General features: G+C 38.8%; 1 protein-coding gene and 1 long non-coding RNA gene across 4 annotated transcripts; one reads left to right on the top strand and one right to left on the bottom strand.

Moving 5' to 3' along the window:
• Positions 1 to 13379: 13379 nt before the first annotated feature.
• Positions 13380 to 57535, top strand: VGLL3 (vestigial like family member 3). 3 transcript variants are annotated; one of them, XM_008267102.5, is made up of 4 exons: positions 13380 to 14157; positions 27611 to 27728; positions 36166 to 36696; positions 55939 to 57535. In XM_008267102.5, exons 1-4 carry the CDS (start codon positions 14032 to 14034, stop codon positions 55980 to 55982), a joined length of 819 nt encoding a protein of 272 aa, XP_008265324.1. In that variant the 5' UTR covers positions 13380 to 14031; the 3' UTR covers positions 55983 to 57535. The 3 variants fall into 3 exon arrangements, with proteins under 3 accessions (XP_008265324.1, XP_008265323.1, XP_002716680.2); XM_008267101.5 differs by having other exon boundaries at positions 13701 to 14157; positions 27449 to 27728; XM_002716634.6 differs by having other exon boundaries at positions 13701 to 14157; positions 27446 to 27728.
• LOC149126960 (uncharacterized) lies at positions 56922 to 62304 on the bottom strand. The gene is made up of 2 exons (XR_016232384.1): positions 59726 to 62304; positions 56922 to 59352 (listed from the first exon to the last, which is right to left on the bottom strand). It is a non-coding gene; the product is annotated as an uncharacterized LOC149126960 (long non-coding RNA).
• Positions 62305 to 72089: the final 9785 nt, after the last annotated feature.

The following is a 72089-nucleotide window of genomic DNA, read 5'->3' as shown; positions in this document are numbered from 1 at the left end:
TTAGTGATCTGTTATTGTCTTCCATAAGGTCACATGACTCTATTATAAGGTTAATACATGTAGTGAAATAAGCCAAATATCACGTTTCATCTTATTTGTGGAAATTAGTATACAGAGAGAATATAAAAATTGTGTGGATGGGTGCTGGTGCTGTGGTGCTGCCTGCAGTGCCTGCATCACATATGGGTGCCGGGTTCAAGACCTGGCTGCTCCACTTCCAACCCAGCTCTCTGCTATGGCCTGGGAGCAGTAGAAGATGGCCCAGGTGCTTGGGCCCTGGTACCTCTGTGGGAGACCCTGAAGAAGCTCCTGGCCCCTGGCTTCAGATTGGCCCAGCTCTGTTGCGGCCTTTGGGAAGTGAACCAGCAGATGAAGGATCTCTCACTCTGCCTCCGCCTCTGCTTCTCTGTAACTCTGCCTTTCAAATAAATAAATAAATCTTAAAAAATTGTGTGGATGTTGTATCATTGGATATTTAGTTATAAATATTGCTTCATTGAATGACACCACATAAATGACAATGCTCTCTTCCTTCCCCACGTTTTTATCATTGTCACGACTCCCTTACTCTGTCATATCCATTCTCTGTTTTCAAGAAAAAAAACATATATGTATATATCTATAATGTCTAGGTTTAAAGTGAATGTGATGGGGCCTGCACTGTGGCACAGTGGGATAAGCTTCCACCTGTGGCACCCGTAACCCATCTGGGCACTGGTTCTTGTCGTAGTTGCAACACTTCCAATCCAGCTCTCTGCTATGGCCTGAGAAAGCAGATATGATGAGCCAAGTGCTTGGGCCACTGAGCCAGTGTGGGAGACCAGAAAAAGCTCCTCGCTCCTGGCTTTGGATCTGCCCAGCTCCAGTTGTTGTGGCCATTTGGGGAGTGAACCAATGATGGAGGATCTTTCTCACTGTCTTTCCCTCTCTCTGTCTGTAACTCTACCTCTCAAATAAAGAAAGGTTAAAAAAAAAAAAAGCTAAAATTGTAAAATAAAAAGTGAAACCACAAAAAAGGCTTATGCTTGGCTGATTTTTTCATAATTAATTTTTAAAAGCATACAGATAAATGATGCTTGTGCATTGGTTAATCTAATGTGATTGCTAAGATTTCTATTTTGTTTTAAATTGACAAATAATAGTTACAAATACTCATGATGTTCAATATGATGTATATGTAATACATTGTGGAATGAATTGGACCAATTGACATATCCATCACCTACGCTTTGCTGAGGTTTTATCATACTGGCTAAGTATAGTTTTGACATTTTTTTCATACCACCTCACTATTTCCCAACTTAAATTCCCCTATAATCAAATACCTGTAAAATATACTAAACCAGAAGGGCTATAAGATCTTGTATCTCCAAGCGAAGTTGCAAAATAAGAAGAGAAAATCACTCAACACAGAACATGCTTTTTGAGGAGTGTGTTCATAGGATAGACAGAAGTACTAAGAGTGGGTATTGGCAAACCCTAGCTGGACTCCCAGGCAATGAGAGACTGTGGGAAGCAATGTCTGCCATTTGCTATGTGTCTCTGCTGGGTTAAACAGATATATTTGTTTCATTTTTCATTAAACCAACCAAACTCTGGAGATTAAAAGCAAACTCATTATTAATTGTAAAAGATGAAAGACCAGCCTCAGAGTCTTTAGATGAGGTTTTCAACATGTAAAGAGCACCAGCACCAGCATGCTAACGTGATATTGTCAGAGCAGTTAATAAGAAAGAACCACTTCATCAGGTGGTGAAAAGTAGCCACCTTGAGTCCAAGTGCAAACAAAATCTTTGGAAGAAATGTCTAAGAAATATTTGCATGCATGTTTTTAAAATGCATTATGCTTATTCAGATTTTAGCAGGCAGGAAAGAAGACAGTAATGTAAAACTTAACAGGAAGATGCCATGTATAACTCTCATATGTCCTATGCCTAATGTTGTCCTTGAATTCATAAGACTGGATGGTCTGCTTGTGAATTTATGGATAGGAACTCTTAAAAAATATATCCAAATTATGTTTTCAGAAAAGTCTTTAGTTGTCCTATGATAGCACTTGTTCCAGACGTTTGTCTATGCCACAAGTTTCTGAGGTAAGATTGTGATAGGGAAAAATACTAACATTTTGAATGCTTGGCGGGTTGAATTTCACCCTATGAGTTTTATGTACACAATTTGCTAATTCATACAGAATTCCTTTGAATGTTACTATCTCCACTTAGAAACAATAATATTGATTGTAGAACTTTGTCAGAAGGAAAAGATTGTATATTTTCCCACTTCTTATGGGACTTTGGCCAAAATATTACCCCTCCATTCAGCCACCCCTACACCTCTGATTAAGGAGAAGTACCACCCCACTGGTGCCTTCCCTGTCAATCCCTGTCACATAGTCTCCTTATCCTGTCCTCTTGCCTACTCTAACTGTTCTTATTCCATTCAAATTCCCACTTCCTGAAACTAAGGTCATTTTTCTAGTCATGTCAATTCTCTCCAATTTTAATATCCCATACGATGAAAGGAACTAACAGGAAGAAAATTAAATATAACTATAATTTGAGAGAAAGTTCTCAGCTGCATCCAAAGAGGAAATTTTGAAACCCTTCTAATCATCCATTGTATTCAATTTTCCCTTGAACTTGGGAATTTTCAGGAGCTCCCAATCCTGAAAGGCAGAAACTCAGACTCAGTGGAACATTTTATTTTGTTTACTTATTTATTTTAAGATTTATGTGTTTATTTGAAAGGCACAGTTAAAGAGAAAAGTTGGGGGAGAGAGAGAGAGAAAGTGTCTTCCATCTGCTGATTTACTACCCAAATGAAAGCAATGGCCAGGGCTGGACAAAGCTGAAGCCAGGAGCCAGGAACTCCAACTGGGTCTCTCTTATGTGTATCAGGGGCCCAAGCACTTTGGCCATCTTCTGCTGCTTTCCCAGGCCCATTAGCAGGGAGATGGATTGGAAGTGGAGCAACTGAGACTTGAACAGGCACCCTTATGAGAAGACAGCATCATTAGGTAGTGGCTTAATCTACTGCGCCACAATGCCAGCCCCTCAGTGGAATATTTAAGTTAAATTGATCCATTAGACAAAAATTTGATATTGGAAGTTTCTTTGTTAATTTTTCTAACTATTTAATGAATCTATCTTCTTAACCTCATATTCATAAATATATGAACCTAATTCAAGTAAGACCATTATATCTGCAGGTTCCACACCCATGGATTTAACCGACTGTAGATTAAAAAAATTGAAAAGAAATTACATCCATACTGAAGAGGTACAAGTTTTTTTGTTGCCCTTATTTCTTAAATAGTACAGTACATCAATCATTTCTGTAATATATATGATATATAATATATATTATACATAATATATTTTATATGTAGTAGAGTATATATTTCTATAATATGCCCATAAGTAATCCAGGGATGATCTAAAGTACACAAAAGGGTGAATATAGGTTATATGCAAATACTATCCCATTTATATAAGGACATTGAGCATCCATGGCTCTTCTAGGGGCTAGAGAGTCTTCTGTACCTAATCCACCACAGACACTGTGGGACAACTAGATACCTATAGATGTTTTTTGTTATATTTAGTGCCAATTTATTATTACATAAGATGATACATATTTTTTAAATGCCAACATTATGAGATCACATCGGGGATAAATTCCTGCTCAGCCACTCACCAGCTCAGCAATATTTAGGATATTTAATTTCTATGACCATCAGCTCGTTCATATCTAAAATGGTTATGAAAATCATCTCATAGTATTATTGTTAAGAAATAAACGAGTGAGCCATAAGAAATCCTGGCATAAATTCCTGGTCCACTGCATATTGTCATAAAATATGAGTTTGCTTTATCATTGTCTTCCCCTTGAAAACACAATAATCATAAACACTTGATCTAGAGAATCCCCCTTCAGTATTCTTCATTCTTTTAAAAATCACATGCTTTAAATCATCTAGTATGTCTATAACCAACAATTCAGGTGGTGAAAATTTACTTCTGAACGAAATCTATTCCTACAATTATGATCCAGTTGAATTCCAAAGAAAATTACCCCTTAGTAATGAATAAAATCATTACCTTACTCAGTAAATATTTAATGAACACCCTTTAGCTGTTAGGATATAATAGTGAATAAAACATAATTTTTTTATCTTCATGGATCCTAATGGAAATACAGAAGAAAAAAAGTCTGTATTCCAAATTATGGAAATTATTAGGAAAGGAATGAACAGACTATTACTGGGGAGAATAATGGAGGTGAAAGCAGAATGAAGCATCTCAAAGCCTGTTTAAGCTAAGACATAGATGGTACCAGGCCAAGTGGGAGGAAAAATTTCCAAGTAAATACAGGTTGAGTATCCCTTATCTGAAATGCCTCAGGCCTGAAATATTTTGGATTTCAAGGTATTTTTTAAAACAGTATTTATACATATGAGTGCATACTGTGACATCTTGAGGATGAGACCTAAATCTAAATAAGGAATTCATTTATGTATCACATATACCTTATACACATAGCCAGAAGGTAATTTTATATGATATGTTTAGTGTGCTTGTGTATTGACTGTGACTTATCACATTAGGTCAGGCATGAAATTTTCTACTTGTGGGGTCATACAAGTTCTCAAAAAGTTTTAGATTTTGGAAGAATTTGGATTTCAGAATTTTGGATTAGGGATTCTCAATGTGCAGTGAATGCAACAATTCTGAGGGATAAAGGTCAATTTACTAATGCAAATGAATAGATAGTGTGTGCTAAAATGAATTAGCAGGGTGGATGGAGGAAGTAAGTAGGAAGCCATGGATTTATGCTGACAGAGGGGGAAAGGAGAGACAGGGAGCAAGAGGGAGGATGTGGAGGACAATGAATGGTAAAGAAATAGTACACTGACCATTCAACTCAATGGACATACAGCTAGCAAGGAAGGAGAACAAGATGTGACACAAGACTCTATTATTCCTGAGGTTGGTATGATTCCCCGTGCCCCTCTTGAAGAGGTGTATATCTTATTGATCCCTGTGATTTTAACATTTGAAGATTAAGGTATGTTTTAAAAGACACAGCTCCTAAAAATGAATCAATAGTTCATTCATTGTTCAATTCAAGAAAAGATATTCTTTTCAACGCTTGAGGTCAATTTATCTCTTTGGTACTTTCTGAGACATAGCATATATGTTCAGTTGTGGAGGACTTAGGGGAATTCACTTGTAATTGGGGTCACACATAGTTGTGTTTTTTAAATGTTTTGTTTAGAATGCCCATGCATGATGCCACTGAAATTTGGGCTTTAAGGAGCACTCTGGGTTGGAGACAACCTTTTAACTTATTTGAACAGGAATGAAATATCTTAGGATGAGAATATAGAGTAAGATGACAAAATGGCCCAGGACCAAGCCCTAAGAAAATCAATATTTGAAGTGTAAGTGAAAGAAGAGTTACCAGGGAAATTGAGGAAGAAGAATACTCAAAATGTGAGGAAATAGATTAAGATACAAAGACGTCATGCGAGCATTGTCAAGAAAAGAGAGAAGTTTAAGGAATATTAATCCATAGGGCCGGCACTGTGGTGCAGCGGGTTAAAGCCCTAGCCTGAAATGCCGGCATCCATATGGGCGCCAGTTCGAGACTCGGCTGCTCCACTTCCCATCAAGCTCTCTGCTATGACCTGGGAAAGCAGTAGAGGATGGCCCAGTTCCCTGGGCCCCTGCACCCACATGGGAGACCCTGAAGAAGCTCCTGGCTCCTGGCTTCGGATTGGCGCAGCTCCGGCCATTGCAGCTATCTGGGGAGTGAACCAGTGGATGGAAGACATCTCTCTGTCTCTGCCTCTCTTTGTAACTTTGTCTTTCGAAAGAAAGAAAGAAAGAAAGAAAGAAAGGAAGAAAGAAAGAAAGAAAGAAAGAAAGAAAGAAAGAAGGAAGGAAGGAAGGAAGGAAGGAAGGAAGGAAGGAAGGAAGGAAGGAAAGGAAGGAAGGAAGGAAGGAAGGAAGGAAGGAAGGAAGATTAATCCATAAAGCTAAAATTTATGAAGAATCAGTTAAGATGAGGACAACGAACTTTGAATTTGTCATTTCCATTGCTAGTGACCTTCATATATTGCGGTGATGTGATGGAGCAGAATAGTGAATGGAAAAAGATGGAAGTGGAGAGAGGTGAACTTGAGGGTTTGAGGATGATGGAGAAGACAGGAAGCAATAGTTGGGAGAGGACACAGGTAAACATGTTACAGAGCATAGTAAAGTTCCCATGCACTGAGGAGGGCCCATTTAAGGCAGCCGGTTCTGAAGAAGCAGAAGAAATGGTCTTGCTGCCTTGGTTGTGCATTTTGACCTCCTGATTGTACTTGTATCCCATTGGCACCATTACCACAGCCCTTGCCTGCAGGCAGCCAGTGTCCCTCTCTGGCCTCAGAGGTTTCGAATGTCTCTTGTTGGAGACTACTGTGCCTCTCCTCGTAGGAAACCGCTGGGTGACTAGGATTTACACACCCCAAACTTCTCTTCCAGCACCTTCTGCCCCTTTAAACCCCATCATATTGGTTTTGTGTTGTAACCAATAACCACAAATTTAATGGTTTAAAATAATGCAAAACTATGATCTTGTAATTTCGGAGGTAAAGTTCAGAGTGGCTCTTGCTCAGGGATCCAGGGTTACATTCCTTTCAGAGGCACACGTGGAGTTCATTATCTTACTTTTCCAGCATGTGGAGGCTGCCTGTGTTCCTTAACACATGACTCCCTTCCATCTTCAAAGTCAGCAATGACCCATGGGATCTTTTTCTTTCTTTTTATCAATAAGATGCTGACTCATCTATCTCCTCTCTCCTTTTAGGGAAGCACCCAGAATCCACCTAGATAATCAGGATTATTTTTTGCCTTAAAATCCACTCATTAGGAGTCTTAATTCCATTTGCAATCTTAACTGCCTTTTGTTACATAAGATAATTCATCTTCTCCATACATTCCAGGGATATCACTATGGACATCTTTGGAGGGGGGGAGAGTGGACATTTTCCTGCGATGTTTGTGTACATTGCATGAACAGAGTTGCAGGTACCTTTCCTCAGAACCTGGGTTCCTAGAGCAAGCTGCATTATCAGTGGGTTTGCTCTAGATAAGAGGGCTGCCTATGTCAGATACTGTGTGGCTGGGGTTGGTGGGAAGGAGATTCAAGTATACAGGTTGACACATCTACATGCACTGCAGGCCCCACATGTTCTCATACACTGGGATCCCAAGTTAAAGGAAATATTGACTGCCATCACTAAAGAAGGACCCCCCCCCTTTACTCCATCTTACCCAATAGATATTGGGAAAACCCATTTCAAGTTACCTCTCCAAATGAAACTAGTTTTGAGGGTTCCTCTCTGTAACTTACAACTGGAAAATTTTGGAACATTTTAGGAAATTTTGTTTTTAGGACCAAGAAATATAGTCACTATAAGCTCTGACAAGGGAGAGATAAGAACATGTAATGGGATTCTTGTATTCTATTTGGATTGCAGTGATTATGATTAAAAAAAAGAGGAAGAAGAGGATAAACATCAAGTTGGAAGGACTGTATTCTAGATCAGGATTGAACAAGAAGAGAGATGGAGTGGTGTGAAAAGAGGAAGAGAAAATATAAAACCATAAAGTTGAGGAATTTTAATCCAGACGTCCATATAGCCAAATTCTAGTTTTTTTCCAAGTAATTGTGACAACTTTACCATTTAGAGACAGCAATGAGTGCCTTAGTGGTCAAAGCAACAGTCGCTGATCTAAAGGACTCACTACTGTTAAATATAATTGATCTGAATTGCTCCTCCCCGTCTCCCCTCCCCACACCCCACCAGCCAAAACATTACTATTCTGTGAATACAAGTTGATCAAAGGATGGTCAGATTGGTCTGAACGTGGCTGAATATGTCCCACAAAGTTAGCAGCTTGATCCCCAGTGTGGTGGTATTGAGGTGGTAGAATTTTTAAGAGGTGGTCTAGTGCAAAATAATCATGTCATAGTGGCATCGCCACTGGAAGGGATTAACATGCATTTTGCAGGTTGAGTGAGTTTCTCAGGAGAAAAAAATTGTTAAAAAGCTATAGATCAAAGACACCCCATCCTCTCGGGCCCTTCTGAATGTGCCCAATTCCCTGTTTTTGCTTCCTCATTGTATGTGTGTGTATGTGTGTGTGTTTTAAGATTTATTTAATTTATTTGAAAGGCAGAGTTATAGAAAGGCAGAGGCAGAGAGAGAGAGAGAGAGAGAGAGATCTTCTATCCACTGGTTCACATCCCAAATGGCCACTATGACTGGGATGGGCCGATTCGAAGGCTGTAGCCAGGAGCTTCTTCCGGCAGGGGCCCAAGCACTTGGGCCATCCTCCACTGCTTTCCCATTTGCATTAGCATGGAGGTGGATTGGAAATGGAGCACCTGGGACACAAAACATTTCTCATATGAGTTGTGGGTGCTTCAGGCTGGGGCTTTAACCCACTGTGCCACAGGGCCATCCCGCACCTCTGCCCCGCCCCTCCTCATCATGTTTTGACACAGCGAAAGGAAATTCTCATTAGAGGCCAAATGGATGAGAAAATCTTCTTCTTCCATGTATGTATGTGTCTACATACATAAAAGAACATGTGTGAATCATGTGTAATGTATGAATGGCTTTTAAATATACATGAATATATATTATTGTATACCTCTATGGGATGATGCAAAAAGAACTGAATTAAGAATCAAGAGACATGGGACTTTTGCTTTAGTTCTGCCACCAATTCCCTAGGAGACATGGATCACACATGCATTTGCTTATTTATGAAACAAAATGTTTCAAACTAAATGATCCTTTTAATTCTCTTCCATTCTAAAACCCTTAATAGCATAGGGCAAGTGGTCTGGTGCAGCAGGTGAAGCTACCTTTTGAAACACTGGCAAGCCATGTTGGAGTGCCAGTTAGAAAATGGGTTGCTCCACTTCTGATTCAGCTCCTGTTACTGTGCCTGGGAAGGCAGTGGAATATGGCCTAAGCTCCCTGCCATCTTTATGGGAGACAGAGTTGGAATTCTTGGCTCCAGTCTTGCTGCTGGCTTCAGCCTGGTCCAGCACTGGTGGTTGTGGCCATTTGAGAAGTAAACCAGTTCCTGGAAGGTTTCTCTCTCTCTCTCTCGTTCTCTTTCTCTCTCTCTCTCTCTCTCTCTCTCTCTCCATGACTTTCAAATAAATTAATAAGTAAATTCTTAAAAAATAAAACTCTACCATATATCTGAGGGAAGACAGGTATGTATACTCTCCTACCAGAGCTCTGCAATAGCTCTCCTTAACAGCATTTATCCTGGTTTATTAATGACAACCAAGGCTGAAATCTGTGACAGGCTACTTTCTGTATCTGTATTCTTCTAGATTTTAATTCTTGGCAGAATTTATGTCTTCACTGCCACATTTCCTTTTATAGACACACAATATTGATATGAAGGAATACATTTTAAAAAGGATATTGCCTTGCAGGAGGATTTTGCTGAATACCCCCAGGCTTTGCTGCCCATGCCTTTTAGTAATCAAGAACTACATCTTCGTCATACAATAAATATTTTTGCAACATGGTAGAGGCAATATGAGTCAGATGGAAGGTACAACAGTTGGGGGAACAGGCATGTTGAATCTACTCCCAGCTTTTTTTCTCATTCAAGAAATATTTACAGAACATCTTCCAAATGTTAGATATAGGGTGAATGAGATATGGGTTACCACTGCAACAATAAAATACAGGAGACAGATATTGAACACATATTTTGTAATTGAATAAAAATTATTAGCTACAGACACATTCAGCTGCTGCAAGAAAATATTGGAAGTACGCAGTGTTTCTAATAGAGGATGTGCTGGAGAACGGCTGTTCTACAAGCTAACTTTGTGGCCTAATTCAGTCGCTTCATGTTCTGGGGATCAGAATTTCTCACACCACCAGGACCTTGTCCTTTTAATTTATTTTATAATAGAAATACTGGGGGCTGGTACTGTGGCGTAGCAGGTAAAGCCGCTGCCTGCAGTGCCGGCATCCCTTATGGACGCCGGTTCAAGTTCTGGTTGCTCCACTTCTGATCCAGCTCTCTACTGTGGCCTGGGAAAGCAAGTGCTTGGGCCCCTGCACCCATGTGGGAGACCTGGAGGAAGCTCCTTGCTCCTGGTTTCAGATCGGCACAGCTCCGACGGTAGCGGCCAACTGGGGAGTGAACAAGCAGACGGAAGATCTCTCTCTCTCTGCCTCTCCTCTCTCTGTGTAACTCTGACTTTCAAGTAAATAAATAAATATATATTTTTTTGACAGGCAGAGTGGACAGTGAGAGAGAGAGACAGAGAGAAAGGTCTTCCTTTGCCGTTGGTTCACCCTCCAATGGCCGGCGCGGCCGGCGTGCTGCGGCCGGCTCACCGCGCTGATCCGATGGCAGGAGCCAGGTACTTATCCTGGTCTCCCATGGGGTGCAGGGCCCAAGGACCTAGGCCATCCTCCACTGCACTCCCTGGCCACAGCAGAGAGCTGGCCTGGGAGAGGGGCAACCGGGACAGAATCCGGCGCCCCGACCGGGACTAGAACCCGGTGTGCCAGTGTCGCAAGGCAGAGGATTAGCCTAGTGAGCCGCGGCGCTGGCCAATAAATAAATCTTAAAAACAAAATAGAAATCCTGAAACAGAGATTGTTAGTGTGATAACAGCAGTGTCCACAGAGCTGCCGAGAACAAGGGCATTGAAGTGAGCTTCATCAGAAGTTTTAGGAATGATTCCTTGAAGAACGAGAAAGAGGTTAGCAAGTGAACAGTGATCGTGGTGCAGATGCCTTGCACATCTGAAAACACCCACAGCAGCAGAACAGCACGGCTCCTTCCTAGGATGGGAGACCATTCAGATGGCCACATAAACACTGGCAGTAGACAGTGACGTGGGGAGTCAGGATCTGAAGGTTAAAGAATTTGGACTACAGGGAGTCACTGTGATTTTCTTAAAAACAGAGACAAAACATCACTATTCTATTGGATTTGGAGTGCAGTGCCTGAGCCAATAAAGAATAGGAGTGTAATTATGAAGAATGTTTCAGAAGAGGGTTCAACTTGGAGCTTGAAATCAACGAGGAGCCTTTTGCAGGACTGCTGATGACAGATGCTTCCTGAACTACAGATTATAGCAAAGGAGGAATGGTGATGAGGGGAGAACCAGTAGAAATGTAAAAGGGATCTACTGAACTCCAAGAGCAAATGTGAGGACTTCAAGGAGAAGAAGATGAGTCAGAGAATTCCCACGTGTCCAACTGTGCAGCTGGTGGACGGGAGTGTATCTGAGGTGGAGATTAAGAGGAAGAGCTGGGGACCTGCACTGTGGCATAAAAGGTAAAGCCACTGCCTGTGGGCCCACATCCCATAACGGCGCTGGTTCAGGTCCTGGCTGCTCCACTTCCGACCCAGCTCTCTACGATGGCCTGGGAAAGCAAGAGAAGATGGCTTAAGTCCTTGGGCCCCTGTATCTACGTGGGAGACCTGGAAGAAGCTTCTGGCTCCTGGCTTCATATCGGCCCATATCTGAGATAGAAGGTGCTCTCTCTCTTGCTCTCTCTCGCTCTCTCTCTCTGTCTCTTTCTCCCTGCTTCTGTAACTCCACATTCAAATAAATAAGTAAATCTTAAAAAAAAAAAAGAAAAGAAGAAGAGCTATTTCAAGTTGTGGGAAGATCAGTGTAAGTGTGACTTCAGTCCTTAGTGAACACCTTTCTGGGGTCATCTAGAAGAAGCTGAATAGATGAGCCTAAATCATAGGAAAGTGGTCTGACCCTAGGATTCCAATTTGAGGAAAAGGTAGTAATAAATATTTAAATGGGGCTAGAACTGTGGTGTAAAGGTAGAGCCACCACCCGTGGCACTGGCATCACATATGGGTGCCAGTTTGAGTCCATGTTGTTCCACTTCTGATCCAGCTCCTTACTAATGTACCTGGAAAAGCAATGGAGGATGGTCCACATCCTTGGGCTTCAGCATCCACATGGGAAACTCAGAAGAAGCTCCTGGTTCCTGGCTTGGGATCATCCCAGCTTCAGTCATTGTGGCCAACTGGGGAGCGAACCAGCAGATGGAAGCTCTCTCTCTCTCGCTCTTGCTAGCTCTTTCGCTCCCCCCAACACAAACTGACTTTCACATAAAATTAAATTAAAAAACACAGCCTCCCTACAAAAAATATTTAGTCATTTTTATGTTTCTTACTTATAGGAACACTCACAAGAAAGGGCACAATTTAAAGTTCAAGCTGTGTAAATTCCTAATAACATATTGTATATATGCAATAGATAAAAATGAGTGAGTCAATAGAAACTGTTATGGCTTATGTTGGTTGTTATACAAAAAATTCCTATGCAACTATTACATTTTGTTTGAATATAGGTGTGAATGTATGTACATGTGTTTGTGTACATGGTTATATAAATATTGACAATAGATTAGAAATGTACATTCTCATGTCTTATAGGGTTAAAAGTCCAAGAAATTCTAGGTCCATAGTCTCCTCTGTACTATGATGTCTTTCTCTACTCTTATAGGGATACGGGTCTTATTGGACTAGGATCTCAAATTTAAGCCCTCATTTGAACTTAATTATCTCTTTTAAAGGCCCCATCTCCAAATACAGTTATTCAGTCTTTAGGGCTTCAGCGTATGAGATGGGATGAGGGGCACAATGTAGTTCATGGCATCAGTACATTTGACCTCCAAACTGCCTTTTCCTCTGAAAACGAAAGATTGTCTTGAGTCATTAAAGACGGTGCTTCTATATGAGCAGAGCTAGGTGTGTTTCAAGAGCTAGAGTTTTCTCCTGTGTAACAGAGTCCTTTTCTACTGGCTAAACGGGAATAGAATTATATTCCTACACACATTACCCTTTTCCACTTGGGAGAAGGTTATAAGCCATTTGAAAAATTAAGCAACTTCTCTTTATATAATAGCTGAATGGACTGGATCAAGTATATATTTTTTGCTCTATGGAAACCAAGCTACACAAGCCAGAAGAGGTGGACTTCCCACACAAATGCCATGCCATGAAGGTGTAAATTTCCAGGAGAGATTGCCTGTAGGAAACCGTGCTGCATTCTTGGCATGTGCACACTTGCAATCACGTTCGCTTTCACTTAGGGTTATTTTTAACGTCGGAGCTAACCTTAGTTTATTTTATGCCTGCTCTGTTCAACCTCTTGGTAGGATTACATTCGGCCTTCGTTTGGCCCCAGTCTCTCAGCTGGTGCTCCCTGCGAAAAGCTCCTGGGAACTGGGGAGCCCTGGCCCTGGCGGCCAGGTGACGGAGACACCGGGTGGGAACCCGTCGAGCCTCTCACATACCATTCCTCTCCCAGGCCGGGAGGCGGAGAGGGCAGCAAACTTCGCTCCAATCCGCATCCAGCCCTCGCCGGGGTCCCCCTGCTGGGCGACCCGCGGGCCGCCGACCGACTTGGAAGAACTTTGCGAAGCGGAGCCTGGGGAGCCCGCGCTCCCCCCTTTCTCCCTGGCTCACCCCCTCTACCCCGCCCCGCCTCACCCTGCCCCCGCCTTCCCGGCCCTCGCCCAGCCCGCAGCGCGGGCGATAGGACGAGCCCCGGGCGTGCATTGTGTACATGCAAACCAGCGGCTCGGCTCCCCTGCGCTGCCCGACGCTGGCCGGGGCTGCGGCTGGCGTTGCTGCCCTCGCCGGAGCCGGGCGCTGTCATGCTCCTGCCGCGCGGCGGCCGGCTGCGCCCCGGGGCCGCTAGATAGGCGCGGGCAAGAGGGCACCCGGAGGGGCTGAAGATGAAGGTGCCCGCGCATGGGCCCCCGCTGATTGCCAGCCCCTCCCGAGCCTGTGGCCGGCGCGGAGCCGGAGGCCTCCGAGGACCCGCCTTCGCCGCAGTAGCAGCTGGAGCAGCGACAGAGGCGGCAGCTGCGGCGGTGGCGGCGGCGCCCCTCGCGCCAGCGCGTAAAGCGGCGGCGGCAGCTCGGGGGCCGCCGCTGCCCCGGCTGCCATGAGTTGTGCGGAGGTGATGTATCACCCCCAGCCTTATGGAGCGCCCCAGTATCTGCCCAACCCTGTGGCAGCTGCAACCTGCCCAACAGCCTACTATCATCCGGCGCCCCAACCTGGCCAGCAGGTGAGTCAGCGGCCAGGCAGCCTGCCGGGGGCGGGGGCGAGGGGCACCCGGAGTATCGGTGTGGGGCTCCGGCGACCGCCCTGCTGGGAAGGGTGGCGCGCACGATGCTCCAGCGCTGGGACTTGCAGGAGCGCCGGCGAGCGGACAAGCCGGGCTCCGGGGGTAAGGGACGAAGGGCCAGGTGGCCCGTGGCTATTCGGTGATGTGAGCTCATGCCTAGCTGGGGGGCTTCACTGAGCTGTGGTCACACGGAGCTCAGAGGCTGCTCCCCACAGCCACCCTACCCTAGCTCCTGAGACGCAGTTCACTGAAGTTCTCCGAGGGCATCTGTCTTAGGACCTATGTGAGTCAACTTCCCTCTGAAGCGACAGTTTTGTTTCTTCCTAAAGGTAGAGTGTTTTAGGATGTTCTCCGTGGCTCAGGGAGCTCCTGAAATAATCCTCCTTTCTGGGCGTTTATGGTGGCGCATTAGTGTAGCGTTTCTGGATGTTACCAAAACTTCCCCGTAGTCGCTCGTTCTATGATGTGATTGTGACTTGGAAAGCCGGGATCCAGTCCAAGGTTCTTCATTCATTTTGTAACCCCCTTAAAGCTCAGAGCTTGTTGTGCAGTAAGTGTGTGGTCTGTTGACAGCATGTACTCCGCCAACAGATAACCTTGGATCTCTGGATACCAGGTCTGCACGCCGCCAAGAGCCACTGAAAATTTAGGGGCCAGAAAGTGGGAACACGACCTGGTTACTTTTGAAGGGAGACTGGGCAGTGGGGTGGGAAGGGAGTGGATTTGGCTCTAGGTGCCCGTGAACATTGCTGTCTGAACACAACAGTGAGTGGGTCAAGGTTTCAAAACATGTTGATATGTGGCAAGGTGCTCTAGCAAGGTAAGGTTCTCATCAGGCTCTAGGGGTTAGGGTTGGTTGATTTGGTGACACTTAAAAAATCTGCAAATAGATTATAGAAAATGATCATCCTCTGACTTAGTTAATTTGTTTATTAGCCTGTCTCTTGACACTCATATGTTCTATTGTGGCTGTAAGGGTTTGGCTCTTTAATGAATCTGGCCTTTTGCTCTCTACATTTCTTCTACTTTTGGCCCTTTGCTAGATTTACAGCGCTACTCTTTGGGAAGAAATGACAACTTTCTGTTTAGAATTTAGGGACTGTACAAGGCAGCCTGTTCTGGAAGAGTGCATGCCACATAATCATCTGCTAAACAGCACTAGCCTGCCCAGGAGCAATGAGGGCAAAAGAGAAGAAGCATTACTTACTTGCTATCATTCCTTTTTTAAAAAAGAAAAAAAAATCCAGCTTTTCAAAGAAAAAACTTACTTTGGCGGAAGGGATGAGAAAGTCTTTTGAAAGTTATGGTCAAAGGTGACAGTTTATGCTGTTTGTTTTTCCTTGACTTCAGGTCTAACAAAATATACAGGATGGAAAGAATACACAGGCTCCAGTCAGGCGAGGGAGGCAAAAAGCCCTGGGTATCTGGAATCCTTGGTCATGGAGGAAGCCCCCTTTCCTCCACCTTCAGTTGTCATCTGGAATCGCACAAGCTCCAGACTCAAACTGCACTGACTATTTAGGAAGAAAGTTTTCCCCATGGGTAAAAATAAAAATAAAACCAAAAGCCAGCAAACTAGTAGAAATTGTGATAAAATGTTTTTTCAGGATTGTGGAAATTAATTCCATTAAAATATGAACTTATTGGTGGAAGTCAATAATGTGGTGTTTTTGTTTTGAGCTAGAAAACAAAACTTAATATCATAAAAATCAACAATTTCCAATCATGCTTGTGTTCAATAAGATTTTGTCTCCAAAAACTTTAACATTTACAATAGCCCTGAGACTCAGTTTCCCAGATCCTTTTGCTGAAACTATCAGCAAAGAATGAACTTTCTTATAAAAAGTTAAATTGTTTAAACTGGTGAGTTAGTTGCACAATGATCAACTTCAATATATCTTGGACTTCTCTAGACATTGCTTAAATGAATGTCTGGCTGTGTCTACCATAAGAATTTAATTGAGAGGTATTCTGGGAAATTTTCATGTTGTTTTTATAAAAGTAGCAACCTATTTAAGATTTCTCCTTTTGATAAGGGACCAGTTAACTGTAACAGGCTAGCAAAATAAAAAGTGACTTGAGAGTATGACTACTGTTCTTTTTCCCTTCAGGAGTTTATTTTGATGACCTATATTTTCTATTAGAAAAAGGAGTAAATCAGGGAATTCTTATCAGGCTGACAGCATTTTTAGGCTATGTGGTGCGTGGGTGAAGTGGGACTAATATTGACTTGGCTGTAATGCAGTCATCCGAGAATACATATTTTGGTTGTTTTTGCATTCCATAAGGTTTTATCATTATTATCCATGAAGATTGTTTTCTCCGTACATGGGAAGTGACCCCTAATAGCATCTTGCCTGGGAGACATACGGAAGGGCTACAATTTCTCCTGCATTTGAAAAATTGATTTGTTCAGGAGAAAAAAGGAAAAAGAGCAGAAAAAGTGACAGAGTGATCAGGAAAGTTTCGTGGTCATTTATAAAATGCTAGAAAAGAGGGCTTTGAAGTTTTGTTTTACTTCTGTGTTCACTTGCAGTAGTGTACCTTTGAGCTGATTTTTTTCTTTTCTAACCTGAATTGCTCTGGAATCCTAGTAAATTAGGATCTTATAATGGTTAATGGTGCATTAGGATGAATTTTAAAGATAGCCTTACCCTCTGTCTTCAACTGTGATCATATAATTTTGCAATTCTTTAGGAAGTAACAGAAGTTCATTCTCCAGGCATGTGTGCTCTGAGCTTTTCTTCTAAAAGCACGATTGTCACACTTCAAATTTTAAGTTAGGTTTTTATTGAACATATATGCTGTAGGTAGGTGTTAGTAGATGTTGTAAAATCATAGTCATAGGATCAACACTGTGGCATAGTGGGTAAAGCCGCTGCCTGTGACACTGGCATCCTATATGGGTGCTGCTTTAAGTCCCAGCTGTTCCATTTCCAATTCAGCTCCCTGCTAATGTGCCTGGGAAAGCAGTGGAAGATGACCTAAGTGCTTGGGCCCCTAAACCTACGTGGTAGACTCAGAAGAAGGTCTTGGTTCCTGGATTTGATACGGCCAAGCCTAGGCCATTGCAGCCTCTTGGTGGCTGAACCAGAAGATGAGAGATTTCTTTCTCTGTGTGTCCCTCTCTCTCTCTCTGTTACTCTTTCAAATAAAAATAAATAAATCTTACACACACATACACACACACACCACACACACACACACTGTAAGACATAGTTACCTGAATGTAGATCAGTCTGTGCTTCAGTCTGTTATGTGGGCATATGGTAGGCTAAATGAATCAGAGTAATCTGTGGATATGCCTAAAGAGTGCATTTTATAGTCCCTGACTTTAATTCCTAGAAATTGAATGGCAGTACATAAATTTTAGAGCGTGCATTTCTGAGGGCTGCTAAGTAGCCCATTCACCTCTTCTTAGCCCTGATACATTAGTGTCTAAAATCTCCTCAGGAGAACCTTGGACACAGTCTCTCAGCACATGCTCTGAAGGCTGATGGCACTGCTGGACGTGTACCGAAAGGAATGTACTTGTCTGCCTGTAGTGACAGTAAGAACCAACAGAAAATTTCAAAATATGTGTCAGGAACAATTGACGGCAATAATATGAAATCATAGATTCTCCTCATACTCAGTGGATTTCTCATCTTCTATGCAGACAGTCTGCTGTCTCAGGCTTCCTCCCTATTTATAAAGTTAATGTTAGGAAGATACTCAGAACACAGCTTGCAGAGTTGTGTAGTTATAATAAGGCAGTGAAAGAGGAGAAGAGTGATTCATTTCTCAGTAGTGCACAGGGGTCTGTAACAATCAGACTTTGTGCTTCCTATAAGATAGAGCATATGTTCTGTGTCCTTTTCAAGGGTAACAGCTGGGTGAATCTGCAGGCATACTCCAAGTTGAAAGAATTAAGAGGCATAACTAGTTATAAGTTTCACAGAGTTCTTATGAACTCTTTCTCTGGATCCTGCCACCTTGGTTAAGTCATAAAACTGCTCAGAGATTCATTTTGTAATGGAAAAACTCTGGAAAAAACATACTTCAGCTCCTCCTTTTATAAACAGGAAAATGGATATTCATAGGACTGAAATGCCTGGCTGAAGATGTCAAAGCTAATTGGTGACAAAATAGGACCACCAAACCTCCCTCTGCCCAGTGTAGCATCTTTCCACATGCCTTGTAGTCTACCAAGCTATTTCTTTCTCTTTCTTTTTTTTTCCTGCTATTGCACAATAGACTTATTTTTGTCTTTAGTGCCTTAATCAACTTTTTTTTTGATAAAGAAGATTAATATGCAGTAGATTCTTTGGCCTTAGAATTTGAAATTCTTTCCAAGTCCTCCATAGTGCACTTTTTAAGTTTAGGCATTCCAAAAGCCTTTTGCAAGCATTTGTATTATGCTAATGACTTTTGCTATCTATGTTGCATCCTTTGTTGATGAGGCAGGATATCCAATTAGCAAATGAACACTTATTTATTTAAAGTAAAATAAAGGAAGTAATAGTCTGTTTTAAGTGCTCCGTCTAGCATTGGTATTCCAATGTAAGTTTAGATTCATTAAGAGGAAAGAATACAATTATAACCTAAATAGTTTCAATATACAGCCAACTTATGGAGGGCAGTGGATCTAATTTTCTTGCATCTGTAAGCAAGGATTTAAGTGGATTTTTGAAAGAATTCATGCAGGACTGCTTTGAAAAAGAACAGCCTCAATTACTCCACACTGCATAAAATTAATGTGACTGCAGAAATGAAGAAGCTTCAGCTGCCCCACAGCTTCATGCACCCAATACCTTTGGTGCTGCAACATACAAGGTTAGAGGAAACATTAAACTTTTAATTGAACTGTTGTCTCCTGCAGCCAGCCAGAAGAGAGGGTGCAGCACTGATGGCAAGGGCAAGATGGAATTGCTTAAAATCATGCAAGTGAGCGTGTGTTTTCCAAGAAAATCCCCAGACAAAGTGACACTTGGGCAATGTAAATGAAGTATATTTATGTTAAATGCAAGGGAGTCCTATTTCACTTAGCACCTATGTAGCAAAATCTTACATCTCACAAAATTTGAGAACCGGGAACACTACCAGAACCTAGGGAAATGGGTGCTGAGACGTGAGAGCCTTGCTCTTTTGTGTGTCTCTTTGGGCTACTGCAGGAGACATGTTGAGTTGACTTCCTAGAGCAGTAGGCATACTTCTGGTTTTTATCTACCTGCAAAGGGAATTTTCAGTGATAATAAAGTTACTTATATTCCTGATGCCTAGAGAAAATTTGTCATTTGCTTTTTTAAAATTTTTTAATTTTTTTTTTGGACAGGCAGAGTTAGACAATGAGAGAGAGAGAGAGAGACAGAAAGAAAGGTCTTTCTTTCCGTTGGTTCACCCCCAAATGGTGGCTACGGCGGCTGGTGCGCTGCAGCCAGTGCACTGTGCCAATCAGAAGCCAGGAGCCAGGTGCTTCTCCTGGTCTCCCATGGGGTGCAGGGCCCAAGCACTTGGGCCATCTTCCACTGCCTTCCCGGGCCACAGTAGAGAGCTGGCCTGGAAGAGGGGCAACCAGGTCAGAATCCGGTGCCCCAACTGGGACTAGAACCCGGGGTGCTGGTGCCGCAGGTGGAGGATTAGCCTAGTGAGCCTCGGCGCCAGCCTGTCATTTGGTTTTCATTCTAAAACTTGGGTGCTTAACTTGGATCTCATTCCTTAAACCTTGTTTTTAAGCTAACTGAAAAGAAAAAAATCTGAAAACTAACACCCCCATTAATTGATAATAATGTAAGGTACTGTCTCCAGAAAAAAAACATTTTTGTTCAAGAAACAAAAGCTGTCTAATAAGCAAATTTCAGATCCTGGGCAATGATTTTGAACAGAGCTCTGCCCTGAGTCTTTTGAAGTTCACCTATGTAAGCAACTGTTTTTTGTTTGTTTGTTTTTTAGCTTTGACTATGCATTTAGGAAGACCCTAAGAGTGCCTTGAACCATTAGACCAAACAGCTGTTGTTAGAACAAGTCCTAAATGCCATATTTATAGATATTTCAGTGAATACAAGATTTATGCCAGTAATTTATAAGTATAGTCTGAACTTGAGTAACAGCTATTTTCAGCTTGTTTCTTGTGTTCATAGAGGGGAAAAAAAGACCTAAACTAAACAAGTGTCTTTTCCTCTTAAAACCATGTCTTTTTTAGTGCGTGCAAACACTTGTCCTTTAGTGGATGGAGTAGGGAGACTCTCAGGATGTATTCTTGCTTGTTAATACAAAAATACAACAGTTTTTTTTAAAGATTTATTTATTTATTTCAGAGGCAGAATTACAGCCAGAGAGTGGGGTCTTCCGTCAGCTATTTCAGTACCCAAACGGCCATAATGGCCATAGCTGGGCTGATTCAAAGGCAGGAACCAGGAGCTTCTTCCAGGTCACCCACATGGGTGGAGGGGCCCAAGCACTTGGGCTACCTTCCACTGCTTTCCCAGGTTATCAGCAGAGAAGCAGGATGGGAAGTGCAGCAGCCGGGACTTAAACCGGGATGTCAGCACCGCAGGCAACTGCTTAGCCCACTTCCCCACAGCACGGAGCCCAGTACAATGGTATTTTAAAAGGAATACAAGAATGCTTTAAAATGTTGGTGGAAAAATGGTCAAGTTTATTTTTGTGCAAAAAATGAGATACATGTAGTGTTTTATAATATGCATTTTCTGGGAATATTTTCTTTACATTTTTATGTATTTATTTGAAAGGTAGAGAGACTGGGATCGAGGAACGTAGACAGTGGGAACTCCCATCTGGTAGTTTGCTGTCTAAATGCCTACAGTGGTCAGGGAAGTTGGTGGGAGGCAAAAGCCAGGAGCAAGGAACTCCATTCATATCTCCCATAGGAGTGGCAGGAAGCAAATTACTTGAGCCATTGCTCTGTCTCTCAGTCTGCATTAACTGGAAGCTGGAGTCAGGAGCCAAGTATCCAACTGAAGTATACTCCCATGTGGGACACAGGCATCTTGACCACTAGGCCAAACTCCCACCCCTCTATGAACTTTCTGAAGTGTCCTTATAGATAAAGGAAGGACCATAGCTAATTCCTTAAAATTCAGCTAGATGACCCATGTCTGCAAATGAATTAGTCTTCAGTGGTTTTTGAGGGTTTGTTTTGGCCTAGTGTCCTGCAAAACCAGAATAAGTGTTCAAAGTAAGAAACAAAATTAAGTGTGAATTTGTCTAGAGCTCCAGGATGTTGTTTATTAGGATATAGAGTTGGACAAGACCTCCAAAATAATCAAGTCAAAATTCCTCATATTCAGAAGAGTAATCTAAGAGCCAGGAGGTTCAGTGACTTGATCAGACTCAGGGAATTAGTTCTGCTTAACATCTTTCCCATTTCAGTTCTCTTCATATTGAATTCTCTGCCCTTCTGGGCTTCCAAAATAATTCATTATTTATCTAATGTTATCTTCTTACTTATATTTTCATTTGGGGATATTAGCTACTTGGAAAAATAACATAGTTCACCAAATGGATAAACCATGAAGCTCTCTTTCTTTGCTGTTGACCTTAAAATGCTCTTCCAGGCAACTAGGAGCAGTTTGAGTTTAGGGACAGGCTATGGTTTTCATCGTTGTATCTCCAAGTCTCTGAACAAGCACTAACACAAGAAAGGAATGAATTGACAAGTAGATGAGTGAATAAATAATAGACAATTTGAGAAATGAAATCATACCCTAAATCTAGTAATAGGATTATGCAAACATACAAGAAATTTATACATCGGAAACTGTTGTTTCATTGAAAGTAGTTAGTTTGAGAGAGAACACATACTCTAATGATGTGATCATTGCTCAAAACATCTTGGGAATGCAAATTCTGAAATTGCCTCTAAGCCTGTGGCACATTTTTTTTGAACATGCTCAAAACTGGAAAGTGTTCATCTTTGGAGGGGGTAGGTTTAATTTTTGATAATGACTAGAATCATTTAGTGGCAATGTGCTCGAAATTAGCTCATCATGTTAAGTCATATTATTTTTGCTTTCCTCTTCTCTACTGTTAAGAAAAAAAAAAAAACAAAGACAGACAAACACAGATTCTTGAGGTGTGACTGTGTTTCACAAGTTAACTCTGCTCCCATTTCTAAAATAGCATTTCCAGAAAAATTGCTGGCAATTGTGTTATGTATCTGATTTGCCAAGGAGACGATACATTTTTCGGTAGAGAAGTTCATTTTCATCTAGGTACATTATTTTTTTTTACTGCATTACTTAGTAGCCATTACTCAAATATATGTTTGCAGCTCTATTTTTTTAATGGCAATAAAGAACTTTAGACTATGTTAGACTGCAGTGCCATAGGCTTTGTTTGTTTACTCAGTTAAAATAAATACCATAGAGAGATACTCATTTACTTTAGTCTACTTTCTTGGCACAGGGTTTATGGTCAGACAGAAGTAGGTTCTGACTACATCTCTGCCACTTCCTAGGTGGATGACCCTGGCCAAGTAAGTCAGTTTTTATACATGCAAACTGAGAATATTTATTTTGACAAAAAGTTTGTGTGAGAAAGTCAAGATAAACAAAATATGTAAAAGTCAGTAGTATATCTTCCTTAACATCGCCTAACATTGTACAAATTAGTCCATGCTTCTCTAAATAGTCTAGGAATGACAACTTCAAGTCTCTCCATGAGATGTTTAAGGAAATCTATTATATAAGTTAAGTGAGAAAAACATGATGAAAATGGAATGTGCTGGCTTTTATGGACTTTACCATTGTGAAAGTTTAACTGTGGGCCAGTTATTCCTTAAGGCTCCAACCATGCTTCTGAACATAAAAGAATCATTGTATTTAAAGAAGATAGCCAGTGAAATTTTAAAAACCAAACCAAAAAAAAAAAAAAAAGACGAAAAAAAACAACAAAAAACGTGCTATTTCTAAATATCCAATGATTCATTAAAATACTTTTGTTTCCTTAGGAAAAAAGTTTCCACATATGCACAGTAATCACTTGGCATTTTGCAGGCTTAAGCCTTGGGGAGTTAGTGGTATTTGGCTCCTGACATGGAAGTCTTTCTCTTGTCAGACAAATCCTTTCCCTTGCACATTCCTGCTGAAGTTTGTTTCTGTTGTGCCTGATGGCAGGCTTTGAGGTGGTTGGGTATGGTTCACACTGCCTAGGCCAGCTCTCTCCGCTTTCCTGTTCCAGTTCCCTCCATGTGTGCTTTAACTTTGCGCTGTTAACTTGTTCATTGTTTCACCTAACTCAACAGTCCTTTATCTGGGGAAAGACTGCCATTGCTGTGCACTGTCCATGAGGACTAAATGTGCATTAAATAAATTCCCTTGTAATTTTTTAAGTCCCTTTCGATGGCTTCTTTATTTTCTTCAAGGTCTTTTAAGAAAAGCATGACTATTTCTGTGAGACTTGGATATTTTTAAGAAGTGATTGTGCATTTTGAGAAAAATACAAACTAGTTTACATTTTGGCCTTGACTGAAGAAATCTAGATTATGATGATATGAGATTTAATCTCAATGTTTAGAATTTTATATACTGTTTCTAAGAAGGAATGTCACTTTAGGGAAGTTCCATTCCAAGCAATAAGCATCAGTTGTGTGCAGAATATGGCAAAAGTGCACATGAATCACATGCTCAGCTTAGGAAAAGGCAGATAATTGGCCGGTGCTGTGGCTCAATAGGCTAATCCTCTGCCTTGCGGCGCCGGCACTCGGGGTTCTAGTCCCGGTCAGGGTGCCTGATTCTGTCCCTGTTGCCCCTCTTCCAGGCCAGCTCTCTGCTGTGGCCCGGGAAGGCAGTGGAGGATGGCCCAAGTGCTTGGGCCTGCACCTACATGGGAGACCAGGAGAAGCACCTGGCTCCTGCCTTCGGATCAGCGCGGTGCGCTGGCTGCAGCGCTCCGGCCGCAGCGCGCCGGCTGCGGCGGCCATTGGAGGGTGAACCAATGGCAAAAGGAAGACCTTTCACTCTGTCTCTCTCTCTCACTGTCTTCTCTGGCCCAAGTCTCCGGGCCCTTGCCACCCATGTGGGAGACCTGGAAGAAGCTCCTAGCCACTGACTTCGTCCTGACCTAACCCTGGTTATTGTGGCCATTTGGGAAGTGAACCAGCTGACAGGAGATTTCTCTCTCTCTCTCTCTCTACTTCCCTCTCTGTAACTTGACTTTCAAATACATAAATAAATATTAAAAATAAAGGAAAATAGTTGAGGCTCAAGAGTCTATGGAGAAGAAAATTAGGACTGTGGAAGTGTCAGCCCATTAATCAATTCCTATCTAAATTTTCTGTTTCCTTTTTCTTCATGCATATACTTGTGTTTAAAAAAAGGCATATGCAAATTCAGGCTTAGTATTGTGGGAAGTTATCAGGTCATTCAGATGCTTGGAATATTTATTTTAACCGGTGAAGTTGATGGTGAGGCTGTAAATGCATTTGTGCTATATGTGTAAAATTTATGTTGGTTCACTATAATCTGTGAAAATTAAATCAGCTTCATGTGAAAATGGTGCCATTAGGATAACAGATATTCTGATGTATTGCCAATAGGTAGATGTGTCAGAGACATCTTTTCTTGTAAAGTCACAGGTGTCTGCAAAATTCAAAATAAATATTTCAGTGTACATAATTATTTTAAATTAATAGAGAAATACTACATATAGATGAAATATAAGAAATGTAAAGAAAGCATAAATTGACAGAAAGTTTATTTCTAAAGAATAGACTAATGACATACATTTTGAGGCATTTGCTTTTCTTTTTTCCCATTGCATATTGAAAAGTGTGTAATTTTATAGCTTATTTGTGTTCAATCATTCCACAATTGGCAGGAAAGAGCTTACAAATTGCAAAGCACCTAGAAAAACCATAATCGTAAATAGTTTAAAAATCTATAGCTTAAATTGGACTACTTTCAATTAAAAAATTAAGGTATTCTGTGATTGTTACTATCATCTATAATGCTATTTCACATATTTATATGTATTTAGTTTTCAAATTTTTACATATATATAAAAAGATACATATTTTTGATTTTATTTAATTTGAGAATTAATTGCCGTTAATTGTGAGTAAAATAAAACCTTGCCTTTATTTGGATAACTAATACAGCCAAGGTTCTTTCATTGCAAGAACAAATGTTAAAATTAAGCAAATGAAGCAATTACATGCAAAGCCCGACTCTCACAAGTTGACACTGAGCTGGACAGTAACAGGAAAATGAAATCAGTTTCACAGATAATAAAAGAAAACTTCTAGACAGTGAGGCCTCTCTGTTTTATTTCCTTTCCATATAAATTAGTGCTTCTTTCTAATATATAAGAATATTCTGCATATTTGTGCATGTGTATGCTTAAAAGAGTGAATATAGATGCTCAGAGACAAGACAGAACTGTGACTTGACTAGCAAATGTTAATGTCATTTGAAGCTAGGTGTAACTTTTGAGACTATTTAGCTCAATCCGCTCATTTTATACTTACGGTGTTTTTATATTGAAGTTAAATATAAACATGTTCAAATCTGCACAAAAGCATATTATAAGAAATGTAACCCCTCAGACATTACAGTCACCTATTGATAAGCAAGGCAGATTCACTCACATGGAAAGAATTATCTATTACCAACAAATGATAATCACATTGACGCAAATGCAAACATTTATAAATAACAGTCTGGAAACAATAACTCATTATTTCTGAACATTTCAAGATCCACTTCACACAAAAACAACATATTCATTCATTGCTAGAGGAAATTTCAATTTATTGAATGATGTCTTTATAATTTGGAACTATAGATTTTAAAGCTAATCATTACAGTAGAAGCAGAGTCTGGGTTGTATGTTGTGATGATATTTGTAAAAGTACTGAGTATTCTAGAATCATTTTTCTCTACTTACACTCATTTCAGTGTGTATGTTTTCTGAAACATGAATAAATAGGATGACAAAAGATCCAGTGTTGCAGATAGAGATACGATATAGAAAGGTGATTCAGTCACTAAACTAACGTGTTTTATAAGTTTTTGCAGTTGCTGATGATACAAATTATATGTGCCCATTAGAAATTGTTTGGAAATAATGAAAAATGGGAATAAGAGAATGCCATTAATTGCAAATTTATCAGTCAGGAAAACAGTACAAATGCAATCTTTTGGCAAGTTTGTTTATTCACACTAGATATCTGTCTCAGCTGTCTCTCAATACATACAAGCACATGCATATGTAATCACAGTTGCATGTTTTATTGTGCATTCTGGATCTATCACTTACATGCCCTGTGAACTTGAGCAAGTTACTTAACTTCTCCGTACTTTAGTTTCATTGTTTTTAAAATGATGATAACCATGTTATAGAATTATAGGGATTCAATGAGGTAATGAACAGCAAGCTTTAGAAGACTGTCTGCATAGTATATGTTCATTATTGTTGTTATGATCACGTTTTAAAAATATTTTAAATGGTCAACGCCTTCTCATTTTTACTTGAAAGATTAATCATTGCTGGTATCTTGTATTATTTTCAGTAAGTCATAATAAAATCTTTTTTCCCCTGTATGATAATGGTGGTAAATGGAACATCTGAAAAATATGTTCCATGCAAAATGGATCTTCACACAGACTTATTTTGTCATTTTAGTTTGATTTTTGAGAAATGAGTTCAGTGCAACTGCCAAATCCTTTTATAATATGCTGCATTCCTGTTTTTATTTTAGTTTATTTCATTTATAAAAACCTCTTTTCTCCACCCTTCCCCCAGACAGTTACCTCTCCTATCCCCAGTTCCTCCCTGTCTTAAACTAAAATTCTAGCCGTACATTAAATCTTTAAGAGTAAGTCCAAAATGGGAGGAGAATCTGGACAGAATCTGTCACAATTTTTGTAAAGCCATTCTTTCCTTTTTGTTTAGCTGGATTTAAAAAAATGCAAAAAACAAACAAACAAACAAACAAAAAAAACAAAAGCAGAATTCTACCTTACACACTCTGAAAATATACCAATTGATAGAGTGAACATTTGTGTTTGCCAAAATTGGAATAACAGCCTTTTCCTTTTTTCAATGTGGGAAGGAGACAACTGGCTTGGGGAGGGAAAAGATGGAGTTAAGCAGATGAAGAAGAATCGAGTTTGCAAACATATGTTAATATTTAGATTCTTTTTTGAAAAGTGAAAAGTTAACTAGTTAATGCTTTTTTTTTTTTTTTTACAAACTTTGATCCTGTGTTTTGTTTATTCCATCCCAGAAGAAGTTAGCGGTATACAGCAAGATGCAGGATTCTCTGGAAGTCACCCTTCCCAGCAAACAAGAGGAGGAGGAGGAGGAGGATGAGGAGGAGGAGGAGGAGAAAGACCAGCCTGCCGAGATGGAGTACCTTAACTCTCGCTGTGTCCTTTTCACTTATTTCCAGGGAGACATTGGGTCAGTAGTGGATGAACACTTCTCAAGAGCTTTGGGCCAAGCCAGCACCCTTCATCCAGAATCTGCCATTTCAAAAAGCAAGATGGGGCTAACCCCCCTATGGCGAGGTAAGAATTCAAAAGCAGATGCTCTCCAGGGCACTGTGTCTGTTTCGCAACCGCCCGTACCAGGTTCCAGCTGGAGACTTGCCCCTGGAGGACGGATATCCACTTGCTTTTTAATTTTTAAGGACAGCGAGGAATTTCTTTCAGACAAACAGCTGGATCAGTTTTGTCACATGTGGAATGCGGGGTTGGAAAGGATGCAGTCACACCCCTTAAATTCCTCATGGAAAGTAGTGATACAACCGGCCTGAGTTTCTAGTGGCCAGATTGAGCAGCAAAGCACCATTCCGAAAACCCTGATGGCCCACTTTGGATCCCTGAAAAACAGGCGTGCCTGAATCAGCTTCTAACACATTAGCTCTTGCTCATTCCACTAGGTGTAACGTGGTAACATAGCAGGAATCTGAGTCTGACCTAGGAAGACAGACTTTGGAAGCCTCGTCTGTTCTCTTGAAAACCTTCTCTAATCTCTCTTGTTGTGGTGTTAACTCTTGGCAGTGTACAATCTCAACATCGCTGGCTGCATGTATGCTTTAAATTACTGTGTTTACTTCAATAAAGAACAAACTGAAGATTGAGCATCCTCTTCTTTATTTCCTTCTATGTGAAGGTCACAGATACGTGTTTGAATCTGATTTCTGCCTCACAGAAGACCATTGAGTGACATGTTAATCAGGGATAATTACAATGCTAGAGAATAAATAATCCCTCATTCCAATGACAGCTTCAGAATAAGGCATCACAGATGTTTCTTCCCCTCCCTTTGCTATAAGCAATAACCAGTAAAATGGTTCTCAAAGTGTTTTCCTTCTCAGGAACATCAGCATCACATGGGAGCTTGTAGAAATGCGAGTTCTTGGGCTTCTCTCTGGACCTTCCAAATTAGAAATTGCAGAGTGGGATAATCTGTTTTTTACTAATTCTCCCAGTGGTTCAGATGCAGATGCAAGTTCAGTAACAATTGATTAGTGCTGTTAAAAATATATTCGAGGTCTCCTTACTTCAAATGTATTGAACTGGATTCTGCAGAGGAAGGGTCAGGGAATCTTCCCTTAACAAGTGCCTGTGGTGAATCCTATGCTGGGGACAGGTTGGTCACCTGAGCAAGGGCAGTTGAGTCGAGATTAACTGTCTCCTCCCAACAGGAGAAGAGTGGCTCTGCTCCATTGTAGGAGGGGTCCTGGCCATACGGAATTGCTGAGCCTGATCTGTAGACACAATACTTCCTTTCCTTCTCTCCTTTCTTCTTTCTTTTGCTTGCTCTCTGCTTCTGTCCCTCATCTCCCTCCCACTTCCTTCCTTCTCTCCCTCTCTTCCTCTACTCTTTCTGTTCCTTCTTTCTTTTCTTTCTATTAAATAACAGCACTAAGGTGACTATACAAGGGAATGTGAGATACAAACTGAAATGACTAAAGCCTTGATGGAAATGAATAGGCAAACATGGTGCTTATTAGATTAATGAAGATTATGAACCGAGACTTAGTTCTTGGAAGCTTAAGATGTGTACACAACCAATTTCCTATTTCATTCATGGTTTGTGGAAAATAAAATTGGAAAGCTTCAGTGAGTTACATTGTTTTAATAAGCAATTTGATATATTAATAATAAGCCCATTCAGGATAATCAGTCTCAGGAGAGTAATATTGCAGTGTCTACTTCTTGTAACCTATTGGCACATGCAATCTCGTGGTCATTCAAGCTGTAATACAGAAACTAGAGCCTGGAATTATACTTTGGAGTGAGACTTGTTACCTACCCTGGTACCATAACCCTCTAGAGAAATTTTAAGTGGGATGCCATGTAGGTGTACTCTACAAAGTGGGATTATTTCTTAGAAATATTAGAAAAGACCTTTGAATGTACGTTGAATTTCAGTATGGAAAGAATGAATAATGGTTATTATTTGGTAACTGTAGTTAGAACTTTCTTGATATCCTCTTAAATTTGGTTTGAGATTTACCTCCTGTTTCATTCATTGGCTTATGCAGCAAATATTTATTGAGCTCCAGTGACTGGGACAGCCCAAGGCATTATAGTCATGAAGCTAGTGCTTTAGTATTAGAGGTAAGGTGTAGACCAAGATCTAATGATAAGCAAAGTGTTATTTTACTTACGGTGATAGTAAAATCCCTCTCTGAGACAGTTACATTTGAGCAGAGTCCTGAAGGAGATTAGCACACTCATCATGGCAAACGTCTAGGGAAACATAACTCTGCAGAGAGAGAACAGCCAGTGCAAAGTCTCTGAAGATGAATGGAGCTTAGTGCTCATTCAGAAGCAGAATGTTGGTGTGAGTAGAGTGAAGTGGAAAGTGATAGGTGCAGAACAGACGTTTTAGAGATTTTTATGTCTGTCAGAGAATCCCAACAGAACACAGCAGGCTCTTCAATTTCCATGTCTTCCTCCTTCATTAAGTCTATGAACATTGTATCTAGTTATTTCACATGATTTTCTGTTATGCTCAAGGTAACACATTTCTTTATGGACAATTGAAAATCAATATAAGTTGAATGATTAAGTGACTAAATTAAATTACCAAGTTTATACCATGTACCTGGAATTAGAAAGCATAAAAATCTCTAATAGAGAATTTATTAATAACTCATATGAAATCTTTAGGTATAAGTTTCTTATTGATAAAATAAGAGGCTGAATGAAGTAGTTGTTGAAATCTTTGAATTTTTGTGACTTCAAAGTACTATTTACTTGTCATTTGCAAAAATAGTAGTAGTTGTTTCTAGTAGTCAATTAGTTTTAAATTAAAATTTCAAATTTGGATAGGTTTCAGAAGGAGCCACAAAATATAATAAAAGCATTAAAATGTCTCAATAAAGTATAATAAAATGAGGTTCACATGTCTCATGAAGAAAGTTGGTGAGAATTTAATATTAATTGTCAAAGCTACACAGCATTGAAAACGCAATTTTTGGAGTCCTTTCATTTTGGATTCAAGTCTGAGACTTATTCTTTTCTTGTTGCAACCAATTTCTCTATGATCAACTTTCTTAACTGTAATGTATGTTTAGTGATACCCATGTGCTAGAGTTATTGTAAAGTTTTTTGAGAATGTACATGAATAATCCAGCGCAGGGTTTGAATCAAGGTGCTGTATGAAAGTCAGATGCCTTTTCTCTTCCACAAGTAAATTTCCACTCATTTGGCACATAGAAAATCCGCTTGAATCTCTATCCAAAACTCTGTGTTTTTGGCACAAAACCACAGTCTTATATATAAAAGTGCTAAAAGTTATTGATAACACTAATGGTAGTGGCAATGATACTTTATGAAGAAGCTGCTGGCCAGCTATATCAATGAATCTGGTTTATATTGTGAAATTATCGCAGTGTTGCAGGAAAAGCTACAGTGTTACAAACAAATTTAAAATGAAATTATGCTTCATTGCAGAATGTATTTATATATAAATCTTCAGACAGAAGTGTCTCACCTAATAATGAAAAAATGATCATATTTTGAATGAGTGTCTTCTTGGTGGAGCCAGAAAAGTTCTCCTTAGGTTTTTTCTTTTTTTTCCCCAGCTGTTAGGCGAACAATTAATGACAGGAAATAGTTTGTACTTTATTTGGTATGAGATATCTTCGGTTACCACTAATCCTGCTGTATATTCTAACAGGAATTTAATAGAGCTTTTTACTAAGGAAAACCTAACAAATCTGATCATCAACTTATTCCTATCCAAATAGAAACATCAGCTGCAAATGTGTCTGTGCATTGATTTTTATAGAAAATGTCAGTGTGTGGATATCCTGGAAAGAATAGTAGCACAGTCAAGCCACAGTGATATAGATAACTGACATTTTTAAAAACTGTGTTAAATGGCAGACTTACAGATATGTTTTTTGTTGTGTTTGCAAAGCAAGCTATCTGTTGAAAGATTGCTCTACAAAGGATCTGCTTTGGACAATTCGTTCTCATAGGAGATGCCTCTAAAAATCAGCACTGAACTTAGCACCAAGGAGGAATAGGAAGGAGGGCCTGTCCAATGAGCTCACTGAGAGTAGGAATGAGGGAGTTGAGCAGTCTCTCCAGGAGGTGCTGGAGGTTATCACTTTTGGGAAGTTTAGGACAAACACGTGGGTGGACAGTGAGGCTTGACTTACATCACCCTACTGCCTCCAAGGAGTATGGGCCTCTGACATCACCCATTGAAAGTCTCCGTGTAGAGTCATGAGGCTCATTTTGAGCAACTCTGGAACAAAATAACTAGAGGGCAATCTTTGTACGTAATGGTAACGCATAATTCCTAAGTGACAGAAAACGCTGGAACAAGCATCAGTTTATCTCTGAATTCAACAATTTCTTTTGATGGGAAGCAGAACAACAGAATGGGATTTAAAATACAGCAGGAACCTTTAAGTTAAGAATGGAGTGGACCTTTTGGTTAAAAATGGGACTGATAAGCAGGTAAATGTTATCTCTTAACACTGATGTTTTAGTTGGTAATCCAAGAATGTGTTTCCTGGAGATTTTTAAGGTGAATTAGTATAGGAGTCTGACAATATTTCATTGTCTCATTTTTGCTTTTAATATAGCATCCATATTTTCAAAATTGTGATAAAATCTTTCTTTAAATTTTGACTTTTTATTCATTTACCTGTTTTCCATTTTTTTCAAAGAAAGTTAGTGTAGAAAATATTTCAGCTATTACAAAATGGAAAGAAATCATGCTCCATGTTAAACTTTTCCATGATTCTAAGACATATTTTTGCTTTGAATGAGATAGTGAGATTACCGGGTGAGTTTTGGGTAGGTTATGTTGAACAAAATAAAAATTTTGTCATTTTCTTCTTTGTTTAGAAGAAAACACATGTGTGCACAATATTTTTAGCCCCAAATGTAAACTGAACCACATTATATTTAGGCTACTTGCATGTGTTAGATTATCAATATTAACATCATGCAAATAGTGGTTAATGTCATCCAAATATCGAGAAATATTAAATCCAAAGTCACTGTGGACTGTTAATCTTACACTGCTGCATTGCTTACACTAACTTTAAAAGTAATATTGCATAGAAATAGCTCATGCAGTTTTTCATTTGCTTTTTCATCCAACAAATGTGGCTGTGATTAAGTACTCATAAGCAAAGAGTCATGTAATGAAAAAAATTTACATACATATGAAATAAGCACACTGATTCTCAGGCATGAAATAGAGCATATCATCTGTTTCTGAGTATCAGGTTTTTTTTTTTTTTTCTTTACACAACCAAGATACCAACAGTGATTCTGAAGTATAGATTTCTTCATAAACATATTTTCTATTCAATATTGTTTCACTTACTTGTAAAATGCAGCAATATTTTTGAAAAGAAATGCATAGATCCCTGTAAACTTTATATTAATCTCAAGAGACATATCAACTGAGGAAATATTAACTTGGTTCTAATTTTGTTTTTCCCTGGGGCATTTTAAGGCTTTGTTCAGTTTTTATGGAGTGCATTTAAAAAAAAAATAGATTTCTACTTTCAATGGTAATGTGTTCACTAATCACAATATAATACTTTGTAAATAGGATATAATATGTTTGGTAAGGAATGTGTTCATTATTCACATTTGTGTGTGCATCTTCAAAATGCTTAAAATCTATAAAGTAAGATTGTTTCCATGTACATATGAATGAGAAGAAAGGAAAGCATCAGGAGAACTGGTATACACTCTCTATACTTTTGACACGGGAGAGGATTTTAAAAAGGGGAATGTTGTATCTCTGGCATATACTTGTGTGTTGGGGTTCAGCAGTTTTCATTATGGGATTCTGACCCCAGAAGTGAGGGAAGTTAAGCAAACTGAAGGATTTCACTCCAGCGATGGGAGCTGTGAGAGCAAAGTGGTGGCAGAGCTGCTCTGTGTAATTTAAGGAGCCTTTATAAACTCATTGTGTGGGTTTTAAGCTTTAAACATTGACAGCTTTCATTGTGAATGTGACAGAAATATTCTACAAATGACCATTACTTAAAGCAAATTGGATTTTGTTCTCACAATTTATACAATTTTCCTTCTTCTTGTTAGCAGCATTTTTCATGTGTCAAATGGAGACAATTGTTAAATAAAATGTATTTACCTCAGTGCCAGTGAGTTTAATTCCAAGCATTATTTTTTTTTTGATAAATTGTGATTGTGACAAAACAGTCATTTACTGAAAAGTTTGCTGGAAATGTTTGAAGACTTGGAGAGTATGTACTTCCATTCTTTGCCTACTGAAGGACATCAAATCCTTGGCTTCCTCGAGGGGTTCTGAGACCCATGGAGACAATGTGAGGGAGAGACTTTGAAACTGTGAACAGCTGTTTGTTCGTAGGATGGGTGGGCTGACTAATGAGAGCTGAAGGGGAGAGAAAAGAAGAGTTTCACTGCTAGTGGCACCACCTTCAGGGAAGCTAGAGAGAAAGAGAAGGTTGGAACAGCACAGTGAGAACCTAAAATTGTGTTGCCCAATGATGTGTGTGCTGCTTGATCCAAATCATTTAAGCTTTTCTTGAAGCAAGAAAGCATGTCTTGGAAATTTGTGTAGTAAGAGCATAGACATGAGGTGTTTGGATACTTCTAATTCACAGTAGTTTATGTCTTTCATTGAACAGAGTGCTTACAAGATTCTTTTAGGTGGAACCCGGTGTGAAAATAGTCTTACTACATGTATGACTAATGTCTTTAAGCCACCTATCTTTATCTATAGATAGAAATAAACCATAGGACACTTAACAGGATGATAGTATATTGAACCAGAAGATAATTTGAATTAAGTTAATTCACAAGCCTCATCTTTTTTTAGTGAAAAAAAAAAAAGCCACTAAAGTATCAGTGAGTCCATTTGAGGCCATAAAGTGAGATAGGATAAGAGGCGGTATCAATGCTGAGCCCCTAGATGTGCAATCCACTGCTTGTTCAGGTACATGACACCATACTCAACAATCTTTAGGTGGACACACTGATGTTTGTAAACACAGATCTGCTCTTTCTACATACAGAATAAAGCCTCTCAAAGCCCAGTGGGACCGCTTCCAGATAGAATCTGCAATCACTTTCATGGCCAGCAAATCCATACCCATCTGGGTCCTTATTATTTCGATAGCCTTATGTATTTATTTTTCCACCTTCTACATAATGAACTCCCTTTTTTTCCCAAATGCTTCTGCTGCTGTGTATCTGTGTCTCTGTGTGTGTGCATGCCACTTACACATGCTGTTCCCTTTGCTTGCAGCTGTCTTCCCTGTCTTTCCACAGGGCTAGCTCAGCCTTTCAGCTTCTATATAGTTATCACTGTCTTAGGTTGGTTTAGTGCTGTCTGTGTGCTCCCTCTTGTGAGAACACCTCCAGCATGAGACTGCAGATGTCTGTCTACTTCTCTGTCCCCCTGCAGACCATGACATCTCTGTGGCTATCCCTGGTGCCTCCATATTTGGTAGTCAATCATCTGTAAGCATGCTATAATGATTGATTAGAGAAACTGAATTGATTCCGAGTGACTGAAGAGTTCTCCCTCTTCAAACCTTTTTTTATCACAAAGGGCTATTCTTTGATATTTTCTTCTTCCCTAAACACCTTCCCATTATTTCTACTTGAACCTACTCCACTTCTGCCTTGCACAGAATCATCATCAAATTCCAGATGTTCAGGTTACCCTTGCAATTGTTCCCCCTTGTGGCATGCTATGAAGAGTACCAGCCACAGGTGTTCAGGCAGGCTACCTGGCTTCAAAGCCTGGTGTCACACTTGTAAATGTTAGTCTTAGACATTTTCTCTGCCTTCATTTGTTCATCTCTAAAATGGGTATAACTATGTCTTCAGGCTGGAGAGAAGATCCTGGGAAGTCATCCTTGGAAAACCCTTGACCTAGTGTTGGGCATTTGATTATTGTCATGAAATGTGAACCATTTATTATTTTCAGGCACACACTCATATCTCTACAAAAGAGCTCAGAATGTACTGTTCTTAATGGAAAATGAATATTTGTGAGCATAATAAAGTGTGATCCTATACTTATAGTTGTTACTCCTGGCATTAACCTTTTTTTTGTCTACATTGAAATTTATTTTATTTAAATAAGTTGTTTTTAAAAAAATCACTTCAAACCTCCATAAGTTTCCTCTCTGGTATGAGCTTTCTTTCCCAGAGGAGTGCATAGGTAAGACCTCTGCTTGCACTTACTGGCAACAACTCACCAGGAAAGGAAGCTTTTCCATCCTTAAACTGCAAACCTCAGCATCAACTGGTACAGCATAAACCAAGCAAACATTGTGAATTCTGTGCACTGACTCGGCCTGGGAGCTCGGAGGCTAACCTGCTATCAGTTCATCACTGTGTGGGGAGAAAGAGCGCATGCTAATTCATTTGCTTGTAAAATATTACTGGACAAGCTAAGGCAAGTCTACTCCAGAATGGAATCTTACGTAAATAATATGTTCTTTTTGTGTCTTCTCAGACAGCTCAGCTCTCTCTAGCCAACGGAGTAGTTTCCCAACTTCTTTTTGGACCAGCTCTTACCAGCCCCCACCTGCACCCTGTTTGGGGGGAGTTCATCCTGACTTCCAGGTCACTGCACCCCCTGGCACCTTTACAGCAGCAGACCCCAGCCCCTGGCCGGGACACGGGCTGCATCAGACTGGCCCAGCCCCTCCCCCTCCCGTGTCTGAGTCCTGGCACTATCCTTTGGCATCTCAGGTGAGCCCATCCTACAGCCACATGCATGATGTGTACATGCGGCACCACCACCCCCATGCCCACATGCACCACCGCCACCACCATCACCACCACCACCACCCTGCTGCTGGCTCTGCCCTGGATCCATCGTATGGGCCCCTGCTGATGCCATCAGTGCGTGCAGCCAGGATTCCTGCTCCCCAGTGTGACATCACAAAGACAGATCCGACTACAGTCACCACTGCTACCTCAGCGTGGGCCGGAGCCTTTCATGGAACGGTGGACATAGTGCCAAGTGTGGGGTTTGATACAGGTGAGCTAGTGGTTTCCTCTTTCCGTAAAAAGAAGAAAAGTGAAGCAATGTTTTTGAACAATGGTCGCTTACTGTTAGAAATATTTCTTTTTGGATATATTAAGTTTAGCTTTGTCAGTATGTCTGTGGAACCAGACCATTTTGCAATATTTCCTGCATTCCTGTAGAACTGTTATGATTAACTCATGAAGCATAGCCATGATTTTAGGCTGGTCATCTGCTTTGAGCCTGAATTTGTGGTACTTCATGTTTACAAAGAACTGAGTGTATTTAAATTTTTACTCTGTCTGTGCTCCATATCACATGTAATACCTACCAGAATTCAAATATAGTAGGCTATCCTTTTGTGTTAGGCCTTGTTTATGATTTATACAACTGCTTTTTGGAATACAATCTATAGTCCTGTCATTTGAAAAAAGATAGAACTTTTTTTATTAAGATTTTTATTTTTATTATTTATTTGAAAGCCAGAGTTACCATAGAGAGGAAGAGAGAGAGAGAGAGAGAGAGAGAGGGAGAGAGAGGGAGAGAAACTTCCATCCACTGGTTCACTCTCCAGAAGGCTGCAATGGCGAGGACTAGGCCAGACCAAAGCCAGGAGCCAGGGGTATTATCCGGGTCTTCCACTTGGGTGGCAGGGACCCAAATATCCAGGCTATTCTCTGCTGCTTTCCCAAGCCAGGGAGCTGGATTGGAAGTGGAGCAGCCAGGATATGAACCGGCACCCATATGGGATGCCAGCTTCACAACATGAAGTTGCCACTACACCGGCCCCCAGGACATATTTTTAAACAACAGAGGTCCCTTCTCTCACCTTCCTTTCCCTTCTTTTGTCTTCCTTTCTTATTCTTCATTTTCTTCTTCTCCTTTCTGTCCTCTTCCTCCTTCTCCTTGTGTCTCTCTCTCTCTCTCTCTCTCTCTCTCTCTCTCTCTTTGCCTACTTCTCTCTCTCTGGCTCCTTTCTCTCTGATTTAACTAACACAAGACGTAGAACACTACTATAAAAATCTATATTCAACAAATTTAGAAAAAAAGTAAAAAAAGTATTGTTTTTCCCCTTGACCTTCATCTCCTCTCTGGAATTGACTGATTCTGAAGCTTATCCTGCTAAAGATTTGAACTTGGTTTCTGAACCAGTCCATTTCCACGTATTGAATTAATTGTTATGAATTCATGAAATTACAGGCACCAGAGGCTAAAAAGATGTCAGTGATTACATTCTAAGGTCACTCATGTCTACCTCCAAATCCAAGTTCTTTGCTGCAACATTCTGTGCCACACTAGTACGTACTTTCCAAAAATGTAAGGAGATTCTTTCCTTTATTAATGTTTCTGTAGTGTAGAGGATCTTTAATCTGATTGTGGGTTTTTAACAGAGAACTCCTCTGAGTAATAAATGATCAGTGTCGCATTGTTTCTAGGTTAATTGTCCTCTACTCACATTGCCTCTAGGCTAATTGTCTGGTCCCATCTGTTTCAGCTTCCTATTGAGTGTCTAGATTCAAGTTGCTTTTTTTTTACTTTTTTTAAAAGACTTTTTAAATATTTACTTATTTATTTGAAAGACAAGGTTATAGAGACACAGGAAAGGAGAGACAGAGAGAAAGATCTTCCATCTACTGGTTCACCCCCCAAAAGGCCACAATGTTCAAAGCTGGACCAATCAGAAGCCAGGAGTGGGGACCTCCAACTAGGTCTCCCACGTGGTTGGCAGGGATCCAACCACTTGAGTTATCTTCTGCTGCTTTCCCAGGTACATTAACAGGAAGCTGGATGGGAAGTGATGCATCTGGGACTGGAACTGGTGTTCAAATAGGATAGAAGCCTTGCAGGTGGTGGCTTAACCCTCTGAGACACTGACCCAAGTTGACTTTCTACACAAAGTATTCTTTCTCGTTTTTGAGGGATGAAATTATGTAAATTTGACTCTGATATTCACCTTATGATGATCATAACCATTCAGTGCATCTCACTAAAATGCTATCATTCTTCTTTCCTGTTACTGCCTTTCATTTAAGTAATGTAAGACATACAGACTTGCACATCTCAATCATATTGAAAATTAATTTTTCTTTTTTTTTAAACTTTTAGTTAATGAATATAAATTTCCAAAGTACAGAATATGGATTACAATGGCTTCCCCCACATAACATCTCTCCCACCCACAACCCTCCCCTTTCCCACTCCCTCTCCCCTTCCATTCACATCAAGATTCATTTTCGTTTCTCTTTATATACAGAAGATCAGTTTAGCATACATTAAGTAAAGATTTCAACAGTTTGCACCCCCATAGAAACACAAAGTGAAAAATACTGTTTGAGTACTAGTTATAGCATTAAATCTCAATGTACAGCACACTAAGGACAAAGATCCTACATGAGGAGTAAGTGCACAGTGACTCCTGTTGTTGACTTAACAAATTGACACTCTTGTTTATGGCATCAGTAATCAAACTAGGCTCTTGTCATGAGCTGCCAAGGCTATGGAAGCCCCCTGAGTTCACTGACTCTGATCATTTTTAGACAAGGCCATGGTCAAAGTGAAAGTTCTCTCCTCCCTTCAGAGAAAGGTACCTCCTTCTTTGATGACTCATTCTTTCCACTGGGATCTCACTCATGGAGATCTTTCATTTAGGTTTTTTTTTTTTTTTTTTTTTCCCCAGAGTGTCTTGGCTTTCCATACCTGAAATACTCTCATGGGCTTTTCAGCCAGATTGGAATGCCTTTAGGGCTGATTCTGAGGCCAGAGTGCTGTTTAGGACATCTGCCATTCTATGGGTCTACTGTGTATCTCACTTCCCATGTTGGATCATTCTCTCCCTTTTTGATTCTATCAGCTAGTATTTGCAGACACTATTCTTGTTTCTGTGATCCCTTTGGTTCTTAGTCCTATCATTATGATCAATTGTGAACAGAAATTGATCACTTGGACTAGTGAGATGGCATTGGTACATGCCACCTTGATGGGATTGAAATGGAACCCCCTGGTATGTTTCTAACTCTACCGTTTGAGGTAAGTCAGCTTGAGCATGTCCCGAACTGCATATCTCTTCCCTCTCTTATTCCTACTCTTATATTTAACAGTGATCACTTTTCAGTTAAGTTTCAGCACTTAAGAAGAATTGTGTATTGATTACAGTATTCAACCAAAAGTATTAAGTAGAACAAACAAAAAAATACTAAGAGGGATAACATATTAAGCTGCTCATCAACAGTCAGGGTGAGGGCTGATCAAGTCACCGTTTCTCATAGTGTTCATTTCACTTTAACAGGTTCCCTTTTTGGTGCTCAGTTAGTTGTCACCTATCAAGGAGAACAAGTGGTATTGTCCCTTTGGGATTGGCTTATTTCACTCAGCATAATGTTTTCCAAATTCCTAACAGGGATCACTTTTCAGTTAAAATTTAAACACCTAAGAATAATTGTGTGTTAATTACAGAGTTCAACCAATGGTACTAGAAGAAAAAAAATACTAAAATGGATAAAGTATTACATTGTACATCAACCGTCAGGACAAGAGCTGATCAAGTCACTGTTTCAAGTATAGACTTGTTAATATGGTCCTTTTATTGAATTGCAAAGTTGGCTTTATTTGTAACTTCCACATCACCCACTCTATCTAAATCTATCAAAGTAAGAAAGAGTCATGATTTGTCATGTCATTTATTCTCTGTAAACACAAGCTGTTCATGGCTTGAGATTGTTTTTATCTGTAGATCCACAGATTTATTTTTCCTAGAATCCCTCATGTTATTTTAGCTGCAATTTGTTGCAAAGTTTTTTTTTTTTTACTTTGAGAAATGTCACAATAGTGCAATACAAAACACACATAAACAGCTTAGCCTGAGTTGAGATACACATATTCTTTTTTAAAGATAATTCCAAAATGAGAACACACAAAAAGCAAAGCTAATTTTGTACTGTATCACAGGTTTATGAAATCTATAGCAACAAAGCAATAAAATCATGCTGATATTATTCTGACTTCTCAAAAAACTCATGAGTTTTAGCTAGAAATTCACATATTTAGCCACTTCATAATGAATTTGATGAGTGAATCATTATATGAGCCTGTACCTAACCATGATTGCAGTATTAAACCTTATAGGATTCATTTCTCAGTAACCAAGATTTCTTCAGATACCAAGTGAAATCTAGATTGTATTCATGTAAAGGGACATTAGTTTTGACAAAAAAAATAAATCTGCAATATTTATTAGAGTTACAAATTACTTCTGACATGCAAACTGTAAAATTTTCCAGAAATACAGTAAGTTGTGAGAGAAGTATGTTGAAGCATAAATGAGATTATTTCTGAAGAGACTGTCACACCATGGGCTTCTATAACCTGTGAATGGAATCATTCTGTTAAAAAATCTCAGAAAATTGAGACGTTAAATTTTGGCATTCAATAGGAAGCATTGAATACCACTTGGGGAGTTAGGAAGAGACAAATGTCCTTATTATCTACTGTTTTTTTCTCTATGAATAAATTGTATCCAGTAATATACTACAAGTAGAATCATATTAGGTTGTTTCCTGAAATAAAGCCAGTAAACTGCATTAGAAAACAAAATTCCGGTTTAATCTGAATGTTTTGTGATAAGGACCTCATCACAAATGGCAAAAATAGTATTTTAGTAGGATTAAAAAAGTGATTATTATTTCTGAACCTTGTAGTATTTTCTGTGCAATAGGCTAATTAAATTACCTCACTGGTTAAGAGCATGGTGCTCGGTACTATAAGGATGCTTTACAATGAAATGTACATAAGTAATTGTTTTATTAAGGATAGGAAACAAAAAAGCAAGGTGAAAAATCACTAATGCACTAACAGTAACAGTTAGAAAGATGCATTCTCTCTATGAAAGACAGATAAGCATCTTTTCTGTCTAAACTGTGAGTTTATCATCTCCTAATCATATCTCAAGACTCATACTTTCTTGTACATAGTCTGTGCTAACCTTCCCAAGCTATTTTAATAAAAATAAAAATTTTATTGAGTTTTAATTTTTTTTTTGACAGGCAGAGTGGACAGTGAGAGAGAGAGACAGAGAGAAAGGTCTTCCTTTGCTGTTGGTTCACCCTCCAATGGCTGCCGTGGCTGGCGCGCTGCGGCCGGCACACCGCGCTGATCCGAAGGCAGGAGCCAGGTGCTTCTCCTGGTCTCCCATGGTGTGCAGGGCCCAAGTACTTGGGCCATTCTGCACTGCACTCCAGGGCCATAGCAGAGAGCTGGCCTGGAAGAGGGGCAACCAGGACGGAATCCGGTGCCCCGTCCAGGACTAGAACCCCGTATACTGGCGCCGCAAGGCAGAGGATTAGCCTGTTGAGCCGCGGCGCCGGCCTACCATAATGTTTTTCATTCTAGAGAAAAGAAGGCATCACAGTAACATCCATTGTAGATGCTCAACTACAGACTGTTACCCCCTTTCTACCTCATTCTTCTCATGGAGCATGTGTTAGCTATCTGCATTCTGAAAGACTGGTGACTTTCTTGATCATATTAGTAATTTGTATAAATGGTTAAGAAATTAAGACATCTTTAATAATATTAAAAATAAAAGATATAGAGAGTTACTTCCAATCATTTGATTACCTCAGATGGAACAGTTTAATGACATTTCTGTATGGAATCCAGCCCTAGAATTCTTGGATTTCTCAATAACAATAATACTATCTATGAGATTTGCAGGTTTGTATTACCTTTGTTAAGGGCAATATTTCAGTTAAGACAGTTACAACATCAAAAGTCAGTAGCTGTAGATTTAAAAATATATTAGAATGTTTATGAACCAATAGAAATACTCGTTATTGTTGAGTTTACTAGGACATGGTAACAATAAAGATTCTAGTCATTCTAATAAGCAACAATTGATTGCCTCACACTTTCTGCAATTTTTATTTTTTCTTTTAGGCGTATGTCATGAGCCTATTTTCCACTAAAGGCAAAATCCATAAAAGATCTGTTAAAATATCTACACACTTTCAAATAGTGTTAGTTGTTGAGAGCACATGTCCAGAATGACAATTTTGTGATAAGAAGGGTAAGAAAACCATCTTTGCGATGTGTGCAAATCAGCAGGAGAGCCCACTTACATACCACTGACTGGATGGTGCATCGGAGGGAAGCAATGCGTTCCAAAGCACTGCGGTCGCTGTTGAGTGTCCATGGCTGGACTCGGCAGGACCTGAAGGAAGCTCTCCTCGTCTCCCAGTCCTGTAGACCTTATGCCCTTGTTCTCTGGGCCTTTCTCCATAGAGTGGTGTTGGGTGTCACAGTGCCTGAAGCCTGGCATTTTACCTCCTGGATCCTCCCCATATCATAGGACAAAGACAGGAGCCTTCTGCAGCTATGAATATTTTGGGGTACATTTGCATAGGATACAAATAACTGAGTGCATGTAAATTTGAATCCTTGAAAAAGACACCATGATTAAGGGATAAATAAGGCTATTTTTCTCACAATGGTAGGAAATTAAAGAGTTAAACCTTCCAACAAAGTAAATTGGAAAGTGTATTAACATCAAAAGTACTCATTATTAACTTTGGCCCAGCATTCTAACCCTCAGGAGTCTGCCTTACATAGCTGTAATCTACACCAGGTCTGAATATATGCATAAAAATAGTTATTGTGGCAAAATTTGTAATAAGGAAGACTGAAACTGAGTGACTGCCATCCAGAGGGGGATCTGAGTGAATTATCTTACATGTGGTATTGGTGACTTAAAAAAAGAATAAGACACAGAAAAACATATATCTCCTCATTTAAAAAATTGTGTGTATGTGTGACTGTGTGATATATGCAAGTACATGTTATTTAAGGAAGTCAGAGAAAATTAGTTTGTCAAATTGTGTTTCCTTTGAGGGATATGTGTATTGGGATCACTAATAGGAGTTTGGGGAGAAGAAGGAGAAGGAATTTAGAAGTATAAAAACATACATAATATACATTTATATATAAATGTGTGTGAAAGAGAGAGGGGAAGGAATGGAAGGAGGGAGGGAGAGGGAGGGAGGGAGAAAGGAACAAAGGGAATGACAGAATGATACTTTTATAAGTAATTTATATCCCTTATATTACTTAAGAACTCATACGAAATGATTATAATCTAGGGACCTTTAATATGTGGAGAGATGTGGAAATGTGTGCCCAGAGATGTGTATAGGAAGAGCAGATGACTAAAAAGTTGTGGGGCCAATCTATTAACTAGTATGTCGATCCAGTCTTGCAGCAGCTTGGCTTCTTCCTTTTGCTTGGATACAGAATGGAGGTGACACTTGCTGCCCTGACACAGCTGCACTTCCACAGTGCACATGGTTGTGTTTTCTAGATGATGACACACGTTATGGAATAAACTCTCTCATGATTCTCAGTAAATGTGGTTCATTTCAAACAGTTAAATTGACACTGACGATGTCAGGCCTCATGAATGACTTGAGAAGTCAGCATTGAAATCCTCTGTCACCTTTTGACTGAGTCTAACTTAATTTGTTTCTGTTCTTAAAGATTAGCTGTGCTATTTGTTGGCACTGAATTTCTCAGTAGATGCTTGCTGGTATTGGTCACGCAATGTATAGTGGATACTTGCGTATTGGTTAGGCAGAGATTGGGAGAGGTGGGGTAAAGATAAAGAAGAAAAGAATTGAAAGGGTGATCAGGGTTTATCAGGTTTCTTCAAGGCATCTTCAAATAGTTTTCACTGTTGGGAATACTCTGATACATGGAATAATGAGAGGGACCGTACTGTTGAGATATTCATCCTTTGTCACTTGCAAAGATCAAAATGAGGAGTAAGAAAGTTGGACTACAAATCAGACTCATCAACTACACTGATGCATACTAGTATTTAAAAGCTGTGAAACAAAAATGATTCATTACCTATTTTGGTATTAACTATACTTGTATAAATTAGCATTTCTTGCTTTCTTAAAAGTTTTCTTAAGACGTGCAAGAGAGATTAGGCAATGCCATCATCGTTCAACTGATTTCTTAAAGGAGTTAGTATCAAGCAGTTGTGGTTGGGAGTTGGATTCTTTTTAGAAATGACACCATGTCTCACTGAAAGGAACTGCTGTGCTCACAAGAGAAGGGAAGCCTGTTCAGGGGTCAAGCTCTTTTTGCAGGGCAAATAATTTTTCAGTAATGCTTTGCCATTTCTCATATCACAGATATGGGTCTGAAAGAGCAACTTGAATGATGAAATATATTTCAGAATTTGTTCCTGGAAAATTTTACATCAGCTGTCAAATAGGCTACAAAGATTATACAAAAATTCTATATGGCCTAAGAAATTTACATATACTTTTCATTCCCCTATGGGCTAACTTTTCTCTTATTCTATTTATCAACAATATAGGATTTCACAAACTGTTGTCTGTGGCCAACATGTTCTGCATTCCTTGGCAAAAAGATGATGAAAAAAAAAAACTTTCAAAAGATTGATGAAAGGCAAAATATGCCATTTATCTTTTGGCTACAGCCTGATATAGTGGAGACTTAACTGTATTTCTTTTTTTTTTTTTTTGCCACAAGCATATGTTCTAATACTTATTTTCATGACTTCTTTGCTTGAGCTATATCAGGTGATAGTTAGCATCTTCATAATCATTGAGGCCCTGTTTATGCTTGCTTGGATTGAACAGACTCATCTGGAAAATGTCAGAGAACAAGCTTGCATTCATGTCATGTAGGAATGAGATGAAAAGTCACTGATTGATACTGAGGCAACGTGTCTCATTCTTATTGAACATTTTTCTGTATATTTTGTTTGAAAGGAGAGAAACCAGTTAAACCATATAAATAGGCATTAAAATATAGATTTGTATTTCAGCAGTCATGAAATAGTTTTAAAAGTTTGGAAGTCTTTTAAGAATTCTTCTTTCCAGGTATTATGCTTCCTACATAGGTGTTTCTCTAATTATGTTTCTCTAATTATGTTTGTGGGTAAGCAATAGATTCAGGTTAGCTCTCACTCTGCTTGGATTATCTGTTTTCTGAATCATAAAGCTGTCACTGCATAACCTAGAAACCTCTTTAAAGATGCATGTTTGGCTGTATTTGTTATCCAACAGATGTCTGGAGAGTTAGAATCCCTTGAGAGCAGTATTACTTGTGGTTTCAGTTACAATAAGTGATCCAAACATTTTTTTGGGCTTGCTCTTCTCAGTTCTGGGAGAAAGTCTGCAGAAGAAATTACAGACAGTATTCCATTTCACTCTTCCCCACTTCCTTCTTCCTTTATTCTTTTTCTCTGCCTTCAAAGTTCCTTTATATCTGCTTTTGAAATTGAGGCCACTGAATTGGTAAACAGTGTCTAAATTTCAAATTGTGCCGCACCCCAGCTCTTAGCACCGCAGAAGTTATCAGTCATGCTGATGGTCAAATTTTGTGTCTCGTAAATTGTCACTCTCATCAAAAACTATGTGGCCCTTTGATTTACATTTTGTACTTTTCCACAAGTTCCCTTTTAAAATAACTGGTTCAGATTTTTAAGTCCATCTCCTGATGACTTAAGTACTTGCCGATTTACTTTCCACCTGGACATTTTATCATGCCCAAGCCTGAGGAAGCGGATGTGACTGAAGCAGAGGCTGCAGATCATGAACCCTGGAGAGTCTGTGGTTTAAGAGGCAGGGAGGTTTGCAGAGGGCAGAGTCATGACGGTGGCCTACTGTCTGCGCCTGGGAAACACCTGGGTGAGGAACTGCTTGTCACCTGTGATGGTTGCCTCAGGTGCGCAGGTGCTGTGCTTCTTAGAATAACGTCATAAATTATGGTCTACTAATGTCAGATTCAGCGAGTTTTACATTTCTACCCCTCTTCTGAATCTGAGCTTAATGACATTTTGACAAGTTCAGACAGTTTTTCTCATATTGTTTCTGACAGTACTACTTTGTTGAGATGTTAAGTGAATTCTAATGTTTCCTAAGAAACACCTCTGTACACAGAAAAATCTCCCTCTCTCAGTAGATTATTATGTTGCTATTACCAGTCATCTTTTATCATAATTTCACTGTGAGTTGTTATTGTAAGAAAGTAATATAATTACAAGTGTCATAATAAATACACTTCATCTTTGGTCTAATTCAAGAAGAATACATTTTATTTCTGATGACTATAAAAAGAATTTTATTCCAACATTTACCTATCAAATATGAAGGTAATTCATCTAACAGGCCAAATATTTTTAATGATTGAGAAAAATTCTGATATACCTACTCTGCAAAAAGCACTTTGAAATAAATAGAGAAGATTAAAAACACACAGGAAGAAAGATCATAACCATGCAGTGTTCAGTTTCACTAATAATGAAAGAAATGCAAATTAAAACAAGTAATAATCATAAATAGAATAATAATTGGGAATTTTGATGAAAAGTTCTTAAGCACAGTTAGCCACCACACTTAAATATTAAATGTAAGTATCCATATGCTTACATTCAGCAATACACAAATATATTTTCCTTAATTTATCCTCCACTAAAACTAATAACACAAGTAAAAAGTGTATATGTACATATTTGTGCTTATGTGTATATTCAAATAATGTACAATTATAGATAAGTAGGTAATGTCATACACTAGATAAATATTATACAACCCTCCAAAAGATAGGATTGAGCTATATATATGGACATAAATATATTGGTGTTTTCTAAGATATAATGGTGATGAAATAATTTGAGCACATTATTAACAGTGGTGAGTGTAAATCCTGAGTGCTTATGTACTCAACAATTTTTCTGATGCTAGATGATATTATATAGAAGTTTTATTTTACTAATTAACTTGATTTGTAAACAAGAATTCTATGATGCTTTTAAACTCAAAAACACTGTTTTTAAAACAGTGAAAGAAGGTGGTTCTGAGGTGGTTATGTATGACCCATCTCAGTGTTCACCCAAATGAAATCAAAGTTCCCGAATTGGATATCTCTCATTCTTATTTGTTTGCCCATTAATTAATATTATGATGCTACATGCACATAGAAATGTTATTTACACATTCTTAACTGTATTCAAACTGATCGTTCAGGGCTCAACCAAACAAATGCAGTTGTATAATCATTAATGATAACTTCATAAAGTAATATAAAATAGCATGCTGCATCTCTTGGTTTGTGATCATTTGTCAGTATAGCATTATTAGCAGTCCAGTTGTTGATGAAGGTTGGATACATTTACAGGGTGGTTTATGTATTTAAGCTTATCATATGAGTATGACTTATCTTTATTAAAGCATGAGTAAAGTACAATTTTTTTTTAAATATCAGAATAAGCTACATAGTCTTAGAGCGAAAAAAGCTTCTAGACTCTTGATAGCTATGAAGTAAAGAGTTTGTATTTGTTTGTGTGTTTTCTTATTAGATCATAAATATTCTTCACACACATCCAAGTTTCATGTTCCTATTTCTTTTTTATTATCAGCACGTTTTCATTGTATGGTGACCAGCAGTAAAATTAATTGGAAGCATATTCAAGTTAACAGAAAAAGCTGTGGTCAGGTGTTGTCAAAGGACTATGCTTCCTCCTTGGACATGCGTTCCTAGTAAGATGCAGAATTGTTAGTTTTTCAGAGATCTACATTATTATTATTTTACATAATGGCAGAAAATTTAACATCATAAATTGTGGTTATTTTTGGTCCAACCCAATGACCTAACTCCATTGCTCTCAGTCTAAAATAAAATGCCAGAGTTGAAAATTCTCAGATTCTTCCCTCATCCTCTTTCGGAGGTTGCCTTTTTGTTCTTACAGAGTTATTACATCACAAAAACAATCATTCTTAGAGAGTTATTCACATCACAAAACAATTGATCAGTAAGTTGCCATCTACTTCTTCACCTTGTTATTTCATTCTTTTGCTGGCCTTTATTTGCAAATATTCACCCTTCTCCCATTCCGTTTCTCTATACATTCTATTCAGTGTACCCTCAATAAAGGCCTTTTAAACTTGGCTGATTTCAGCTTCCTGGTGTTGGTGATCCTTCCAAGGTTCTCATCTGAAGTAGCCAATGCCAATTCTTCTACCCTGGGAGCCCATATCCCAACTATGGGAAAAATGGCAGGCTTATCAGAATTCTCTCGGAGCTGACTTTTGTACCATTTCCTGCAAGAGGAGAGGATGACAATTTTGAGAATTTTTTTTCACAATACATCCAGAAGTTTAGGGATGCTAGAGAGAGGGAAGTCTTCAGGTCTTTTATGTTTAACACCCTGTGTTGTTACTCTGTTTCCTTATTCCCACAGCCTTTTGCAACAGGTGAATCTATGGAGCTGCTGCTTCCCAAAATATCAGCTATGAATTCATTTTCCTTTGACTGGAAAAATATCCCAGTCATGATACCTATAAAGTTAGTTCTGTTATATGAAAGTTTGATTTCCTTCAAAATCCACATGTTAGAATACTGATGTTACCAATTCTGGTATTAGAAAGTGGTTCTGGAACATGATTAGGTCATGGGGGCAGAGTCCTAAGGAATGGGATCTACGTGAAATAAGCCAGTCCCAAAGGGACAAATACCGTATGTTCTCCCTGACCTGTGATAACTGACAGAGCACCTAAAACAAAATCTGTAGAGTGAAATTGGTACTTCGAGAAACAACGACTTAGAACAGTCCTTATCCTGACTGTTGAGGAACAGGTTTTTTTTTTTTTTTTCTTTTTTTGACAGGCAGAGTGGACAGTGAGAGAGAGAGAGAGAGACAGAGAGAAAGGTCTTCCTTTGCAGTTGGTTCACCCTCCAATGGCCGCCGCGGCCGGCGCGCTGCGGCCGGCGCACCGCGCTGATCCGATGGCAGGAGCCAGGAGCCAGGTGCTTTTCCTGGTCTCCCATGGGGTGCAGGGCCCAAGCACCTGGGCCATCCTCCACTGCACTCCCGGGCCACAGCAGAGGGCTGGCCTGGAAGAGGGGCAACCGGGACAGAATCCGGCGCCCCGACCGGGACTAGAACCCGGTGTGCCGGCGCCGCAAGGCGGAGGATTAGCCTAGTGAGCCACGGCGCCAGCCGAGGAACAGGTTTTTTTCTTCATACTATTTGTTGAACTCTTTACTTAACAGAGTTAATCAAATTTGTATAAAGTTAATTGAAAATAGATATTAGTAAAAAAAAATAAGAGTGGGAATAAGAGAGGGAGGAAGAAGGGAGTGGGAGTGTGGGTGGGAGGGCGGGCATAGTGGGAAGAATCACCATTTTCCTAAAGTTGTAATTATGTGATGTATAAAGCTCGTAACTATTAAGCTATATAGTTCTGCATGCATTCCTATGGACTTAGTTCTAAGGGTGTAGTTTAAAAATTTGCCAAGGGATGCCAAATCCCCATAAGCGAGGTGGTAAAAAAAAAAGCATTTTAAGTGTTGAAGTGATCATATGGATGGGATTAGGTATTAATGTGATCATACAAATAGGATTAAGTGTTTGGTAATAATAATAGATAGAATTAAAAAGGCATGAACACCCCAACTTAGGAAGCAGCCCATGCAGCAGATTCATAGAAAGACAAAAAAAAATCACTTAAATTAGCACTCTGACCTTAGAATCAGCCCTTTAGGCATACTGGTATGCCTGAAAAGCCCACAAGAACATTTTAGGCATGGAAAGCCAAGACAATGTGGCAAAAGCTGTTCTACATGAAGAACCCCTGTGGGTGACACCCCAGTGGAAAGAAGTGATCATCAAAGAAGGATGTCTTTTCTCTGTTGGGAGGAGAGAACAACTACTTTGCTTGTGGCCTTGTTGAAATATTGAAGGAATTTGTGGATTCAAAAGGCATCCAATAGCCTAGGCAGCTCATGTCAAGAGCCTTGGGTGATCACTGATGCCATAGATAAGAGTGTTAATTGTTAAATTAACAACAGGAGTCACTGTGCACTAACTTCCCAAGCAGGACCTCTGTCCTCAAAGAGTTGTATTATGAGAGTTTAGTAGTAAAACTTGTTCTCAAAGATTTATTTCATTTTACTATATTAAGTGGAGGGTATTCTTACATCTCATAAGTTTTAGATATGCCTAAGTGCCCAGCTCCATTTCTTATTTTCTTAGATGCTTCTTCAATTAATTGTAAAACTTGTTCTCAAAAAAGAGTATATTATCACAAAAAATAAAAATAAGAAAGGAATCAGGAGAAAGGATGAGAGTGAGGGGGGGTGGAAAATGTTATTGTATACTTAAAATTATATGTATGAGACACATGAAATTAATTCTATTTATATAAATAAAATTTTTAAATAAAAAAAGAGACCTAAGAAAATCCTAGCCCCTCCTACCATGGGAGCATACAAGAAGATAGTATCTCTATGAACCAGAAGGCAGGCCTCATCAGACTCGGAGTCTGCTGGCACCTAGATCATAGATTTTCCAGCCTACAGAACTATTATAAATGCATTATTATTATTTATTAGCCACACAAATTGTTTTCATGCTGTAGCATCCTGAATGTGCTGATTATATAATTCTTCAAATGTTAAAGGAAAATCGTATGCTGATCCTTCTTTCTTGCCTCTAATTTTTCTTTTTTAATTGATAAAAATTATACATATTCATGGGGTCTTGAGTTTCTTTTCATCTTAAAATTTTTATTTATTGTAAAGGCATATAGGCAGACACAACTTCCACGTAAGGGTTTATTCCCCAAATGTCAGGGTTAGCCTGGGATGAAGTCAGGAACTGGAACTCAATACAATTTCTCAAATTGGTGGAAGTCACCCAAGTACTTGGTCCTTTACCTGCTGCCTCTCAGGGTGTACAATAGCAATAAACTTGATCTGAGGCAGAGCTGGGACTTGAACTCAGGCACTCCAATACAAGATGTAGACCTTCCAAGCAGTGTCTTAACTACTGTGGTGAATATTTGCCTCACTTTTTAAAATAGGTATGTATGTATGTATGTATGTATATATGTTTGAGAGAGGGACAGAGAAGCTCCTATCTACTGGCTCCCTCTCCAAGTATCTACAACAGCTACTGCTGGGCCAGGCAGAAGCCAGGAGCCAGAATTCAATCTGGGTTCCTCAAATGAATGATAAGTATCTCAAATGAAGGTGGTACTTGAGCCATAACCTGCTACCTCTCAGAGTGTGCATTGGTAGGATGGTGTACTCAAAACTGCAGCCAGGTCTCAAATGTCAGCATCACATACAGGATGCAGGATGCAGGTATTCCAACTTATGTTTTAATAGCTAGACCGAAGTTCTCCCACCTCCCCATCTCTCAATCCCACCAAGTTTCTTTTTCTATATCCATAATTCCTTTGCTCTGTTCTTGGGTCTGGATTTCTTTTTTCTCTTTTCTCTTGGTCATCTGGTGGCAGAGATGTTGGAACTGAAAAGAGAAAATGGGTCAATGGGCTTTCATTTCCTTTCAGGCCAGAGCCACAGGCCTACTACACCACAACACCAGTCCTGTCACTGTATATTTTAAATGGTCATACTGGGAAGTCTAGAGGGGAGTATTATGGTTACCCTAAATATATTTATAGAGATATAGTTGATATTCTATTACATCATATTTTTCTTTGGAAGTGTGTTGCTGTGGATTTGTTCTGGGAGGAGAAGCATGGTGGGGATAAGAAGCGTGGAGTCACCACACAGACACAGGGAGTAGGATGAAAGCAGGCTAGAGGCGAGCAGCTTGCAGACTCGCTTATTTCAATTGGTACAGCAGCTTATATAGCTGAGGCAGACAATCCGGTCAAGGGGCGATTTATGCCCTAACCAATCATTGCCTGTTGCCAGGCAGGCTCCTTTGCCATGTGGGTTCTGAAGCCATTCTTGAGTAACTGCCACTCACTTGCCAGTGGCCATCTTGGCACGGCCTTCTCATTCCGCCACAGAAGTGTTCTTTATCTGAAGTATACCAAACCATTGTGTAGCCATTTATTACATGTTACATTAAACATTGCAACAATATAGTTTCTTTAAAAATATCATAGATAGTTTATTTTCTAAATCTTTATGTCAGTTCTGTGTAATTCAGGGTGTTTCTAAATAGTGCAAATAAAGGGATATAAAAAAGGAGTCTATTAATGCTTCTTTGAGTTGGTTTTATATGATTTTGATGGAGGGCACTGGGAAAGTCCAGCCAGTGCCACAGCCAGTAGTCTATAGAGCCTATGTAAGGTGAGAGTATATGTTGTGGGAAAGACTTCTGACTCTGAGCAGCATGCTTACTTTAAAATCCTAGCTCCATCACTTAGCTGTTGCATAAATTCTCCTTCTGTTTTCTCCTTTGCAAAAGGGATATTATTGTAGCATGATTGGGAACGATCAACAAGATATTTTGTGTAAAATACTTAGCACAATACCTAGCATATTCAGGCCTTAACAACATCATTTTGGTTTTGATGTTTATGTTCCTTTCTACTGAACATCTCACAGACTAAACAATAAAACCAAAACTGAAATACCAATATAAAGAAAGTAAACATGGGTGATTTCAGATGGTGAGTAGGGAAGTCTCAGGATACGCTGTGAGCTAGAACTTCAAGTTGGGGAAGTAAGAAGGCAAAAACAACAACCATGAAACCTAAAAGGAGCGAGACTGGTTACAGAGTGGATTCAGTTGCAGTAAGAAAAATTTGAGAAATTACAAACATAAGTGGACTACATAAGGATCACCAATGAACAATTCTGCCTCCCTCAACTCTGGCTGGGGAAAACAGAATGTACTTGCTGACTCAAGTATTCTGATCCACTCATACCAATTGTCTTAACCAGATAAAGTATAGTCATGCTTTTCTCTTACAGCTTCTTGATGGGATTTTTCATTTGTGGTTGCTCATTTTTTGTGCTTCATTTATTCCTATTGTGAAATGCATGGATATGAAGCTCTGATAAAGCAAAGATTTGATTTATGTCACATCACCAAAAAGAAACTATAGCACAAGGATCCATTAGATATTTAATACATTTCAGACCATAGATGAATTGATTTATTTAAGGTTTGCAATGCAGAAATACAGGGACATGGAACTAAACTAAGATGCAAATTTATAGAGAGGGTGACCCCCGTTACTCCGGCTGGAGAGTTTGGGACTATGTTAAGTAATGTGATGCTTGTTCACAGAAAAAGACTAATGTGACTCTGAAGGAGTCCTAAGTCTTTGCAGAGTGAACTAGGGATTGCCTTTATTTCAAAGGGAGAAAAAAGACACTCAAACCACTTGATGACTATAACAATATTCATGACTTTCAGTGCTGACATTCTATAGATTGATGCAGTCCTCAAGTGTGGAAATACTGAGTCATAGAAAAGATGAGACATTTTAATAATGAAAAAAATATTTATGTAGTCAGCAGATTGTCAGTAAAGGTGGTTTGGATTATAAGAGTCACAGAGCAGAGACTGTCAGGTTGCAAATTATTCTAACCACAAAATCATTTGAAAATGAGTAAAGCAAACTCAAAGTGACTTGATATACCCCAGATCCTTTTATTTCTTCTCCCTTCCTCCTTCCCCCATCTTCTTCCATTGTTTCTTCTTTTGAAATGTGAAAGGAAAAATATTGATAGAATCAATACTTATTAAGTATAATACCAGCACAATTGAGAAAATGTAAAGATGGGAGCAATACACAAAAGCTATATGAAATTGTGTGTTTTGTGATCTCCTTGTGTTTCTTTTCTTCCTCTCTTAAATATTCTGCTTTGTGGGTTGTCATTACATATCCATTCAAGAAATACTTTTTTTCTATTTTTGTTATTACATCCATTATTTTATAAAATTCTCTGCAAATTGAGGGACAAGAAGTGTTGCTTTAGTAACAATAAAATTTAAAATCATTTATTCAGAGCTTTAAGTTCAGACTTATAGCAGTTTTAGATCAAAAAGAGAGCCTGAGATCCTTGCAGCTATACAACAGCAGTCATGTCTCATTTCAACTCATTTGTAAAAAGTCTTCAGGGGGCCCAGCATTGTGGTAAAGAAGGTTAAGCCACTGCCTGCAACACTGGCATGTACCAGTTCGAGTCCTGGATGCTCCACTTCTGATCTGGCTCCCTGCTAATATGCTTGCAAAAGCAGAGGAAGATAGCCCCAGTGTTTGTGTCCCTGCCACCCATGTGAGAGACTTGGATGAAGCTCCTGGCTTTCACCTGGGCCAGCTCTGGCCTTTGTGGCCATTTGGAGAGTGAGCCAGCAGATGGAAAATTCCCTCCCCACCCCCCACCTCTCTCTGACTCTGCCTTTCAAGCAAATTCTAAAACAAAAACAGAAAACTAGAGGTCTTCACTGAATGCTTTGGTATCTGATTGGAAACAACTTAAGAGCAGTTATCTGTCTCAGACTTCACGCTTTCAAACAATTATGCCTTGGGTATAAAAAAGTGATGGATGTGTTAACTAAAATGGTAGTATTTATCATTTCACAATATGTACACACACCAACGGATCTCATTCCACATATTAAAGGTATAAAATTTCATTTGCCAGTAAAAATGAAAAGAAAAAACAGTGAAATTAACTTCAACTGGGTAGAAATTGAAGGTTCTATGTTAATTGCCCATATCAGAAATTAGCCAATGAACTGTATTAGATCAGAGTCTATTTTTTATGGCTTCTCTTTTATAAACTTCTTCCCAACTATAGTTGTGAGTTGGAATTAACATATTGAATTATCTTCCCTTTTTTTTAAAGTTATGTCTAAATTTTGCTTTCTTTCTATGTAGTATGAATTTGCATATGTCACTTAAACTACTTTCTGGAGGAACAGGTTATTCAAATATGTATATTGATAAATAGAATGGAGATTTAATACAATGCTATTAGTTATGAATCAATAAAATACATAACACTATATTTATTTTAACCATTTTTAATTATTCACCATAATTTATAACAATTCAAAACAACAAAATATGTTCATCATATTAGTCCAAAAGTATCATCTCTATGATTTCCAAAAGTATTAATTGAAGTAAAACCTACAAGATTGGCTATGTCCATTTTTTGCTTCTAATATAAGTTTCTTTTGAAATAACAAAATATTTCATTTAGTATATTTATTATTGAGTTACACTCCAAGGAAATAAGAACTGTAAAAAAGAATTTGTGCTGTATAAATGGAATGTTATGAATACTGATAGGCATGGAAGTTGATGAGATACCAGATTATCCTTAAGTCATACTTTCCTAGTATCTTAATTCTCTATTTGGTTTCTATAGCCAGTACAATTCAGATTATACCTATTGTTGAGTGCTAGTTTTATTAATACCCTTCATTTTTACCATTGTCATCTTTTCTAGGTCTGCAGCATCAAGACAAGAGCAAGGAATCACCGTGGTACTAAAACAGTGTTAGTAAGTCATGTTGCAGCATGAATTCAAGGGCCCACTGGAAGAAGATGCTGTCAGGATCCTTCATTCTGCAGAGGACAAGAGAGACGTGAAAAGAGAAGAGGATGTGTCAGGCAGTTGACTTTGGTTTTGAGACTTTTCAGAGAGCAGAGTGGGTCCTAGACAATGAGGAAAATCTTGTTTCCCCCTCATCTGAGCCTTTCCCAACTGAGTAACTCTTTCTTTTTATGTTTTCTTGCTTTCATCAATACATCAGTTAATTTTTGTTTTATTTCGATTTTTTTTATCTTTATGAATCAATCACCTTGTCAGGAAAAGATGAACCACAAATGAAAATGGTCATTCTTTCAGGAACACAATTTTGTAGCTCTATGTGCATCTATTTTTGTAGATATACAGAAAGTTTGGTTTAGCCTTGATGGGGTATTTTTGAGGGACATATTTTTTTTTTAATATTGTAAAAATTGTTGAGTTCTGTTTAAAGAACTTGCTCTCAGAGAAGCACTGGCAAATGTTTAAGATGCTTGCCTTTAAGAGGCTGTGATATGCTCTGTCTGTGCTTTCTAGGTTACCTCAAGTGTTTGATATTTTCTCCTTCCTACAAAAGTAGCTAAACTATCATCAAACCAGTGCAGTATTGTTTTATAATGAATCTCAGTGAAAACAATTCCATGCTAGAGTTGTATATATAGCTTTAAAAAGAAGTTTTTCTAAATGACCACATTAAAGACTGGCTATTTCATTACTATGGTTTCTATCAAAGAGTTCTGGAAAGCTGTTTAGGAAAGAAGTTTGGTAAACCTTCAAATCCGAAGGAGACTTTACTTAGAGCATCATAATTCTTTTTCTACTCCATCCAACCTTGATAAATGGAACCAGAGTTTATATACAACCACTTGTTGGGGGTGGGGATGCATTTACCAATGGCGCCTGTGAGTACCAGTGTCTTATTTTTCTTGTTTCTGCCTATTCACTCATGGCAATTTAAAAAGTCTTATTTTAATTCCATCTTTTCTCCCTGGGAAGCTTTTGAATAAGTAGTATCTGGGAATGTACTAGACACATCAAAAAGCTTTAGCTATTTCTGCTAATGTCACCCATCCTTATCAACTGAACACTAATATATTCTATCTGTAATAATTTTAAACACAGGATTTTGCAACTCTTCTTTTTTGTGGTTTAAGTCTGTCTTTGCTTGACTTGCTTTTGTTTTAAGAAAAAAAATTAGGGCAAAGTAAAATTTATATTGATATTTAAATTTATGTCACAATTACTGATATTGCACTAAAATTGATAAGTTGGGAATTCAACTTGATATGACCTTCAGTTTCTAAAAAATGAAGTGAGAATTATATTAAGACTTTTTCAGTAAAGACTTGGAAAGTAGCACTGATTAATAATTCAAGGACTTTACTGGCAAAGTCCATTTCTTTTTTCAATTGCTTTCAGAGAAGGTCATATACAAAAGTTAGTGTAATATAGAAATTACAGTTTGATGAAGAAATTTTCTCAAGTTTCTCCCACTTTTCACCACTCACATGAAAAAGAATATTTAATGAAATGCCAATTTCCATCCTTAATTATACACATTTTGTGTGTGTGTGGATGTTTTAGACACGAATAACACAATATGTTTATGTAGGCAGAGTTCTCATAAAGAATTTTAAAATATTTCCCATATTTCCTTTGTTACATTTAATGTATTAAGTGTCTTAGTTTTCCTGGTGCATCCTGTGCATTTTAAATTTAAACAGATTCTCATCGCTCCATATTTTGCTTGTTTTTTACCTAAACTGTTTAACACAATATGCACATTTTTTACCAACATGAGATCCAAATTTAAGGTATATTTTTCTCACTAGTGAAAGGAATTTAAAGTTCTAAGAAGTGATCAGATTAAATTATGTGCATTTTGCTCTGTGTTTTGATCTGGTATCGTTTTTTCGGTTGTAATTTGCTCAAATGTGTTAAGCACAGAGTTGAATGAGCCTATAAAACTCATGTTGTCTTGTATTCTCCTGAGTTTTCAAAGACAAGTATTCATATGTTCCCATGGGATGACTCACTGAGGATTATTTATCTGCCTCTTTTGCCTTGGGAACCTATTAACTTCCTTTGCTATTTCTCTTACAACAGTGTTTTACTCGAACTCTTTCAGATCTTTCAATTGGATTTTCACAATTGAGAAGGAAAATATTGAGTCCTTGCTCCTTTCCTTATTCCCCATCCAATTGAATTGAATTATAGAGAACAATTATATGGCTTTAACCAGAATTTAGACTTTGTTCTGTATCTCTCTGAATGACTATTGTATAAAACATTTCTTGACTATCAGAGCCTGAGAAAAGTTGGGAACCTGAATTCTGCTGTACTCAGGAAGGATATGCAGGTGATCTCTTCCATTGAGAACAGGCCCAGGTGTGGTTTGCCCAATACAGTTAAGGAACCTCTAAATATAGAATGAGTGCTTACCTTTACAATTGCCTGGCACCTGCTTGCTATGGCCATATTACCATTGTCATCAGAAGTCATAAAGGAGAATGGGTTGTAATTTAGCACATTATTCTGAAATTAAGTTGAAAATATTATCACCCCTGGGTCTGATTTTTCCCATATCAAAATGATGGTGTTAGAATTAAAGTTGTCACAACTGCTTTATGGAGAGCTATCATCTACCTCCCCATTTTCATTTAGAGTCACTCAGACTTTGACCATTTTACAAATCAGATTGTCTTCTGTGAACAAGACACTAGAATATAATTTCTTAAGTTTTAAATTTAATTGTTTCTTCAAGAACTAAAGAGCAGCATATGTTGACAAGTTAGGATCCTAATAGGTTATTTGATTCCACAGTGTTGATTTGAAAAGAGCTTTTGAGAAATCAATGTGTCTTCTTAAGAAGATTGTCCTCTCTTAACTTTTCCTTCTAACTTATCTCTTTCTCTTAAGATTATTCATACCATTAAACAAAATGTTTAATATTACTCAAAAGTTTTCAAAATGACAAACTATAGATTCTAAATAATCAGAGTCACTTTCTTTAACTTTATAAAAGTTAAAAAATTCTAGGCATTAGCATAAAAGATGTCCCTGAACAACTTGTTGTTCATTATACAAGTAACATTTGTCCACTCCTGTTTAAGACTACAGAATATAAGTGTACCCCAAGAAGTTCATGGAAAATAATTAAAAGTAAGTTTATTTTGGTGCAAAAATTTTGAAAATGCATATGTGGGGTCTCAAAAATCTCATAGAATGTTCATTTTATGAAAGGCTATGCAAAGATTTCAAAACTATTTTGCACCAAAATAAGTTTATCTTCAATTTAATTTCCTGTTGAGCTTTGAAGATGGCCTTATGTGACTGTATCTAACTTTTTTTTTTTTTTTTTTTTTTTTCTTTGACAGGCAGAGTGGACAGTGAGAGAGAGAGACAGAGAGAAAGGTCTTCCTTTGCCGTTGGTTCACCCTCCAATGGCCGCCGCGGCCAGCGCGATGCGACCAGCGCACCGCGCTGATCCGATGGCAGGAGCCAGGAGCCAGGTGCTTTTCCTGGTCTCCCATGGGGTGCAGGGCCCAAGCACCTGGGCCATCCTCCACTGCACTCCCGGGCCACAGCAGAGGGCTGGCCGGGAAGAGGGGCAACCGGGACAGAATCCGGCGCCCCGACCGGGACTAGAACCCGGTGTGCCGGCGCCGCTAGGCGGAGGATTAGCCTAGTGAGCCGCGGCGCCGGCCTGTATCTAACTTTTGAGTTCACTACCTGGTTTAATGTTGTGTTTGCAATTTAAAGTGATGATTGGAAACTGATAGGAAATTCTGTTCTATTCCTTACTGACCGTCCTTTGAATAGTATTTGCTGAATTAAGCTAATAAGGGTTATGGCATTAAGTGATGGCAAAGGAAAGTAGACATGCCAGAGTTATGACAGGGAAATGAGTGGAGAAGCAGAATGAATTAATGGATAAGAGCTTTGATTTGAGGCCATTCTCTGAATTCTGCTTTAGCCACAATTTGATGTGTGGTTTTGGGGTCTTCATTTGTTTATGTCATGAGTAAAGTGAGATAGTGATATCAAACAGGCAGGCTGTTGAAACTGTTGACCATTTGACTCACTATAGATGTTTACTATAAATGTCTATCAATTGAGTAAGCAGATCATTAAGCTGACCTCCAACTTCTCTTCTCTTTGCTTATAATATGCATTTCTTCAGCAACCAAGTCACTATATGATTACTTTTCTGTAGGAAATTATTGCAAAGAGAAGATTTTCTCCTTACTGGATGTGGGAGATAATGTATATTTATTTCTTAACTAGCTTTGACTTCTTACTTTATCATTTACAAAGGAAAAATAAGTTCTTAGTGTATGTCCCACCCTGATTTTCCTCACATATCTCAATTTTTTATTCATTCCCCCATGTATTGTGTCTCCAAAATTAATGGGATAGTGTCATTAATTCACCAGAGTTTATATTGTTCAGTTATCTTTTGGGTTTCCTTGGCACCTGAAGTAAGACATTTCTTTTGAGTTATCCATTTTTTTTCTTTACTTGTCTTGGAGGAAATGTGCAAAATATGGTGGAAAAAATCTACATGAAAAAGGGGGAAAAACACAAGCCTTTAAGATCTCAGTCAGCAAATTTACTCTACTTGAGAAAAAAGAAACAACTTTATTAGAAGCAGATGTTGACACTGTGTCAGTTATTGAAGATGGAAAGAGTTCACTCGAACCATTGCCGTTACAAAGGGGTATTGACGGCCCTAAGAATTCCTGTGACTGATCACCTTTGCAGCTGACAGAAGGACAGCAGAAACTGTGGAGGACCAAGAGTGAAACCAGCCTGCCAAGGTTAATGTACGGGACCCTAATCTCTCAGTTCTTTCTTTTCTCTTCTGCAGGATCAAATATACATCTTTCAGACAAAGTAAGGCTTGTTTGAGAGGGAAATTACAGATTTTTTTTATAACATTTAAAGGCCAAAGAGCTCTTTAAATCTACTACTAAAGCATTAAATCTACGATTAAGATGGCTTTGGAAAATATAGGCTAGAATTTTAGTTCAACAATGTATGTAGAAGATGAATACATAAACTATTTAAAAGTGTGTGCCTCTGGCATTTGGGGCAGGAGTGTAGCTGGCAAAGAAACGTCAGTTTCAACAGTTTCAAAATGTTAATAACGTTGATGTCTTGGTCATGGAGATTGATCACAGAAAAGACTTTCGAATTTTTCAGTAGCTTTTAAGAACACTTTAATGTTCTCTGGGAATTGCACCCCATATTCTTGTCTAACCTATAGTCATTCTTGTTAAAATATCTTAATTTTTTATTCCTTTTATTGTTCATTGCCGTGTCTCATTTGAAAAATATTCTGTAGTTTCAAGTTATTGATCAAACAAGTATCCTCTTGAAGTTGTAGCTAGTTTGATCCAACATTTATCTGAATCTCCTATTTAAGTTTTAAGAAATTCTAATAGATTTAAGTGTAATTTACCAATTATAGTATATAACAAACAAGCACACATTCTACAAAATGGCAAGATATCAATTTCCTTTTTAACAATTTCTGGACAATTATATTTGACCAAGAACAATTATGTTAGAATATGAGATTGTTTAGATCCTTTTTTTTTTTTTTTTGGTATAAGATGTGAACTTTTCTTATGATGTTTCTTTATGCTAATGGAGATGTACATTTTTTCTATACTGTGGCTAGAACAAAAGTTAATAACGGTTATTTACACACTTGATTTAATTTCTTAGACTATGTAAATCTTGGATATTATATCTGATTAAAAATATTATTCCATACATTTTTCAAGATATATAATACAAGGAAAGGTTTTCATGTGAATTCTTTGTATAATTTTAAAAGGAAAATGTGGGTTCAATTTGTTTCTATCACATAAATCTAAGGTAAAATGCTTTCATGATGAAAAATACACAGTATAGTGAAGTTTATGTATTTGTCACTTGATTAGGTAAACTTAAAATTATTAATTATAATATTACCATACAGCTTTTATATACAATGAAATTCCAGATTTGTTAGAGAAATTAACTATTCTTAGTTATGCTGTCATCCTAATTTACAAAATATATCATTCATAAAACTTTGGACTATATAAGATAATTATAAAATCATATTTTTTGCTTATTGTGAGGTTGAAGAAGAGACATTTTCTTATTTCTCTTCATTGTTCAATTGCAGGTTTTATGACTATGTCTCAGTGATATAAGATGATGAAAATTTTGTAATTAAAACAGATGTCATTATGTTCAATTTGTTCAATAAATAATTTAATGTGAATTTAATGTTTATATTTTAATGTAGCATTTTGCTTTGGTCTGTATTTCTTGAGAATTAACTAAAGCTCTTTTCATTTCCTTTATAGTCAATTAAGCAACTTATAAAATTCTTTGGAAATTACATTTTAGGTTGTCCCAATTATGAGGTTAATTTCTATAGTCAAGAAATTGTATGTTACAATGAGGAGTTAATTGTAGAACAAATGTTTATAATGGATAACAGGTGAAATGAGTTTATGAATTACTTAATAGTAGGAGTGTTTAAAATGTTTTGCTACAGAATGCTTCTGAGTTATTCAGTTAATCCTTAAAAGAAATATTTTGTTTTGCATTATATTTTAATGCAATAATGTGGAAAAAAAAAAAACCTTCCTGTGATTCATTGACATTGAAGAATTCCTGAAGAGGAGACATTCAAGATCTTATATTTTGAAGGAAGCTAGAATTTTTTTTAACGTGAATCCTCTTTTCTTATTAAATAAATGTTTAATGTGAGAGGTCAGAAGTCCAGAAATCAGTATGAAATGGCACTCTCCAGTATTACAAGTGAAATAATTTGGCACAGTCTTCTTAATAGTCTACCGTATTTAGACTAGGCCAGAATACGATGGTCTTCTCTTTCCTCTTCAGAGCTAGCAACTGCTGATCAAGTCCTTCTCACCTGGCATCATTCTGACCTGTCTCTTTTGCCTCACCCTTGTGATTACATTGTTTCCACTGTGTAATTCAGAATTCTGACCACATCTCAAGGTCCTTATCTTAATTATATTTTCAAAGTCCCTTATAATCATTGCTTCTGGTGATTAGGAGGCGGTCCTAATTACAGAGCCATTATTCTATATATCATAATTAGTATTGGATACCAGTGATCATTTTCTTATCAGATTTGTTGTAATCAGGGAGGTTCTAATATTTCAATGAAACTAGCAAGACATTCTTGCAAGGGCATATGAGTGGAAGTTCATCTTCTCTATCTTATATAATTGCATACAAAGAAAACTGCTGTCGTTATTGCAAGCATTTCATGTCATTATGATGCCACAGAATCCAAAGGCTTATGCAGTATTTATGTAAGACAGACACTTCGTTGGGGTAGAGAGCAGATAATCTAGAGCAGATGCTTCCTAGCTGAAGTTTGTTTTTTTTTTTTTTTTTTTTTTTTTTTTTTTTTTTTTTCCCCTGGGGACAATCAATCACCATTTGATTGTCTTGCTTCCTTTTTTGGGAACATATGGCCATTCAGTGATGCCCTAACTCTCCAGGCATCTCATTGCTTACCTGTACACATTTAACTAAGCAACTATTTAGGACCACACGGAGATAGTAAATCTTTAGCACTTTTCTCTAGATGTATCACTGCATCTGCTTCTAGTTAAGCAGTGGAAAGACTGTTACAAAAAAGCAAACATGTTCTGAAAGATGTAATGGGTAGAGTAAGAATCCATAATTTGGACGGCTACTGATCAATAAGTGAGGGGCAAGACATTGTTAGGAAAAACACTCAAACACAACTGTTTTATTTTCTATACCAAGTTTGGCTGTGGCTGAATGAAGAACACCAGCATTGATCTTTGCTTTGCACTTGTACAAGAGACTATTTGCAAGAGCCAAATACAGCAACAGAGGATGTAATATCTTGCCAAAAAATACAAAATCTGTTCCTCTTTAAGCATCACACTCTATCCTTTTCTTGCAGATCTTGCAAAAAGGAAAATATAGCTTTAAACTACCCCATTTCTTTGGTTGAAAGTTTGCTAATCTTTTTCAAATGAGATATATGTGGTTTGTGGTACCCTTTTTTCCAAAAGAAAATGACTACATGAGAATCTGTCCAATATTATAATGTACTTACAAAAACAATAAAAACTCTGATAATGGATATTTTAATTAATTTTGTTGTGGTAATCATCATACCATATGTATCAAATCATCATGCTTTACAACTTGGATAGAAACAGTACTTATTTGTCAATGATACCTCAATAAATCCCATGGAAGATACTTCTAAATTAAAGATTAGAGTCAACAACGATTAAGAAAATTACATTTTGGTAGCTAAAGGACTAAGTAAGTCTCACTGGGCTGGTCCTGTGTTTCAGCTTCCTGTTCTGTACTTCATTTTGTATTTAAAGAATTGGCTTTGACAAATGGAGTACTTTCTTTGTCTTCAAACATAGGTACTTGGTTCTGAGTGCTGTCTGATGAAGAGATGGACTCTTCCAGATTTCTCTACAATGTGGTTAATGACACTGACTCTGCTGCCCAACTTGGAATGGATACACAGAATTTTGAAAACAATTTTCCAAATGGATATTTTGATATTTCAAAATGATGTTTCAAGAAAATATCACTCTACAGTGACCATTTTACCAGACATCTCCATGGGGGATTTTAAAACAAACACAGGGTTGTTTGGAAATACTTGGTATATGTAAATATGCAAAATATGCTGAACAGTGCTAACAGCTGTGGGGTGTACTCCCTCATCCTTGAGCTGAATATTTTGGTGGCAGGGTGGTTTATTTTTTTCCATCTTTGCTTTTCAAGCCCCATCCCCCATCCTATTTCCACCCACTTACCCCTCCACGATTTCCTCTGAGAGTACGAATTTAATATCCTCTCCTCTACTTCCATGATGCTTCCAGACAATCATTTCACTGGATTCCCACTGGGAAAGGTGGGTGGTGGTTTGAAGGAATGTTTCTGAATTGCATGATGTTGTACAGGCAGCACTTTGGGGAACTTGCTTGGACCTGCTCTGACACCAGCTTCACACACAGCCCAGACGCTCTGCAGGCCGGATTCCATTAAGGCTGGTCATTGCCAGGAGAGTGCAAGTCCTGTTGTGAGTGGCCTCCCAGCCAAGAGGATCCCTGAGATCACAGAATTATCATTTGTTAAGTGTGTTCTCAGGTTCTGTAAGATCAAGGCACTGATGAATGAAAATAAGCACATGGTTTCCTGAGCCAAGAAAGGAAAGGAGGACCTAAGAGATGTTAAAAACAAAAGGCTCTTCTTGCCTGATTTTAACAGCTTGAAGGATTAGAGAGGAAAAGTGGAAATGTGGTAAAAGTGGTATTTACTCTAAGAAGATCTGAATAATCTATTAGCCAACTGGACTAAAAAAAAGAGGGGAGGAGGCCTGGACCTAGGACCAGTTCCACTGGGAATTTGCTGATATCATGTAATCCCTTTATTTCCTCACTTTGTTTCTATTTATTTGAAAAGTAGAGAAAGGGATGGAGGGAAGAAGGGAGGGAGGGAGGGAGGGAGGGAGAGAGAGAGAGAGAGAGATCGATCTTTTATTTACTGATTCACTCCCCAATGCCTGCAATAGCCAGGACTGGATCAGGTTCAGTCCAGGAGCCAGGAACACAGTTTGGGTTTCCCACGTGAGTGTCAGGAATCTAAGTACTTAAGACATGATCTGTTGTCTCTCAGGGTTCACAATAACAGAAAGCTGGATCAGAAGCAATGTAGGACTTGGACTAGGCATTTGGTCAGATATGGAACGTATGTATACCTACTGCAACACACACCTGCCTCTCCTTAGTTCATCTGTCAAATGAAAAGTTTAGCTGAGAAATCTGAACTGTTTTAGGAAAATTGCAAGTGCTATCCAGATACAAAGCAATGGGAATTAATACTACTGATTCCTCTACTTATATATACCACAAGTATTACATGAATTTGTCTTAAGTAATTCTCACAAATACCAATAAATAGATAGTATTATTTAGGAAGCTCTTAGCAATATAAAATTAGAAATATCATATTTAGCAATGCTACTTAGAAGGTACATGTTCTGGGGTGGCACTGCGGCTCACTTGGCTAATCCTCTGCCTGCGGCACCGGCACCCTGGGTTCTAGTCCCTGTTGGGGTGCCAGATTCTATCCTGGTTACTCCTCTTCCAGTCCAGCTCTCTGCTGTGGCCTGGGAGGGCAGTGGAGGATGGCCCAAGTGCTTGGGCCCTGCACCCGCATGGGAGACCAGGAGGAAGCACCTGGCTCCTGGCTTGGGATCAGTGCAGTGCGCTGGCTGTAGCAGCCATCTGGGGGGTGAACCAACGGAAAAAGGAAGACCTTTCTCTCTGTTTCTCTCTCTCTCACTGTCTAACTCTGCCTGTCAAAAAAAAAAAAAAAAGGTACATGTTCTTCAACAATTTCCCTAACCTCTTTAAGTTTCAGTGCAGTCATCTGTGAAATATACATATTAAAGCTTTGTTTCTTAGAGTTGGTGATGCTTAGAGTTAGTGATGATGCAATAAAATACATAATATTTATCACCAAAATAATTTATCTTTTAATTAATTTCTCAAACTCTGTGTTTTCTTTTGTAATTGAGGAAATCATCAATTAAGCACTTGCCCAAGTGCTGAGCCAGTATTCAAATCCAGGTTTAACCAAATGTCTCTGAAAGTCACACTGCCCCTGAAGTTTTTGCTATTATCAAATGTGAATGTGTTTAAGTAGATTTGAATAATCTGTTAGCCAACTGGACTAAAAAAGCGGGGAGGGGGACTAAAAATGGCCAGAAGTGGTAGGGTATTTTGGTAGACAGAGAAAGAGCAAAACAGCTTTTGTGAACCAAACAGAACCATGACAGACTTTGGACTTGTAGACATTATTTGTATTTTGAGGATACACAACCAGTTCACTAAATGGATTCTTCTGATCTGAAGGATCAGAATTTGTCCCCAGGTCAACTTCAACTCTCATGAAAATAATGAATAATGGGTTGGCAGGATTATAACTTCTTTGTGTTATCTGATTTTGCATCTGAAACTGTCAACTCCCCAGTCTCTGTGAATGATGAGTTCTTGCTTGCCTGCCGAAAAATTCAAAATTACATTAATTATTGCTATTTTTAAAATTTGAGATGCAGGGACAGAGAGCTCTCCTCTGCAAGTTCACACTTTGAATGGCTGGGCTGAAGCCAACAGCCAGTAATGTAGGATAGTACTCCCATATGGATAAGAGGGCTATAATTACTTGAGCCATCACCTCTGCTTCTCAGGGTCTGCCCTGGTGGGAAACTAAGTCAGGAGCTGGGGCCAGGAACCAAACCCAGATATTCTGATGTGGGATGTGGGCATTCCAACTGCTAGGTCATAGGCCTGCTCCTCAAAATTGCACTTTTTATTTTTTTAATCTTTTATTTAATAAATATAAATTTCCAAAGTACAGCTTTTGGATTACAGTGGCTTTTCCCCCCCATAACTTCCCTTCCACCCACAACCTTCTTATCTCCTGCTCCCTCTCCCCTTCCATTCACATCAAAATTCATCAAAATTACACTTTAACCCTGATTTTTGAAAAGTTTGAGATGGAAGTAATGTCTGCGAAGTATCCTCATTTCTCACATCTTGAGTATGTGATGGATTAGGACTAAAAGAGATATAATAAATCATTTAAAAACTTGTAGTTATTTTAATTCACAATTTCTCTATCAGAAAGCTAGGGAGTTTCAAGAAGATTTGGTTTCAAACTGACCCCATGCTTATTAGTCATTCAGTGTGGAGGAAAGTATCATCTCTCTTTGCTAACAAAAACCATGGTGATATCTGCTCTATAAATATATTGATTTAATGGAATAAAGTATAAATGTGTCTTAAAATACAGAATTGCTAGGAACTAAAGGATTCCATGTATCCATTAGTATTGGCCCAGTAAATTGGGCATTTATAGCCAAGAACTTTTTTGAAAGCTGTCTTATGAATCCTTAGTACAACACTCCCAAGTAATTACCTTATTCCAACAATATGGATGAGGAAAGAGATTTGCAGAGATTTCTCGTAACTTGTACAGAAGCAAATTAGGGTTGAATGTTCAGTCTGCATAATTTCAAAGCTCATGTCTTTTCTGCTCTACCAAGTTGCTTTCAATCTACAATAGTGAGTATCTACTGTTTGCTCACATTCACTTAAAGGTAAAGAAGGCAGAAGTATAAAGATCTTTTTTTTAAAAACTTTTATTTAATGAACATAAATTTCCAAAGTACAGCTTATGGATTACATTGGCTTCCCCCCCCATAACGTCCCTCCCACCCGCAACCCTCCTCTTACCCACTCCCTCTCCCCTTCCATTCACATCAAGATTCATTTATGATTCTCTTTATATACAGAAGATCAGTTTAGCATACATTAAGTAAAGATTTCAACAGTTTGCTCCCACACAGAAACATAAAGTGAAAAATACTGTTTGAGTATTAGTTATAGCATTAAATCTCAATGTACAACACACTAAGGACAAAGATCCTACATGAGGAGTAAGTGCACAGTGACCCTGTTGTTGACTTAACAAATTGACACTCTTGTTTATGGCATCAGTAATCACCCTAGGCTCTTGTCATGAGCTGCCAAGGCTATGGAAGCCCCCTGAGTACACTGACTCTGATCATATTTAGACAAGGCCATGGTCAAAGTGGAAGTTCTTTCCTCCCTTCAGAGAAAGGTACCTCCTTCTTTGATGACCCGTTTTTTCCACTGAGATCTCACTCGCAGAGATCTTTCATTTAGTTTTTTTTTTTTTCCAGAGTGTCTTGGCTTTCCATGCCTGAAATACTCTCATGGGCTTTTCAGCCAGATCGGAATGCCTTAAGGGCTGATTCTGAGGCCAGAGTGCTGTTTAGGACATCTGCCATTCTATGGGTCTGCTGTGTATCTCACTTCCCATGTTGGATCATTCTCTCCCTTTTTGATTCTATCAGCTAGTATTTGCAGACACTATTCTTATTTATGTGATCCCTTTGGTTCTTAGTCCTATCATTATGATCAATTGTGAACAGAAATTGATCACTGGGACTAGTGAGATGGCATTGGTACATGCCACCTTGATGGGATTGAATTGGAATCCCCTGGTATGTTTCTAACTCTACCGTTTGAGGTAAGTCAGCTTGAGCATGTCCTGAATTGCACATCTCTTCCCTCTCTTATTCCCACTCTTATAGTTAACAGTGATCACTTTTCAGTTAAGTTTCAGCACTTAAGAAGAATTGTGTATTGATTACAGTATTCAACCAAAAGTATTAAGTAGAACAAACAAACAAAAATACTAAGAGAGATAACATATCAAGTTGCTCATCAACAGTCAGGGTGAGGGCTGATCAAGTCACCGTTTCTCATAGTGTTCATTTCACTTTAACAGGTTTCCTTGTTGTTGCTCAGTTAGTTGTCACCTATCAAGGAGAACAAGTGGTATTTGTCCCTTTGGGACTGGCTTATTTCACTCAACATAATGTTTTCCAAATTCCTAATAGGGATCACTTTTCAGTTAAAATTTAAACACCTAAGAATAATTGTGTGTTAATTACAGAGTTCAACCAACAGTACTACTCTGGGTAGTTGAAAGCATGGCTTCTAAGCTGCTCATTGCACAAATTAGTTGTACTTCCTGAACTAAATTGCTGGTCACCTACTTACAAGACTGGAACACTGTGATGGGTAGTTGGAAAATCTAGTTCAACTTCTGCATCAGAAATCAGGTTACTACAAATTTATGGATAAAGCAGAAAATCTCATTTTCTTCCTTCAAACCCCATGAAGTTGGGTAGGAGAGCTCTCCTTGCTCCCTGAACTTGTGTGTATAATGTATTGTTTTCCTCCCCATTTAATTCTTCCACAGTGTTAACTAAATATTCGTTAAAGATTTTATTTACTTATTTGAGAGACAGAGTTACAGAGAGAGGGAGAGACAGAGAGGTTTTCCTTCCACTGGTTCACTCCCCAGATGGCCTCAAAGCCCGAAACTGGGTCAATGCAAAGCCAGAAGCCAGGAGCTTCTTCTGGAATTTCCATGTAGGTGCAGGGGCTCCAATGCTTGAACCATCTTCCACTGCTTTCCCGGGCCATAAGCAGAGAGCTGGACCAAAAGAGAAGCAGCCAGGACTTGAACTGGTGCCCATATGGAATGCTGGCTCCACAGAAGAAGGCTTAACCAACTGTACCACAGCACCAGTCCCAACTATATTTTTTAACTATATTAATACAAAGAATAAAAATTAGTGATTTCGATCCTTAGGTGACTAGCTTTAAAATATGAATGTTTATTTCATCCCTTTACCTTAATAACTATGAAGATATATGTAGTTTCTGTATTGTTTGAAACAGGTTAAACCATCCTGCAATCAGGCAGGGAACATTTACCTGAGAAATGCCAACTATTTCATGGAAATATTCTTAGATGCAATCTGCACTCCTTGTTCCATGCTGTACTCCCTGGCCTGTGAGTTTTCTGAACTTTCACAGGTTTCCCACAGTGTAAGCTGAATGACACTTGTCTGATTTTTATTTTTTTATTGCACTTCCTAGCTGTTTTTATTTAACTGTTTTTACTTCTTCACATCCTATCCCTGCTAAACATCGATTGCTGGACTGAACCAAGGTCATGCTGACCTTTCAAAGCCTAAAAGGATTAACTCCGGAAAATTGATCATCCAAGTCAGAGCCAGGAGTGGTGGGACTTATAAAAATTGGTGGGAGGGTGAGATTTTAAGAAGAATAGAAAATGAATTCAGAACAATATATTTTTTTGTTAATTACCTGTTAAGACACATGTTTGATATAATACATTCTCAACTACTTAACACCTCTGCATATTTTGAACCTCTTTCTTTTTCACCAACCTTTATGTTTGGTGCTAAAAAAGTCAAAGGACATACTCATAGTGTGATATGATCTCAGGCCCATTTTGAAGCCTGGCAGTGAAGCCTTAAATTCTCTCAGAAGCTGTGTCCATACACTAGGCTGGGATGAATTATGCTTGGAAGCATCTGTATTTATCTACCAACACTAGGTTCCCTTAGCTTCTTCCCTCTTAACCCACAAAGGAAAAATGTGATGAAGGTGACACCTGGGTGAATGAAACAGAATTTTTTTTTAAAGATTTATTTATTTATTTGAAACACAGAGTTACACAGAGAGAGGATAGGCAGAGAGAGAGAGAGGTCTTCCATCAGATGGTTCACTCTCCAGATGGCCGCAACGGTCGGAACTGTGCCTATCCGAATGCAGGAGCCAGGAGCCTCCTCTGGATCTCCCACATGGATGCAGGGGGCCCAAGTACTTGGGCCATCCTCTATTGCTTTCCCAGGCCACAGCAGAGAGCCAGATCAGAAGTGGAGCAGCCGGTACTCGAACCAGCGTCCATATGGGATGGCGGCGCTTCAGGCCAGGGCATTAACCCGCTGCACCACAGTGCCGGCCCCAAGACAGCATTTTTAAATAAGAGTGGTTAAAAACACGGCAAAAATATATGTCCTTGTTCCCCATGGTAAAAAAGGAAATTCTACTTACCAGGGCGTCAGTCTCTGGCTTTGTATTTTTAAGTTCTAGTTCCCATCTGGTTGCAGTACATTAAACTGAGAATTCAAAGATGATAAGAAAATTGTACATTGAAGAGTTAAGATTAAAAGTAGCTTAAGGGGCTGGCACTGCGGTGCAGCAGGTTAACGCCCTGGCCTGAAATGACAGCATCCCATATGGGTGCCGGTTCGAGTCCCGGCTGCTCCACTTCTGATTCAGCTCTCTGCTATGGCCTGGGAAAGTAGTGGAAGATGGCCCAATTCTTTGGGCCCCTGTATCCATGTGGGAGACCCAGAAGAAGCTCCTGGCTCCTGGCTTCAGATCGGCGCAGCTCTGGCCGTTGAGGCCAACTGTGGAGTGAACCAGCAGATGGAAGACCTCTCTCTCTCTCTGCCTATCCTCTCTCTGTATAACTCTGACTTTCAAATAAATAAGTAAATATTTTTAAAAAATTAGCTTCAGATAAGTGAGGGAGACCAAAGGTAAAAC

Source organism: Oryctolagus cuniculus, chromosome 4, assembly GCF_051225735.1.
Source record: "Oryctolagus cuniculus isolate XC-2025 breed Fujian yellow rabbit chromosome 4, ASM5122573v1, whole genome shotgun sequence".
Classification (NCBI taxonomy): domain Eukaryota; kingdom Metazoa; phylum Chordata; class Mammalia; order Lagomorpha; family Leporidae; genus Oryctolagus; species Oryctolagus cuniculus.
Note: the sequence above shows the minus strand (reverse complement) of the source record. Positions and strands in the feature narration are given on the sequence as shown.

Coding starts and splice junctions, on each gene's coding strand:
- VGLL3 (XM_002716634.6), top strand. CDS start 14,032: ATGAGTTGTGCGGAGGTGATGTATCACCCCCAGCCTTATGGAGCGCCC. Junction 27,729..36,165: donor GCTAACCCCCCTATGGCGAG/GTAAGAATTCAA, acceptor GTGTCTTCTCAG/ACAGCTCAGCTCTCTCTAGC. Junction 36,697..55,938: donor AAGTGTGGGGTTTGATACAG/GTGAGCTAGTGG, acceptor CATCTTTTCTAG/GTCTGCAGCATCAAGACAAG.